We start from the raw sequence: 72,089 nt of genomic DNA, 5'->3' as shown, positions 1-72,089 counted from the left end.
AGAAGTCTTAGAGACTCCAATGAAACCATGGTTTCATCCACAACCTTTCACGTTGGCTGGGACTCGTCACCTCTAACCCCTGCAGTCTCATGGTGACTTGTCCCAGGCTACACCTCCCCACCAGGCACCGGGGGTGGACTGTCCCTCTGACAGTGCATGACATAGCAAACAAATCAAAATGCCTTTTGACCTCCTCAGTCTGGTCTTGAACCCAAAGACACCTGTTCAGCCTCAGCAGGGACCAGTGGCATCTCCATCACCCCATGGTTCACTGTCCCTCTCTGCAGTGAGGACCCCTAGGGCTCTGCACCCCTGCAGCCAGCCCTCCTTCCCACCCTCTACAGCCACCAACCAAGGAAGACATGAAGGCAAGAAAGCACCAGCACCCCTGTTATGGCGGTTGACGGTCCACCAAGCACTCCAGCTGTATAAAGAGAGCCTGTCCCATCACGTATCACAAGCAATAGGTACAACTATACATCTCGCCAAGGTCTGCCCCTCCAAAGGGCATGGGTTGAAAAATCATTCTCAGAAATCTGTTTGCAGAAAGATAACGCGGTATTACTCATAAATCAGGCCACTCCATTTCACTGCCAAGATATTCAACAAATTTCTTTTTTGAGCTGTTCATTTATCATTCCTTCAGGCTACGTTTAACCAAGTAATCTCTCCATAAATCCCAGCTCCCACTGCCATTCACTATGCAGTGGGTCTTGTTTAGAAATTCTTAGAATCGGTGCATTCCTGCTGCATGACAACCCTCCAACCTCTTCCCTTTTGAACGGAGAAAAATGGAAATCAGTCCTTCTCCAAGTTTATCAGAAGGGCAGCCAAACACTGATGTTATACAGTAAGATCTTGAACAAGGAACTAGGCAGCTATTTTAATCAGTGGGCTTATTTCACGTCTGTCAAGGACAGTATATTTAGAACTGGACAAGCTGTTTCTTCACTGCACCCCTGATCTAAAAAAATGACCCAAGCACAGCATTTCTCAGATGGACTCTTACGCACTTTGGCAAACCCCTGTGAAAGAGAGTTTAGATAACACACCAGCTATCAACAGGGCCAGGATTTAAAAAGTGCAAAGAAATGTCCATGCAATGTAGAGCTGGGGCCATCATCGCTGATTAGTCAGTCATAGCTCTTTAATCATGCCTTCTAGGCACCATCAGATTATTTGAGTGAATCACTCAGGTTAAGGCACCAAAATAAAACAAAGTCTTTTATCACTGCTTATCCACCCAGAGTAAAGTGTATGTGAAAGTGATGTAAGTGACGACCTCTGAGCAACTGACAGTAACAGTGGAGGAAAGCTCTCCTGCTGCACTGGGACAGAGCGTGAGCCAGAAAGAAGGAAGAGCTGCTTTAAGGTACTGCTTCCCAGCCACACCACCATGCAATAGTGCAGCAGGCTGCCAGCATTTTCAGAGGGCATAGCCCCCTCTTTGGGCATCAAAACAAGCAGAAGGATTTTGGAAAGAGCTTGCCTCCAAGTTAGCTGTCCTTATCACAATGCAAAGGTTGAGAACAGCTGGGTGTGGATTGGTCTCTCCTTAAAATCAGACTTTTGTTTAGCTGTTGAAATAGGAATCAGGCAGATGTGAAAACAGAAACCTTAGTGAGTGTTAGCAGCATGGAGGGTCTGCAGAGATGACTGGGGTTTGTCCAGTTCTAGCTAGGGCAGTAAGAAAAGTCATTCCATGCCTCACTGCTTGGCTAGAAACACTAAAAAAGTGGATTTAACCACCAGAAAAAAAAATTGCTGCTGCAGTATTTGATTGCAAGAAGTTTTCTTTCTTTTTAATGAGCCATTTGTATAACAAAGGGATTGAAAGATGAAGGCGTTACTGTCCAACATGTTCCCACCATCTGAGTCAAAGATACCAGAAATGTCACCCCATCAGCCTCACCCAGCCTGCCATACACCTTGTATCACCAGTTGGAGCTGTGGACTAGAGCAGGCAGAGAAGATGGTTGTGCTATGATCACCAAAGATCTCTGCAGCCCCTGCACTGCCTGCAGGGACTACAGCTTGTCTGCTGCAGCTTGGGTCACAGAGCTGGATATTTTATCCAAATATCAAGATAAAATGCAGGTACTTGGCACTGTATTATCTCCTTCATCCCCTCACTAGTAGCTGGGGAGCTTGGATTTGGGACCTCCTGCAGGCAAAAATCTAGAGTCGAAGAGCCTTTCGTACTTGCATCCTATTGATAGTAAGGCAGTGAGGGGAAGGACCACCCTCCGCACTCATGTCAGCAGACTGTCTGTCCCTTAGAGGACTTCTCAGCATGCCTTTATAACAGTAGTAAGAAAATATTGCAGCACAATGAAATCTGGACCAGTCACCACCAGACAGGAGCGTGCAAGGACTTCATTATGCTTCCTACTTCTCCACTCTTCTACTTTTTTAAGTTTTAAAGGAAGAAAAAAACATAAGTTAGGAGTTTGTATCTCAGATATGCAAGTGAATCAACTGCTTAGAAAGGCATTCACCACACAGCCACTGCAGCCCCGGGACCGCTGCAGGCTCACCCACCACAGCCCTTCAGGGTACCCCACACTACCCACCGCACAGGGACCACTGTAGAGGGACTACACAGGTAACCACCAGAGAGAAAATGCAAGAGAATAAAATAAAAACAAACACACACACAAAAAACAACAACAACAACAAAACACCAAACCAAAACCCTCTCTATGCATCCTGCTCTCATCACAAGCCACCGCATGCTCTGTAAGAGCTCATAACAAATCCCAGGAGAAAATGCTTTGATGACCCTCAGTACCTAGCCTTGCTCCAGGGTGCTGAGACCAACAAAAAACCTGCCTGCCTGCCACTCTGAGGTGAGGAGGAAATCCCATCCTGATCCGATTACCAATGTTACTAGGAGTATGACAATCTGACAGGCTGGCAAAATACGTCCCCTACCCTTCCTTGTGCAGTCTGGTCCCCGGCCTTCCCCTGAAGGGAGAAGCAGCACTGTCCCTTGCCATCCCTTTGCCTCACCTGTTGTTGTAGCACAAATTTCAGCCCTGGACTGTCCCTGGAGTCTGTTCAGCAGGGGCCTGGCTCTGGCCTCTTGGAGGGCTGCAACGCAAAACAATTTCTGCTGGTTTAACATCCTGCCACTCCTCTGTTCCCTCTCCTTTTCCTGCACATCAGTTCCATTCCTCCCACCATGCATTTCTCACTTTGCAACTCTTTCCTTTCTCTCTGTTCCCATACCCCATCTTGCTTTTTTCCCTCTTTGCTTACATGGGTCACAGTTCTGAGGTCACAGGAGTCACCCTTCACTGCCAGATCCTCTCCCTATGAAAGCACAACACAAAGTGGCACCTACATTTCAGTGACATGTTTTACTGCAGCTGCAAACTACAGTTTCAGGATTAAGAACCGAGGTCCTAACTGCTTCCTTCAACACCCATTAAACCTGAAGTTATTTTAAAAATAGTATTTCACTGGAAAGAGATATAATGCAAGCTAGCAAAATACCATTTCCTCCATTAATGCCTGTGGAGTTATAACATTCTTGCCATAATCTCCCTGCAGATGTACTGTAGGTATTGAGAAAGAGCTCAGAGACTCAAAAGAATCAGGAAATGACCACTTTCTGGGGTACAGAGTCAGCTTCTTTTGTACAAACTGTCTGGCTTCCTAAGACAGACTTGTCTTAGACTTGCCAGCCAAGCGATATAAGCTACTGATGTATGTCTGGAAAATATTTATGATAAAAATTATGGTTGCAAAAAGAATAGCAAGTAAGTAGCTGATCCAGCTGGCATGCAAATTAGGCACAATGTTTATCAGCACAAAGATGTTCATCAGCACTACTACCTAGTCCTTCTGAAGAACAGTAGGTACTCAGGGATCTTCATGACCACTAAGCAGTTGAGTTTCCTGCAGCACCAATAACAAATATTACTCCTGCCTTAAGTGTTTAACCATCTAGCATACCATTTGACATAGTGTCATCAGGGCTTTTGCCCCGATGCACTCTAAGATGTAAGCCACACTAAAGTGAGGCACTTAAAGCTTTTGACTTCAACTGGTGTTTCATCAAACAGTGCAACACCTCGGGACTTCATCGAGCCCCTGGTGCTGGGTAGAAGAATACTCAGCAAAATCTGCGTTATTGGAAAACAGAGCAACTGGGCATCATTATAAAGGTATGGTGCATGCTCTCCTCTGCAGGTTACTGGAGACACGCTGCAGCAGCAAGCTGCATTGCAGAAGGGACCTCCCCAGCCCAGTACATGCATGGCAATGCCAGCCTGCACCGAGTGGGCACTATGCACGTGCAAAAGGCTGGAAGGAATTGGAGGGGACAGAAAGGCCAAGGATAGGGATGCTTCGTATAGACATGGCAGCCTGCATGCCCTACTGAAACTGCTCTCCTGTGCACAGGAGGAGAAGGAGGAGGGAGGCCCACCTCTGAGAGGTGTTTAGAGGGCAATGCTGGTTTAAAAACAAGGCAGTGCCACTAGGAGCTGCTGGTTCCACATGTCCTGCGGCTCTGCCTGTGTCACTGGGGCTTCCTGGCATGTCCTGGGGCTCCCCAGAACCCCCTTTCTGGGCTGAGTCCTCTGCTGCCCACAAGCACTGCTGAGCTCCTACCTACTGCTCTTGGGGCTTTCCCCTCTACACAGTCACCTGTTTTTACAAAACTCAAGGAACTGAATATTTTTCTTTTGTCTTAAGAGTGGCCAAAAGACAAACTGACACAGCATAACCAGACAAACTTATGTTTCCTTGGGAAACCAGGCTAGTAATGGCTGGTAAGGACCCATAGTCTTCCCTGTCTTTTGAATTAAATAATTAATCTAAGAATTGCTGTATCAGAGCACACTTTAATGTTGCTGAGGGAGGAGAAATCAGCTCCCAGGCATCTTCCACATTACCGTGGAAAGGTTGAAGGCAACATCTAGTGAGATCTAAAACAATCAGGGTCTGCTTCAGCATCTACCTTTTCCAGAGATGTCCTGAGATCCACTCTGCCAACAAAGCCCAGCAGAGCATCCATGCTCCCTCACTAGCCTAGTAGACCCCAGTCACACTATTTACGCTGTAAGTTTTCCAGCCCTGTGATGATCCTACATTAGACTGTTTTAAAAAGGCCAGAAAACTATGAGTCATATCACCAAAAAGCAGGATTTGGTTCTAAATCCATAAATGCTCTGTTCAGTTTCTTGATGGGCAAGGTCAGTTAGTGTTCTTTGTATTCCCCCACTATTCTTGTAATGTAACAGAAGGAAAACCTCCCTGGCCATCTGATTTCAAACAAACATTACTTCTTTGTCTCAGCACAACTTGGCCAGCTTTGGGATCCAAGTCCAGCTTTGTGCCCACCCTGCTAAGGCTTTCTAGAAATGACTTAGTTCCAGTGCGGGTCACTCAGACTGTGGTATAACTGGAAACTTCAGTGTTTATTAGGTTTCATTTTCAGTGCTGAGTGTATTTTCAATGTTGACTCACAGAGTGATTTTTAAAGGAATAATTGTTTCCAGATGTCATGCATATTTTGCTCTGAAGGAATACTGCAATCTTTGTTAGGGTTACAGAGCTAGAAAGACTGTTTTCCCCTATCCAAGCAGCTATCTTGAGAGGATTTGGGAACATTATGTGTCCCATGTGGATCCTACAAATGCAGGTAAGAGTTAGGCCCAAGGTCTCTGAAAAACATGCTTGGTTGGTATGACACAATTCATAAAGCTGAAATGTTGAGTGTGCACCCGTGACACAATTTTTGGTTTGCTCTGTAGTGAGAACATTGTGTTGGGGTGTTGCAGTAAGGCCCAATCAAAACCAGACATTCCTAGAAGACCTAGTTCTCCAATTTTAGAGGAATATCCTCAGACTAGATGCAAACACACTTCTGATGATGCCAAGTCCTCTTTGACTTCAGTGTGCAAGGGCTGGAAAAGATAGAAGTTCTTGAAAAAAAGGCACAGGAGAAAAATAAAACTCTGCCACTAGGGACATGCTCAGTCTTGACTGGTTTTAATTGCACTTCTTTAGTCAGCTGATTTCTGGGCTTTCTCACTCTTAAAATATGTGCACACATATCAGGGTAAGGTAAAGAATTGATATAAAATGGTTGAAAGATAAGGTCAGAGCACAGAAGAAATACGATTTTATCCCTTCTGGGAACCAGTAGTTATCCAGACTTTGAGAGCATGTTCTAAATTATTCCTGAGCAGCTTCAAAGTTGCATCTGTTTGGGTGCTGCGCTTACAAGAGCTGTGCTCTGTCATACTACGTATTACCTAGTGAAGGCTCCTGAATCTGCTATCCTAAATTTCCAGTTCTGGAAGGCATTATTTCCATAAACATAACTGCTTGTTGAAAGGCAAATGTGTTCTACACCTCTGGCACAACATAAGCGTGAGCAAGATTTTGTTGTGCAAGGCCTGTTAAGTGGAAAGAAGGACAGGAAGAGATCATCTGCTCCAGGACACGTTGAGAAAGCATATTTTGGACACAGACAGATCAGCTAAAACACTCATACAGAGACAAAAGTGACTGATGAAGACAGAATAGTTACAGTTTGTTGTCTATGAAGTCCTGCATGTTTGCTTATTTGCAAGGCAACTTTGTATGGCACCCAACTAGGGTTGCTGCAAGTTGCTGGAAAATGCTGAGCAGCTGAATGTGGCAGCTTTGGGGAAAAAATCAGTTTATAAGTTGATAACAGAGAGCTTTAGTAAGATTTAAATGCACTATTTCAACCTTTCCACAGTGGAATGATCAATTTTCTATTTTGAAAATATTTTTTTAATTCTCTGAAATACAGTAAAATCCAATATGCATCATTTGATTAGCAAGATTCATGAAATTTTCTGGGTTTTTTTCCATCCTGTATCAAGGAAAAAATTCAAAATTGCAAACCTCCTAACAAAATGAAAAATCAAATGATCTCATTGCTCTACAACTAAGAGTGGGCAGTGTTGAAAACTACTGTCCTAATAACACAGGACAAGACTGACAGCACTAAAAAAAGGGCTAGAAAAAAATACAGCTAGAAATAAACTGTCCTCTGCATCAGAGCACTCCATAATAGGTAGAAAAATATGTTCATTTTCCTACAGAAATAGATTATACAGAACACCATCATTTTGTGTACAACACCTACTTCAAAATGGCCCGAGAAGCTGTAATGCCTAAAATAAGAAAACAACTAAACTTGTGTCCATGTTCAGCAAAACTGCACATTTCATTCTAATACATGTTCACATGCATGTGAACAGTTAGTAAGTACATGTTAAAATATATTGAAGAATGCAGGGAAACACAGGTTTAACTTAAAGGCTTAACTGAGTAAGTCCCAAAGACATCCAGGAGAGTTTAAGTCTGTGTTTAACGGATTTCTTGAATAGGACCAATTAATTTTAGTCAAAGGCACGCAAAGCTGAAGCTCTGCAAAACTTATAATACTGATAGGAGAAGCTGTTGCCACCAAATCTGCACCCCTAAATGCACTTGGTATTTGGCCCTCTGAACACTAAACAACTAAAATTATTAACAGAGTTTGAGAGATGATAAACTAAGCATTCAACCAGTTGATTGTATCAAAGAATTATTGCAGATGGTGATAGGGTCACCTATTATTGCAAGTTGCCTGGTATGTCCCATCAAATTCTCCTATTTTTAGCTGTTTATAACTTTGTCAAGATATAGCCAAATTTTTGATACCATGTTTGATGTAATTAGACATTTCTTTGCAACCAGCAAAGACCTCTCAGTCATCACTAAGACAAGATTCTGAAATGTACTCTTTTGCCCAGGTTGAAGTTGTCTACAATTTTACCCATTCTGTTGAAAAGTCCTATTACTTCCAAAATATTAAAGCCCGGGACTGGGATTTGGCACAGACTACCACAGGGAGCAATGTCCCTTTTGGCATCCCCACAAACACTATCTCAAACCCGATCAGGCCACGAAGCCAGTGAAAAGCAGTCACAGTCCACACAGGTCCAAGGGACCCTTGTCTCAAAGTGCAGGGCTAAGTCTTCTGACATCCAGCTGCACTGGCACGTTGCACAGCTCTTCTCTGCATACAACATAGCCACAGGGTTTGCTGTAATGCACAATACAAAGGATTGAATTTACACGTGTCATGATTTAATCTGATTATTTTCATTCTGGTATTCCCTAGTGCTTGGATGCTTAACGTCATGATCTTCAAGTTCTTCAAATTATATTAGGGCATGGTATGAAGAACCTCAAGGCACCCACAAAGCCTTCACACAAAAGTATTTTTAAAAAAATAAATCACTGTGCCACCAAAATGCTGCTCTAAATATTTGCATTTTAACTAAAAGCAATATAAAATAAGTGTAAGAAATTGTAGCAAAGAGAAAAATCATTTTCATTTCCCTTAATAGACAAAGGAGCTACACATTGGCACAGGCCATGTTGACCACAGCTCACGCTTGCATAACAGGTACTTGCTCCACATTAGAGATTCTTCCACAGGTCCCGTAAGCACAAGCAATGCCAGGAGACACTATGCTGTGGCTCAGTACCGGGATACACATTGCTTTGCACATCTTAAATAATACTCAATACTATTTATTTATAGCTGCACTAACAGGTGTTATTGCAGCAGCTGGAAGAGGTGCTATGTAAAGACCCAATTCAAATTAATGGTTAGGCTCATTTTAAAAGTCTTCACTTTAAAACAGGACTAAGTCTTGACAGTGCCCAAATCTTGCAACGTGACTAATTTCAAGTGGTAGAAATCCTGTGAGATCTGTTATTTCACAAGATTTCCCATCCACATGCCTTGCAGCTTGAGAAGCAATTCAGAACCACAGCTATGGGCATGCATCCAGCTTCAAAGATACAACATGGACTGATCTCTATTTTAATCCCTGTTTCTCTTCTGCTGTGTATTACAAAACACAACTTTTTGGCTTTGAAGCTTCTGAATTTATCACTCTAAGTTTGAAGCTGACACCTCTTGGTTCAGTTGAGAATGAAACATTTAACTACCTTACCTGGCAGTTAGCTTTCTGTGCTCTTCTGACTTGCCCAAGGAACAAGGCCTTGCCCTGCCCAGCCTGCACGCATCAGCAGTGCTGGCAGCTGATGGAGAGCAGAGATGGCTGTCCCTCAGGGGTGCTGTCCCTCTGGGACCTCCCTCTCTCCACCTGTGACCTCCAGAGTCCTCTTCTCACTGCACTAGAACATCTCAGAAATGCTCTAAACTTGCATTTGTTACGGTGGAAGCAGTGGTTTGAGCACTGCAAGAACACCAGGTCAAACCATTGACATCGCCAACATTCAGACACCTGTTAAAATGACAGTACTGAGTTCTGTATGCTGGTACTTTTTATTCCCGCTTGAGACTGATGGAACATCTTTAAGTATCCTTTGATACAATATAATAGCAGCTTGTTTAGATAGAGTTAGTTTGTGATGGAGATTAGATGTTTTTACATGATGCAGGACACAACTGGACTTCAAAAATCCATTGAAGCCTCTAAGTTTTTCTGCAACACAGTAGATAAGCTGTGGAGGAGCATAACAGTCCTAGAGATGTGTCAGTGGTTCAGCGCACTGTGCTCTGAGCAAACATGCCCAGGGGATGATGCATACCAGTGGTCTGACAACATCCCCACCCATGCAGCACACTGCCACAAGGCTCGGTTCCCTGAGGACATGGCAAATGACACTTTCTGCAAGTCTCTTCGGGTTCCCTTCCAGGCAGGGACCACTTCTTCAAGCACATCTCACACAACAGAGGTTTAGGAGCCCAGGTAGGAGCCCTGGTTTGACTTCCCTGACTTATGTGGCAGCCCTCTGGAAACCCATGGCAGGGAGAGAAGCCTGCTTTTCCTGACACCATCCAGCTGCCAAAACCAGTATCCCCACCCCCATCCCACCCCTCAACCCCACAGGGCTCCTGCAGCCTTGCCTGGACCTGAGCCCTGCGGGCAGCAGCCTGCCTCTGATTCATCCCCTGAGCAACACCTGCTGCAGGTCAAGGTGGTGGGAGCAACTGAGGCGCGGGTGGGAAGCAAATCTGTGACCCTGTAAGAGAAGATTGTGCCATCAGGAACATAGAATATTTCAGTTGGAAGGGACCTACAATGATCATCTAGTCCAAATGCCTGACCAAACAAACTGCCCGTCATACAAAATATTAAGCAGCAGCCTTATTTCTGATATTTCCTCACCTTTAAATCTCAGAACTTGCAACTGAACCTACTCAAAGCGTAAATTTGCATGCGTAATTTATTAGATTATTTGCAGTCTTTCTTGCTGCTGGAGGGTGAACATGATGTCCTTATATCCTGATGCTTATAAATAATTAAGGACACGGCAGAACAACTCTCCACTAAAAACTACTGCAGCCTTTTACAGAACTGATTTCTAACCCTTTCTAGGACAGATGCACAAGTTAATATAAAAAAAACAAATTATGCCAATCCATATTTTGTAAGTTACCAGCTGCCTGGCAGTGGCGTGCATGGTCCCAGCAGGGAGGGCAGAGCCTCCATCCCAGCCTGCCCGGGGGAACCCAGGTCTGCTCAGTGCCAGTGCCTGCAGCAGCGGCTCAGGAAAGACCGCTTCCCAGCTCAGCCAAAAGGATGCAGGAACTCACCACTCACTTGGGAAGAGGCAGGTGGTGCAACAGGGAGGCTCCTGCACCCCAAGTTTGGGGTGGGCCAGGAGGGCAGTGTGACTGAACTGAAGGTGCTGATCGCCTCAGCCACCTCCACTCCTCTTGTTAGTTAGGGCTCTGCACCTTCCCCTCCCCTGTAGGTGATAGCAAGAGGTAACAATGAGCACCCAAGGGAGACAGCTGGCCATGCTCAAAGAAGCAAGCTGGTGGGCAGGAGTTTCAATAAGCTGACTTACCAAAAAAAGCCCTGGAAAGGGCCAGTAGTGAGGCCCCAGTGTCAAAAACACCTGTTCCCCCTCTAACAGGGTGGCCACTCACTTTTTCTCCTCTTGCTTTGTCATTTGTCCTGTAGATCAATCCATCACCTTCATCTGCTTCAAACTAAACGTGCTGAGTAAATATGAAGATTATCAGAAAACATTTTTCCCCCCTAGAGCAAATTAGGCAGCCGGAGGTTACATTTCTTTTGAACATTGACAAGCTATTACCAGGCATAATGTAAAACAGTTGGCTGCACACACAGCCACGCTAATGTTTTGCTGGGCTGATACAGCAAAATCAAGGAACTTGTGCCTTGCACCCAGCTGCAAATGCTGGAGACGCTCCTGAACACTACCAATTTTATGGCAATTGTCACACCAGAAGAGCTGATCCTTCCAGACAGTGGAAGTGCACAATTAGGTCACATTAAACATTGAGAAAATACCACAGCAGTTCCACATGCCAACTAAAAGTGAGTGACACTGTAAAACAGCTCCTAGCTGGCAAAAACCATCCCAGCACCCGTGCATATTTTCTGCTAAGACTTTACGGACTAAGTCGGCGGGTACAGAAGCATGAGCAATTGCCCAAGCAGAGGGAGTCACAGCATTTTCCCACGAGGCGGTGAAGCAAGACAGGCAAGCAATGTGTGCAGGCGGGTTTATCCCCCCTGGGAAGCTGCCGCTACTTCTGTGTTCACAGAAGCGGAGGGGCTGAGTACCCCACTCCTTCAGTGCTTGTTTCAATGCATCCCCCAGGTCTTTCAGAAGTGTTTCCCTTAGGGTCAGAACAAACAAGCTGAAGCAGTGATGCTCACAGCTGAGGTTTCAGACTTGGGTAGGGGTTTTTTTTCTGTATACAGCACCTACCAGAGTAGGAAAAGCGTTTGCAATGTCTTTATCATTGCACTCACACATTACAAAGCCTGTTCTTGGCCAGAGGTGGACTAGCAAGAAAAGCACAGCCCACTCTGCTTACAGAAAGCCTTTTGAGTCCTGTCAACATCACCTAATTACGCTCAGTTGAATTCTGTCTTGAAAAGTCGAAATGAAAGATAGTAGTTTTGGCTATCAACTCCATCGCAGGTAACAGACACTCTGTTGCACGACATCTGGGGCTTGACACAAAGTAATTGCGCTGAAAGACTTCTATGCCATTTCCATGCCAGTGGTAATTATTTAAAACATTAATAAAAGGGCTCTGTGCAGGACCTCAAAAAGAGAGCAACCATGTATGGTAGAGAACATACCAAAAACTACAAACTTCAGCACTGTGGAAAGTGTTGGTCTGTGTACTTTACTCCCATGTACCTTGAAGTTACTTGTGGAGTCTGTTGATTACAAAAATATGTTTTATTTTGCCTGTAATCAAACACATACCCATGATGCAGCAGCAAGCAGCACACATCAGGGAAATGTCACACAGTTTTTGGCAGCACAGCTCTCTCAGCACATGGATTACAGAATCACAGAATCATCTAGGCTGGAAAGGACCTTGAAGATCATCTAGTCCAACCATTAACCTCACACTGACAGTTCTCAACTACACCGTATCCCTCAGCGCTATGTCGACCCGACTCTTAAACACCTCCAGGGATGGGGACTCCACCACTGCCCTGGGCAGCCCATTCCAATGCCTAACAACCACATTAACACCACAATTCTTTAAAAGTTTCCATTTTTCCATTTCTTCGCCATGCTTTTTCAGTAGAAACACTAGCTGTTACAATCAGCACTCCTGGTGCATCATCTCTGCGTGCATCCTCATAGAGCATCTCCATGGTTTACTCCCAAACATAAGAGCAGGACTGTCCTTAACACTTTTAGGTCAGCAGCTGAAAAGTGCCCTTTAGCCCAGGCTGAAAGCAGCATCTCACCCCAAAAGCCGCCACCAGAGAGGTGCAGCAGCCAAGGGCGCATGCAGGAAGCACCAGCCTCCTGAGGTTCTCGGTACCCACGACCAGGGTGTGACAGCAAAGCCACGCACCAGCACGAGCTAAGAACCAAGCTGACCGCTTAGAGGAAACAACCAACCTCCAAAATGTTTTGAATCGGGAAACTTAATTTAGGCTCCAGCCCAGCGCAAATTAAAGTTGGTCAAGTTGTGACATCCTCATAAATCAGATTTTGCTACTGCCCGTCATGGCACAAGACCACGACGCTGCATTTCATCTGCAAGGAGGACGCTGGTAGGTGAACCCCCACCCCACCTTTCCCGCTGCCTGCGGCAGCATCGCTGCCGCGCAAAGCCCTTTTGGTACCTAAACGGACCGTGAAATGCTCCGGCACCCCCTACCACGTCGGCTTTGTCACAGAGGACACTATTATTTTGGGGGTAGAGATGAAGTTCCCGGGGCCGCCCCGAGCGGGCAGGGCGACGGGCGCGGAGCCGTGTCAGCTCCCTCTCGCGGCTGTTCCGCGCGTTGCGGGAAAAGCGCCGCGGACCCGCAGAGCTGCCATCTGAGCCCGCAAAACCGGGCAAACCCAAGATGCCCGGCCCTGGGGCTTCCCCTTCTTAGGGCAACGGGGCAGCCTGGGGGGAAGCATCGCCCCCGAGACTGGCTTTGCCTCCTGGGGAGACAGCCGCCCTCTCGTCCGTCCCCCTGCCCCCGATTACAGTAAATTCGGTGATAACTGGCGGCTGGGTTTGACTCCTTCAGTGAGGAGAGCCTGTCCGAAAAAGAAAATGAAGCGGAGAATTCTCCCCCAAGTTGTAGGCTAGCCTATTGAGAGCAAGGCCTTATCAAACCTCACGTTTTGGTAAATAGGTCGGGACAATTTAAGAGGCCGATCCTAACTGTGGGAGAGACTTGGGACAGAGGAGCCTGAGTATCTGATACCTGGCAAAAGCAGACAAAAAGCAGGTTAAGCGGTTAAATTCACTTCTCTTTAGCATAACTTTTCCTTTCTGACTCACCGTGCCATCTTCACAGCCTCAGCCTGCTCTGGGGTCTGTGCAGTAATTTAATTTGTGTGTCCTGTGCTTCTGATCAGATTCCATCTACTGTAAGCACTGTGATATGTTAGCATAGTGCAGCGAGTTAAGCCTGGAATGCCTCCAGCCCACAGGCACCCAAGAAAATCTAAGATTTCTTTGCTGTTCGTGCAGTTTTCTCAGACTGTTTGACAAAAGTTATTGGTGGCTATTTTTTAAATGAAAAGAGTAGGGAGAAAATAACTTTGCAGCATATTGGGCTAGCAGATTGTTCAGACGTTGTACAATGACAATAAAGCCTTTAGGATCCTTTGATTGACATATATAATGAATGTAGCTGTCAAACTTTTGTGCAGCAATTTTATTTTGCATTGACAAGCTATTTCACTGCCCAGGGTTTTGCATAAAAGGAATAATTCACATTGTTGTGGTGCTGCTATTTACAGAGCCCAGAGGACAGTGGCCTCGCTACAATATAAATATTAATATCCAAATTTCTTTTGAAATACATAGTTCTGTATGCAATGTATACTACGTGCACATCTTGATACAGGGAACGAGGCATTGTTCTGTAGAGAGAAGGGGGCCTGGAGCTGGTGGGGGTTGTTGTTCATTCACTGATTCATTATGTGGCCTTTGAGAAGGCACTTAGTCATTCTGCAGTTTAATGTTTCTCTCCGTAGAGTGGAGAACAAAGCTCCAACACAAACTGCACTCACTGTTATCAGTCAGAGTGGCAGAGGTTGCAGAGACAGCACAGGGTCAAGGGGCTCTCCTCTGAGCAGCCCTTGTGTGCACCAAGCCCAGAGGCATGCTCAGGATGGCCGTGCTCTTCTGAAACAGCTTCTTTCTCCTACCAAAGCAGTAGCAGGGTCAGTTTGGGCTACCTAGCACAGCAGTTGCTGTTTGCCTGTTACCTTACTTCGGTTATGAGCAATAACTTGCCATGAAATTACTAGCCTTGGAGAGAACAGGCAGAAAATGACCAAGCAGGCAAAGCAGAAAAAAAAAAAAAAATATATATATATATATATGCAAGGATGACTCTTACACTGCATTTGCTATGTAGTCAAGCCCACGAGTGGATTGTGTGTCTAAAGGTAGGAAATACAAAGACGTGTCCTTTCCCTGGGAAAAGCTAAGTAACTTCTGAAATTGTCTTTAGAGGCTATTATTAAGCCCGCACTAACACTGACGTGCCCCGTGACCAAAGCTACAGCGTGTGAACGTGGTACACATAAAAACAGATATTCACAGCTCTGCAACTAATAGAAGTGCTGGGCCCATGCTCTGGTACCAGTATCATTTGAGAAAACTGCTGAGTAGCTAGTGAAGTTATGGAAAGGACTTGCACAGCACAAACTTGGAAAGAGCATGATAATCCAGCTTGGGGTTGTGCCGAGGTCAGCAGGCACACCAGTTTTTAAGGGTGTAACAGGGTTTGTTTGTTCATTCATTCATTCATTCATTTTCATTCTAAAATACGAAGAAATTCTAGAGACAGGAACTTCATCTCTGCCCCTAAAATAATAGCATTGTCTGTGACGAAGCCAACTTGGTAAGGGGTGCCAGATCATTTCACAGCCTGTTTATGCACCAAAGCATTACACATACCCAGGAAAAACAGGAGTTTTATGCCACTGTGCCTTGAGTCCTAAAAACAGAGAAAGGAGCCAGGGCATAGAGCAGAGAAGAGGGAAGGAGTCTTGTCCTCATTCACATCACAGCCCTGTAAGGCTTTAACCCAAAAGATGTAACTATATGGTGAAACAGCCATGGGCAACACTCTTGTTTGTCACAGAGAGGTTCTATAGATGGACTTCCCAAGGTGGGAAATGAGTATCAAGGAGCAATACAAATGACTTTAGGCCAAACTCCAACACATACCTACAGATTCAACATATAGATCCAGCCTTATACCCAGGAGCGGTGAAAGTGGGGAAGTGGGAGTCTGGGTGGTTTAAAAGGCAGATTTAAGCAGTTGAAGGTAGCTGGAAGCAGCACTGATGCTTCTGAGCTGCTGTGTTTGCTATTTAAGATGAAGGTACAAACCACACAGCGCATTGGGTGCAGGAGCACAGGGGTGCTCCTTGCTGGCTTCAAGCTGACAGTTTCTTGAAAGCAACACTTGTTGGTTGGCGTTGGTTTGCCAACCAGCAGTGCCACCTCCCTTTCCTGCTGCCACGGTGCTCAGCCTTCCCCAGCATCAACAACAGAAAATGGCACGTTATGTGACTTTGCCGAATTTTAACACTGAGAATTGACTCCAAACTGTTCGGCATCTGCTTTAGCCATTTCCAGGAATATTATTAAGAGAAAAATATACTGCTTGGCACACGTTAAACAAATCCAGACAACCTTTTATATGAGGATCTCTAGCTTCAGAAGGGGAATTTTGAAATTTGGCAGAGAAGCGGACTTTGTGGCAGAAATGTGTCTATCCCTATTAAAATCTACCCAACTTTGACTGGGTAGATTACAGAGCAAGGAAAAACTACAGTTAAAGGCTCAGTAAAGGCTTTTGAGAATTGCAGTTATCTGCTCTTTCTGCTGTGGGCAAGAGGTCCCTTATCTCCTGCAGAGCCATAGGAACACACTTGCTTTGGGCTGTGAAGGAGGAGGACTGACACAGACCTATTGCAGCAAGAGGTGCAAACTAAAAACCAAGAAGCTCAGGAGAAAGGAAGAGACATGGCGTGGAGGCCTGGCAAGATGAAGGGCTGGCAGAGAAGAGACCAAGAGAGACAGAGATTTGTTTCAAAATGGCCCTGCCTTTGGGATCTAGCAGGGCACATGAAAGAAGAGGGAAGACGGACAGGGAATAAGACTGGCTAGGAACAGAGTCCTGGGTCGCAGAGGTGGAAAAGGAGGTGAGGCAGGTGACAAAGAGCTTTGCTTTCTGCCAGCCTGTGGCAGCTTGTGCTCACCCATAACCTCGGACAGTTATGCCTGCACAGCCCTTCCATGGCTGGATGATGAAGGTATGGGGCCAAGGGTAGGCTGGAGAGACGAGCATTTCCATTTGACATCTCCATATTTTTCAAAATTTGGTTGAGTTTTGATGTGAAACAAGCCCAAACTTCTGTGACAACTTTTTAGCTGTTAAGAGTTGAGGAAACACTGGCTCTTGCTCCTCATGAAACAAGTGTGTTTGCCCACCCTCCAAGGGCCACCAAGAGCAGCAGTTTCCACTGGCAGCTGGAAGACACCCAGCACCTCTGCCCCACCGGCCAGGCACAGCTGCTCCTTGGCCAGCTGGCCCCTGCGACAGCCCGAGCGTGCGTCTGATACACCACAGCCCCCTCTGCCACGCAGTCTGGGTTCGACCCCAGCACCATGAGCACTGAGCAGGCAAGAGGACACTGCTGAAAATGAACTGCAACCAAATAAATCGGGGCAATTACAATACATAGAGGCACGGCTGGAAGAATTAATGTTGAACAGACAATCTCATTGCTGACATCTCCTAATAATGAAGGCTTGAATGTGCCATGTCAGTAAAACTCTGTAAATGAGGTTTGTGTGCCGTATAGTGAGAGTTTCTGGAAGAAATATAAATATAGGCCCTCATTCTGCAAACAATTTCACAAACTCAGACCCCTGCATTCAGGTGCCATCTCACCGACTTTGCTGCAAAATCAAGGCCATTCGTTCTACAAGCACAGACAAGAACATCTGTTCAAACTGATGCATTATAACTCTATTCCTTAATTATCGAGACCACTCTTATATCATGGAAATATGGTTTCAGGACTGGCAGATAAATGCTCTTGCATTTAAAAGGCAGAAACTGGTATTTGCATTGTATCTATGGCATGAATGGGACTGATAGTCTATGAGAAGGTGGGCTTGCAGGGCTCCCATTCATCTCTTACAAATAGGGGTTAAGAGGATTTACAGATTTACAATGAAAGCACTCACCCACTTGATAATGCTGCAGCATTTCAGTAATTCTTCAGTCTTGGCTCATGGAGAAAGCACAAAGCCAATCAACCTCCATCTGAATAAGCGTGTTAAGTAGAGTTTATCTATACCATGCTGTTCCTTCATCGCCACCCCCAGGGATTTACAGCCCAGCATATGAAGGCAATGGTTTCAAGGCAAGCAGAAAGATCTGTGGAGGAAACGCATGAAGCAGCCACCAGGCAAAACAACCCCACCTTTCACAGAAGGGTATCTTTTCCATGATCTTCAGCAGACTATGCAGTCCTTTCCTGTAGGACTTCAGAAGTCATTTTCCACATACAGAGAGCTGGCATGTCAGCATCACCCTAGAGAATAGTTTCAGTTCATTAATTGCTGTTGGGAAAAGGATTATCATTCCTTTTACCAAAAAACTCAAGTAGCTACAAAGGAAGAATTGAAGGAGAAGTTAACATACATCTTAACTCTTTTCTTCAGGACACATCCACCATTCCCTTTCCTCACCCACAAAGCAGGAGCAACACCAGAACTTCAATATATATACACTTCAGCATATAGATGTACCAGAAGCGCAAGGTCTGGTTAAAGCATGGCGGCGAGCAGAGGGACTCAGCCGTGCTTTCGTTCCTGTAGGAGAGGGGAGCCATTCCTCCTGCAGAAGGCCAAGGCTCCATGCAGTCTGCAAAAGGCACTCGACAAATATCTTTTGCTTTGCCAGACTCAGGTGCTTGGTTAATGATTTACCCTCAAGAACCAGGCAAGGAGTAAGAGAGCTTGTTCTTCCTTCTGCGTATTGGCTACATTAAGGAGAAAGAGCTCGATGTGGAGCCAGTGCAAGAGAAACTTCACACCCTAAAGTGCTGCAGTAAACTCTTCCCAGGAGCATGAACTGGGTTTATGTATCACAACAGTAGGTATGGCTGAACGTAAGGAGTCAACTCAGCAACATGTGGATCTTGTGTTATATTTTTCATTAGCAGAACCCAGATCCTGTACACAACCATTGCCTCCCAAATAGGGAAACTGAGGCATAGAAAGCACATTTGGATGACTTCCTGATGAGCAATCGAAGAGCCACAGGCACAGCTCAAATCTCCCCCAGCAACAGGCTTGGAGTGTCTGCAAAATCCTTCTTTCCTCTTATGGCTCTGAAAACTGTCTGCATGGTTAAGGCAACACAGCTAGCCATTTTACAGAAGATTTCAAGAAAATGACATGTTGCTTATTTACATGTTTTTGCTCACGAGACAACTTCGATATGCCTTGTGAAACTCATGCTTTCACAGAAACCCAAGGAGAAAAACCACATAAACAAGAACAGTAAAATATCTTTCTGTTTGGAGCAGACAACTTTAACAAGACTGTTTTAATGGGAAGAGGATTTGGTAGATGTTTTAAAATGTTGACAGTGGTTTTGCTAGAGAGAATTCTATGAAATCATTCATTGTATAGATTGCTAACCTGCAAAAAGCCATCATTTCAGACCCAGCAAAGACCATACTAACCATACCAAAATCCTATGATTTCCATGTGCATTTTGCGAGAGAGTGGCATGAGGTCAGGCCACTTTCAAGTGCAAGGTCTCCCCAGGTCACACACCTTCCAGGTGACACACCCCATGTCACTTGTTTGAAGGACAACTTGAGCTATTACAATGCTTCCACAAAGGACTGCATAGAAAAACCATGCTCTCCTTCCAAGAGCTGCATAAGCAGACAAGTGATTCCATGTTCAATAACTAAAATTAAGATTCCCTCTGCCTGTAGCCTCCTGCAAGAATGTGTCTATTCTTGAGAAACCACATCTTGGTCTGCATCGTATGCAGATGACACTCTGTCAAAAGAGAGACCCCAAGTTCAGCAGCCTTCCAGGACTGCTGCTGATCTCTTGAGAGTCCACACAAAACATTTCTTTGCAGTCCCAACAATTGGGTCAGATCTGATGAGCTATAAAATTTCACATCACTCAGGAAAATGTACGGGACTGACTTTTAACCAAAACAGATGCAGGGGTGCACTTATGGGCCAAATATACTCAACATCCCTAGAAAATAATACATATCTCTTTCCCACTCAGATGTTCTGTCTAGATGGACAACTGTTGTCCATGTTTTCCCAGGACTTCTGTGTGTCCAGTGGTGGTTGGAACCACCATGCAGTAAATCCACTCAGGCTTACCAGGAAACTGGGAATCCAAGGCACCTATTCACTGTAGCGCACATACCCTGACGCCACTGAGGATATTATAACACTTTTGGAAAGTCTTATGCCACATATTGTTCAGGGCTGCACTGTGGATTCACATAGGTCTGATCCTGCTAGAAAACAGGTTCTACCAAGTAGATACAATTCACACACATACCATCAAGGACCTCCCAAAGCATCAGATAACCCACGTAGCACCTGGGCCACGTTTCCAGCTTAGGCAAGGGAGATTCGACATTTCTTGGACAAAGTCCTATATTTACAAAATCAAACAGATATTAGTACAGGGCATAGTAGCCCTACAGAGTCCGTTTTCAGACCCAACTGTTTGAGACACATTCAAACAGCTCTTTCCCCACCTCCTACATGCCTCAGCACATCAGAAAATCAGACTGAAGTGTCTTCATCCAGCTGGTTTGCATAGACCTAGTGCTTGGCAATCGAGTATCTCCCAGAGCTGTCGGCCTCCAGCATTGCTGACGTGGACAGGCACTTACAGACAGCATACCATTTAGCAAATCCCGGCATCATCTGTACCCTCCTTTCTAACTTAGAGAGAACAAAACTCACCGATAGAATTGTAACTTTCTAAAGAACAAAACACATCCATAAAAGTTGGGGACAGCAAAGAATTTGATGAAAACTGTTGAAGTGGACAGTTGTGTTGGCACCACAGTGACAGATCCCCTGTGCCTCCCCACACTTCACTTAAAGGAAGTCTCATTAGTGTTTTGACTTGAAGGTGATTTTCATCCCACCTGTTGAGGCCAGCAACAGACTGAGGATCAGGGTCAGGTCCCAGGCCTGTGCAAACATCTGCCAGGAATCAGGCAAAGGGGATTCTGCTGTAGAAACAAAGTCTGATTTTGAGGTCTGCCCTAGCTATCAGGAGAGAGATGCACAGGCTGAGGCATCACGTCACAAGCAGCCTCAGTCAAACATGCCTATTTATGGTGGCAAGTTAAAGGTGCTATGACTCAGGTGCCTGAACAGGGATCTCTAATAATACCTTCCGACTACATATAATATGTAAATACACTATGTGGGCAGGAAATGTATGAAATAAGAAGGCATTTATTGTAATTATTTTAAAGGAACTTGAAAAATATTTAAGTGTTTAAATTCTATTTACAGCATGGCAATAGCTGCTAGAAAGAGAGGTGGAAGTGGATAACCTCCTTTTACCCAGCATTCTTACTGACCACTTGGCAACATGAGGTGAACTCCACTTTTCTGCCTCAGTTTCTTTACTTTTGCAGCCACACCAGGCAATACTTAGCTATTTAATAAACTGATTTGAGTTCTGCTGGTGAAAAGGAATTTACAAAGCCTCATGAAATTTATAGCAATTTAATACATGGGGATTTAAACTGTGGCTTCTTCTGACAAAGCAGACAAATTCCTGGATTTCTGGGTTAGTGTTTATAACAAATTAACCTACTAGGAAAAGTGCTGGAGTGACAGCAGCAAGGAGCAGAGCAAAGAGGCAGAAACAGCTTGTAGCTCTGCACAAAGTGGGGAAGCAGTAGAGGTGGGAACGGTCCCCAGGCCTGCACGTGCCCTCAGGAGAGGGCCCAGGGTGAGGCTGGTGGCTCATGCAATGGCCCACATGACATGCGTATTTGTCTGCTGTGCTGTGGGGTGAGATCACCACACATGCCCATCGCTGGTTGAGCAGTGGCTCCTCGGGGACACCGGCTCCTCTGTCCCTGGCTCTGGCTTGGGAACATGCAATATAGGATATGCCTATGCAAAGTCCAAGAGATCCATCTAAAATGGCCACAAAATAGTTGCCTGACCAGAAGGGGACTTCCTGATAACAGAGTAGAGGATGTTCAGGAGACTTTTAGAATGGTCTCTTTTAAGAGGGGTTTGAACCTAAGGGACGTTTTTGGACAGTGACTCATGGTGCCCAGTGCACAGCTGGAGCAGGACTGCACATACAATTACAGTTATTAAAGCCAGCCAGCTATAAACAACCGCCGCTTCAAAGTGGGATCTGAGAAACCACAATTATTTCCCGTTCAAACAGTAGAAGAAAAATGTGGTATTTTTTGGTACCAGCATGCATCAGCATTCGCAACAGCTGTACATGTTCAACTGAAAGGGAAATGATGTTTTCTGACAAATTTAGTTTCTAATATTAAAAGTCTGGTCAGTACAAGAAGATCCATCAGCCATGAAACATAGGCATTACAGATGCAACTTTCAGTCCCTCGCTATCAGGGCAGGCTTTGAACCAGCTGATGCAGTCATATCAAATACCATTTAGCAAATCCCGGCACCATCTGTACCCTCCTTTCTAACTTAGAGAGAAAACTCACCGATAGAATTGTAACTTTCTAAAGAACAAAACACATCCATAAAAGTTGGGGACAGCAAAGAATTTGATGAAAGCTGTTGAAGTAAACTCAAATGAAGCTGAGAGAACCTTTGACAGCAACTGTGGCTTCAGACTCCCAAGACATAAAGACAAGCGAAGTGAAGCAGTCTTGTGCTCAGCTTGTTTCCAGACATGTATCTGAGGAACTCCTTGGATGGGGCTGTCACGAAATCTTCATGGCAGGATGACCACTCAGAGGCTTCCCAGCAAGCACACCGCAGAGAAGAAAGCTGTCCTGTACCTACCCCAGGGATTCAATGGAACCGTCAGTCCAAAGGAGACATCAAGGGAGAGGGTTAAGAGCAAGGAGCAATCACATCCAACATCCTTGGGCCAGCTAAGCTGTAGTGCTCTTTGTCCAGCTGGTAACTGCCCCAACACTTTGGGTTTTACCAGTTTTAAATAGTCAGACTGAGGTGGGGCAAGGACGAGTAGTCTGAAATAACAGTTGTGTGTGTGTATTATGCTCACCAGCTTCTTCTGATAGCAAAATGATCTCTTTTGGAGGGCTTACTACTGCTTCTACTAGCTTAAAAACCTGACTAGGTACAACAGCTAGTGAGCTGGGCCTTTTTCCTCCCATCAAATTTGTCCAGAATGTGATTTTGCCTTGCTGGAATCACACACCTAACAGGCAAAGAAAACTTGAAACTTCAAGAAAGGCTGTTCCAACGTGCCCACAGCAGGGTTTCCCCAGAGTCTCTAATGAATGCTGTCGTAACAGGCTGACTTTCCTGCAGCAATACCCTCTCCACCCATTCTGCAGTCCCCAGCTTCTGTTAAGGTTTCTCAAAGAAGCGCGGGTGCATGGGGATTTGAAATATCTCTGAATTTAGAAAAAAAGCTGTTGTCAGCATTCAGCTCATGTAGCCACCATAACAGGGACAACAGCAATCCTACAACAGTACTACATCTCTGCTTGTCTCCACACTTAGCAGAATATTTTCTCCTCTACCTCAGATCATTTAGCACATCTCTGAGTATCTTCTAGTTTAACCAGGCAAATTCTGCTCTTTAAGGTATCAAGCCTGGAGACTAAAATAATTTTTATGTGATGAATTCAGTATTTTCAGGTCTCCCTGGCTTCAGGAGAGACTTTAAAAAACTCCAAATAACACAGATTGCTTTAAAAATTTTTTTAACCCCTCAAACCTAAAAAACACACTATTGGGGCTTTGAGTACTGAGAAGTAATCAAGGTTAGATCAGTCTGTCTTATTTATCACAAACAAAATTCAATGTAAAGTTGACACATATTTACACTATTATCTCTAGCCCTGGTAACAGAAAGATTGTTTGGTTAATTGATTTTTTTCTTTACCTTTTACAATACAAGACACTACAGTACTCTCACTAGTTTTAATGTGTCTCTTCACATATTAAACTTTTCAGGTGTTGCCATTAAGGGATATTACTGTTTCACATAATGAGATTTACGAATATCAGGTTCCATCTGAAAATGAGTAGTCCCATTATGAATGGGAATGTGGGTATGTCCCAGTTTGCAGTGTAAAGCTCTAATGTCACAGCTACTAATTTAGCCTTCAGAAACTGTTTTTAAAAGTATTTCTCCTATGTGCCCCTTTAACGTTTTTAGGCAAGGTAAATTCTACATAAATCTTAACTAAATAGTTGTAAAACACACCCCAAAACAAAAAAAAACCCACAACAAAAAAACCCAATCAGCAAGCATTACCACCAGAACAGCCGGTCTAGACTGTTTAAATTTCAGCAATCATGATATGAAAGAATTACTTACACTGTCTCCATGTCAGCTTAAAAAAAAGGTTAATTTTTAAATGTGTCTAGATTTTTAGTCATAATTATACACATGAAGCAGAGAGACACGTAGGACCTCATTCAATTGATAACGTGTAGGTGAGTTTGCATGATCTGTTTTAATAATCTCTGTGAGGTTGAAGAGCCTCTGTTGCACGAGTGATTGCTGGGATCATGATCAAAACTCTCTGGGGTGTGCCCTGAAGAAGAAATTTATACAATGAACAATTGCCTACAATGTCCCCTGCAGCTGGTGTCACTTGTTAGAACCTTTGGCCATCTCAACACCATAACAGTATGAGTTGAGTGTGAGGTCTATGCTGTGGCTACATATGACTGCTTTTGACAAGCATGCTCCAGGTTGACCCTGTGTGTCATCCTAAAAAAACTTTGTTTGACTGTAAATACCCACGGAAGACCTGGGAGCAACAGGGAACGTCGGCGCACAATCCCAGCCAACTTCCTGAGGACAAAGAGTGAGCTGAGTCATCCCATTACGTGATTAATATGACAGAGGATGAGTACACAGGCAGTGTAACAGGCCACCAAATAGCACTGGGTCCCAAGCCAGATGTGGTAAGCAAGGAGCAATGAAGGCTCAAGCTTTCCTCCAGCAAATGCACAAGAAATCTCTTATTTGGATGAGTGACCTAATGCTAACAGGGAACAAAGCACAGCTGTGTTTCTGAATGACTGTGGCCTCATAGAGAGGGTCTGGGACAGCATGTCTGTGCTGTGGGAAATTTTGAGGAAAGAGGCGAGCATGCACCACCCGTGGCCACCTTCCTCATGTCACAGCTTCCATACAAACAACATACAAACACAGAGCTCAAAAGCTGCAAGAATTTGACAGGCTGGCTGATTGGAGAGCTAGGGCTGTGGAGTGCACCCCAGAAGATAACCCATGAACACTTCACAGCCCCACACAGACAGGCTGTGCTGCATACTCCAGTCCACCATTTCTGAGTCTAGTTAAAGTTCCCAAAAATAAATCAAAACACCCCCTCAACGCTTTCCTTTAAGTCCCCATTGTAAAGTCATAGTAATTTCTCATTCTCATCTCAAACAACAGCATTTAATCACTGTAGAATAAACCAATTAAATCAAGACAATACACATAAATAATTAAAACCTGCAGATTTAAATTCCATATTTCTAGATCTACAGAAAATTGCAGGTGACATGCCAATCCAGGTCTGGTTGGCACTTGCAGAATCTTGTACAACTTAAAGAACCCCAGTCCTGCCATTCTCTCCTCAGGTTCTAATACCTGTTGACCCACCAGCACATGCCAAGCACATCATCTGACTTTCACCTAATGTGTATGCTGACCAACAACTGCACAGTAAATTCTGGGAGGGGGGAAGTTGGAGATATATATATATGTATGTATATATATGTATGCACAAGTACATTACATTAAGTAAGCTGTAGAATGAAGATGCAGCTTTGGAAGGTCATTCTGTAGATGAAAACATTGTAAGAAGGTTTTAAACTCCTTTTGCATACTTACTCATTAGTTAAAAAAAGCTTTAAGTGAAGGCATTTGCTTAAAGTTTTCCAGCCTTTTCCTCATCCATGCAAAGAGATTGGTTTGGCACAGAAAAGCATCTTCTCAAGTATGATTTCAGTAAGCTTGAAGTTTTTCAGAAAATTAATTAATAAAAAAGTATAAATCTATCTATTAAGGCATATATTCACTACATCCCAGTTGAAATGTATCTGAGTACTCCTGTGACCATTTACACAATGCCCACTGGCATGCACTTTGCTCACCCTGTGTCTGAAGCAGATATAGCCTATATATGCCCCTCCCACCTCATTAAAGTCAGTCTGATTAAATGTATTTTCAGAACAGGTCACAGAAGTGTCATTTTTCCCACGAGCAACATCCATTTCTACAGTCTATTCATTTGACAGACAACCCTGCTACCCCCTGAACCTGAGCAAACAACGTGGTGAAGTATTTTGCAGTCCTTGGGAGAGCAGTGAGCAGGGTACTGTTCTGCTGAAACCACACCGTACCTGGAAGCCCCCACATCAGCACGCTCCTCAGTAAAGATGCAGCCACAGTTCTAGGTAGCTGCTTTCCTCACCCAGTCTGAGTTGTCCAAGATTTAGTGGGTGGTGTTTTAACCACATTTAATATTTCCATCCTATCACTTTCATGATAGGTGGTGTTACAACCAGCTCTCTGGTACCACAACCTTTAGATAAAATAGCTGAACCCTGGACTTCATTTGTGGAAGGTCCTCCTAACCAGTCTCATGGTGTTCAAATACAAAACATTCCTCAATATCCAAGATACAATGGGACAATTCAGATATGAATCTGCAGTTTTGGAAAAAACACAGTAATTAGCACAAACAAAACTCACCTCAGATAGAAAAGTAAAGCAAGTGCAAAAGATAATTTTGTCAAGACAGAAACAGCACAGGGAGGCCAGCTGTAAGGGCATGTATTGCTCACCCTTTTCATTGATTTGACAGCCATCAGAATGGTTGCCATGGGCTCAGCGATCCGATCTTCATAGATGTCTAAACCAGTTTAAATATCCCCTAAGGAAAGAGATTTTAAAATAACATAGGGATAGGAAAATTATAAGACGGTAAAAGGAAGTGTTTCTAAATCCTTAAGGTTTCTAATCGTTGTAGGATGAAGGAGAAAAATATTGTTTGAGCAGCAAAGATGGCTGTAGACAAACTTTTAACTAAGAAGCTCAGATACCAAGCAGCACCAGAATGAAAGGGGAGGAACACATCCCTGGGGAAAAGAGATGACTAAACTTCAAGCAGAGAATCTAATTACTTGGCTTTGGCATCCGTTCCTACTGTTAATTAGGGTATCTCCCAACAGAAAAGGAAAGCCGTGATTTAACACTGAGGACCACAAGACTCATGGACTGAGGGTGATGAATGGAGATGCCGATTTAAAAATCTGTGAGCAAGCCTGAAAGAATGTTGATCAGTGCCTACTTGATCAATGTTACTGATTAGTAAATTGCTTTGTTAATTTTGACAAAACTTGTGGTAGCAAAACAAAGACATTACAAGCTATTACATAATATGTAAATATTATTATTTACCTTATCAAGTTACAATGGACAGGGTGAGACTAGACACTCTCTTGAGAAAACCAAGAGGAACCCTTTGAAATTACCTGAAGGGAACAATAATACTGCAGAAATTCTCCTTATGCAAAATGGAAGGCAGCTCGCCGCTCAGAGCACAAAGTGCTCATGATACGAGTGCAGAGACATTATCTCTGTGCTCTAGAAAAGGCAGCCTGAGGACAGCCCTGTTCAATCACCCTTAACCAAGGCAGCTGGGCAGAATCTCTTATCTTGCACATGACAAGGGGGAATGCCAGAACTGGTTCTGTTAGGACAGAGCGATTTGGTCCACAGGCTCACTCAGGCAGGAGCCAAGCCAGATTTTCTCCTGTGAACCTGAGACTTCTGGCTACAGGAGAGTAGAGTAAAAGCTCTCTAATCACAGGGAATAGAAAGCAGGATTGGCCACTAGATCCATTCTCTGTCCTGTCCGAGATAGGGATCAACTCCTGTGCCTAGACCTCTCTTTCCACCTGCAGTAGGTCTCCCCAAGCAAAGGAAGGTTGGGCCACATTCAGAGCCTCAGACCATCTTAGGCTGTTTCATTACATGGCATTGGTCCCAAGAGGAGCACAGCGATTAGAAATGGGACCTTTGTTAAAATGTCTAAACTGCCAGAAACCAGGACCTAGGGCAAGCTCTGGAGGGCACCAATGCCTATGAAGTATGCAGTGCAGTAAGTGATGACCTGCTGGAAAGTGACTTCCAAGGCGTCTACCAAGAGCAGCAGCGAAGCAGTGTTTCAGGGCACTACTCAACTTTTCTGGGCAACTGTATCTCCGGAGCTGGTGCCAGTCTCAAATTCCTGTGAGAGATACCAGACACCTGAGAAATTCAGGAGGTCTTAAAGTGATACAGATACCAGTCTTGGAAACGGTTCTTTTAAAGTTCATGCTGGAATTGTTCACAAGTACCTCTTTCCCTTTCTTCCTTTCCCCTCCAATGTAAAAAAAAAAATCTAGTTGAGGTGACCCAGCATAAAATTAAGACTCCTTGAAGTATAGAATCAAGATGAAGCTAAAATTTTCCAGAAGAAATAGCTGAAGTTGTTGATGCTTCTTGCAAATTCTTGGCTTAAAAATACATGCTCATAGAATGCTTCCCAGTTTTTTTCCTGAACAGCATAAACACTGGCAGTAGTCATCTGATGGTCAGCAGTGGCTCCAACACATCTGGAACAGCTTAAAGCCACAGCCTTTATGCAAAGCCATGCCCGCAAAGTCAAAAAAGCAAATTTTCAGTTAAGAAGAAAAGTTTGATAGCTCTGGCTCAACTGGACAGTTAGAAAAAAAAAACCAAGAGCACACAACACATGCATCAGACTGGGGAGGAGGGAAGGAGACTACCCTTACAAACATTGCTAGGGCAGAAAAGTACTTGGCTTAAGTATTGGGCATCCACACACCCATAGTATGAATGATTATACAAGCAATCACTTGAAGGAAAAGTCTAGCTTTTTTCTTCTTGGCACATAATGAAACTGAAGACAAACGGTGTATAAATAAAACAGGGTGCTTCTGTAGTACAGAATGATAACAATCTCAGCAATTCATCGGCTCATGCCAGGAAATTCTCTTCACACACTGCTTGCAGGTTATCAGTCTTATCAGATTGGATACAAAAAATAAAATGACAGAAGCGAGGAGGCAAAAACAGTGTCTCCACAACAGAGCTTGCAAGGAGAAAACAGCATTTTAAACACGGGGAAAACAGAAAATATGGCTTGACAAAGGGCTGGGTTAGTAAATAAAGGGCGTATGGCACTCAGTACCCTACATATCTGTGTATATCGTGGCCACAGCAGCCAGTTACTACTTGAGCAAACACACTTAATTACAAACACTAAGAGTGGACACATACCTAGATCAAGTCTACTGCTTGGTGAAGGAAGGGTGCCAGACATTCCCAAATAACACAGACTAGTTCTTCTATTATGCTGCTCATCACTAGAGCGCAAAGTATTTCACAAACTGATAGTATCATTCTTCTTTCACTAAAGGGAAACCTGAGCTAGCAAGCAACATGTCCAACTTACCCCACATCTAGCAAGTCCAATTCCAAGTAGCTCTGTGAGCTGCTTACAAAAAATCTGTCCCACTCTTAAAACTGAGATGAATTTACATAATTTCTCCTAACATAACAGATGAGAGCTATAACTAACACTATTCTGAAGAGTTAGAGACCCTAGAAATAGCAATTTTTAGTCATTTTGGTAAGTCTTAAGAAGAGACTACGAAAGCCCTACTGAAAGTTTACAACCTTGACTTCCCAGATACCACAGGACACCTGATGGGAAGGTGAAGTGAGAACAGTCTCACAAGCAGGCCATGCCAGTGCTGTTTCACCCACACCTGACCAACCTCATTGACCATCGGGAAGCTCAGATGTGGAACCACACTAACACTCCTCACACCACCACCTGCTGCAGAGGTGAAGTGACAACACAAACCCTTCTTACAGATTCATTTGCCCAGGTCTTCTGGGTTTGGTGGCAGCAACGTTGCTTCAGGAATTTCTACTGTGCAGAAAGCGTGTTGCTTCTCAGCATTTGATCTGGGTAACCAAATAAATGCTTATGTGGACAATCAGAAGCCCAAGAAACACGGCTACAGGTACATGTTCTCTTCCGCACAACTTGCACTAGTATAGCCAGCCATGTTCATTCTAGGGCCTCTCCTATGTTTATTCTATATACCTATATATTCTATTCTAGATACCTATGCATTTTTGGCATCCTTCAAAGTCTCAACACAAACAGCTTTCTGAGACAGACTCCTAAAATTCCTTCCTCTAGGGAAAGTGACAGAGAAGAGACTGACTCTAGAAAACCCAGCTTCAGATCACCTGGTGTTTTGAAACCCTTTTGAAATATTGTGCCTACATCTTCCTTACCTAAACACTCAAAATAATTATATAATATTACAAATTATGATCTCTGCCACAAGTTTAACAGAATTAGAGCTTCATATTTCAAACACACCACTATAATAGGTAAGGTAATTCCCATAACTTTCATTTATTAATCAATTTCAGATTTATTTTAGTCAAGTTGGAGACAATTAACCTTCTGCATGTTTCAATGAACAAAGGCAAACTCTATATGAAACAGCCAAAAAAATAGTTTTGTTTTCAGAGTTTTCTATTAGTTGACTAGGGATGAGAGATAAAGAGACTCCAAAGGAGCCTAGACTACATGTATTTTTAGGAGCAATGCTCTAGAAAATATATAATTAACAAATTAAGAAGCCTGAAATAGTTCCACAGAGCAGCCCACAATGCTTTTTCAGCTTGTCACATGGCCGCTGTTGTGCCCAGCTATAACTCCCCACCAGCAGCATTCTGCCCAACTTTCATCATCTGCAGAGTTTGCACTAATTTGCTTTAGGAGCAGCTCCCATCAGGCACAACAGAGAGACTCTCTCAGTTTACAGGACGACAGCTACATCTGTTCCTTAGTTTGTGCTCGTGGGGGCCGTGCTCTAGAATGCACACGTTTATGTAACAAAAACGTGTACTTAGCCCACAACTGGGGAGAAAAGCCCTTGAGATTTAAGTGAAAACTTGCTAAATTAAGAGCTTGCTGGGATTTCAGAGTAAAACTCCTAAAGACGATAATTATCAGTCTCTGGATCTCTTCACTCAAGTATTTTAGATGCAACAGAAACAGACGGGAATAAACATGAGCTACTGATTATTTTGATCTAACTACTGATCCCTTTGACATGTATGACAACTAAATATTTGTGAAAATACGCATTCACAGTATAGACTTAAAATAAACTCATTAAAACCACAACTTTTTGCTCCCAAACAAATATAAAAAGAAAACAATATGGTAGTTTATACCCCATTTATTAAGACAGAGCCATCTATTACTTAATACACTGGTTGGGTAGCCATAAATCACATTATTTTCTTACTATATTGGGATGCAAGACAGTTTGGCAACCAGATAACAAAGACAAATTAGGCAGGGTGAAGAAACATTTAAGCTGCAGCAGGTTAAAACCCATCTAAGCTAGGGAGACCTAAACCAGCGCAGTTATACAAGGTGCTGGCATCGGGCGACGCTCGGCTCAGCTCGGCACGGCACGCTTGCCAGCCAACTCCTCGAGTGCCCGGCGGGCCTGCCAGGGCCCCTTCAACTGGAATGTCGGGAAAAGGTCCAGGGACCGTCTGGGTGCCGCTTTTTTGGACACCTACCAAAGAGTGCATCACCAAAGCTACAGTTTTTCTGTGCAGGGATCGCATAGTTTTTTTGTAAGAATGAAGGCTTCTGGTAAGAAAGAAGGTTTATAGTGCAATCTGAATCAATTTGTGCCCACAGTGTCATTATTAATTCTCCCAAAACAGTTTAAATATAATCGTGTAGGAATTTGCTATCTCTGTAAAGATATTACAAAGTAGTGTTTATACAGTTGGTGACTACATAGACTCAATTTTAATAAATATATCTCTTTATGCTTTTGCAAAACTACAAGTACAAAAGCAAGAAGTGACAAAAGCAGCCGAGTACTTTTGCATCTTCCAAAAGCTATTAAAATTCTCAGGGCTCAAAAGTTAATATACTTTATCGCACAGGAAGCACACACCATGTTCAATTTAACATCTGCTCAGAGAAAAACAAAACCTAATTCTGCTTCCTCTTTGCCAACATGTCACCAAGTTACAACTCCTGCCAAGAAATCAGAGGTTGCTCTACTCCAGACAAGCAAGTTCAGATATGTTTCTGCTTGTCAGTGTAGCTGTGTGCTTAACAAGAAAATTTGCAACATTAGCTATATCACATATACACAATTATGTACTTTTTTCTACTGAAGACAGAAAGAAACAAAGGGTCAAGCACCAGGAGCTTCAGCTCATAAATACATTGTGTTGGCCCTAAGAAACCTAGCTGATAACAGCTGTAGCTTTAATGCAGATTTACAAAGTGAACATTTATTCAGCTTGAAAAGCATATACACAATAGTTATATTGATAACAATAGATTCAAAGATGGTATCAAGCTAACATCCTATTGATACACAATTTTGTAAATGCAGTATTTTATAAAAATAAGAAATGGCAATGCTTCATTGAAATAACAGATTTAAAATTTGCTTCTTGAAACAACTACTCTTATATCAGTATGGCAACATGCAAGCAAATTAAGTAAACGCATCAGATTTCTTTCCAGTCTTTAAATGTTTGTAAGGTTAAAGTCATCCAGAGGTGGTTTGGTTTTTTTAAAAGAGTTAAGACATAGTGAGAGGGGGGAGGAAACTTCTTAAAAAGCTCGTTAAGAGATTCTTACCTCATTGCAAGACATTGACTTTAGGTATCTTGCTGTGAAAACATCAAGCCTTTTTCTTTTCAAAGGCCTCATCAATACAATTTCAATTAAAAATGAAAAAAGCTTAAAATCCAGACATTTAAAGTCAACTGCATTTGGTAGACACAACCCATGTCAAACTAAATGATTCTCTGTACATCAACATTGTAAAAAGGGAGAGCAATTAGCAGTGTTATACCATGCTTTGTAAGAGTTATCACTTTAAAAGGCAACTGATTTGATTTCTGTCTATTGTGAGATTTTTTTTTAAAAGCAATTATGAACAAAAAAAGATCTCCTTTGGTCACAGGAGACAACCGTTTAGACAAGTGTGGCAATGGCAGGAAAACACACACCAACCAACTCACTCTAATATATAAATACAGCTGAAGATACAAATAAAATAGTCCTTTTATTTGCAATGCATGCCATGCACAGAAGTTAGAATTTTTAGAATTCCAATATATTAATGCTCACCATATTGGTGTACTTCAGGTAGCTTCAAGAAAGACCATGAACGTACACATGCTTGGAGGCATCTTATTAACAGATATATATGGGCTACATAGATCCTTGCAGGCTAAGGTTTGGCACATAGATGATCATTTCACAACAACATTTTAGGAAAACGAGACTCAAAAAGCACTTTCATAATTTTAAATGTGAATGGTTTTAAAAAGACAAATAGTTATTTTAGAATCAAAGAAGATTCAGTTCATATTTCTCCATTAAATACTGTATTTCAAGGTAGCTTCAAAAAAAAAAAAAAAAACCACACTCCCTGCAGAGTCATCTCTGGTACTCAAGAAACTTCTCACTTGACAGCTTCAGTCTTACACGCAACATTGCAGCAGAAACAAGCTTTAAAGCATTCTGCAAATATTTTGGCTTGCACATGGAGACTAAAGCAAACCAGTTTGGTATCACAGAAATTCAGAATCTTTGCTTGTTTCTAAGTAGTGCAGAACCTTAAAGTTAAATATGGACTTAAGGATGTGAGTGACTGTCAGGATGACATCTAGCAGAGGCTTGAATTCATCTTATCAAACACTATGGATACACTGACAGGCCTTTCAAAGACTGTATGCTTCTGATTTAAAGACTATCATTTTGTAAGCAACAAGTCTTCAAATACACACAAAATTTAAAAGTACATAAATGCAAAACATGGCTTTGTAAATTATTTTCTTAAGTTTCATTCTGACAAGTAAATTAACTGGACAAGCGCCTACATGTCCTTCAGGGTATTTTCAGAAGAGTTATGCCTTTAAAACTGATTAAAAACCCCAACCCATAGACCCTCATATATAGTCAAAATACAGTATAGTTAATTTTCTCCAATTCCATGGGGACATAGATTTCTAAACAGATTCGCATTTAATGCCCCCATTTTTTAAATTGTAATTCTGTTCTACAAATAGTGATCCAGTTAGGGTAAAAAAAAAAACCTCCATGCACTATATGTCAATGTATTAATGACATTTTATTTATGCAATAATTTTCCAGTGTTAGATAACATGTTATATGGAAATTACAATTATTTTAATTTCCATATCTCGGTAAACTGGAGCTGTTGCTGACTTCCTAAAATATAATGATGTGTGTATGTATATGCAACAAAACCACCAAGTTGTGCTAAGTATTCAGAGATCTTAATTCCCACACAGCAGCACCACCCTGTTGTATTCAAATATGGTCAAAGATCTTCGTAAGATTTTTTGCAAAATAATCCTACCAAGTAAGCCCTTTCTATAGCCCTTTCTGCAGAAATGAGAATTGTCTCGAAAGAACTTTACACGACTGAGGCTCAAATACCTATCTGTCACGTAACCAAATTAGCTTGGAATCATGCTAGCATACCTTTGAATCCTATTGTTAAAAATAATTGCTAGCATACATTGAAACCTGTTGTTAAAAAAACAGATCAGTGGTTTGTGCACATCTTATGAAGAAGACATGTATAAGATTTTCTAAACAAAATCAGAAGGTTAAAGTTAAAGCATACTCCTCAAACACAAATGAGGAATCAACTACCTGCATTCTCAACATACTAATGTTTTAGTGCCTTCAAAACTGAAAATGCATTCATTAAGAAATACTCTGATACTTGAGTAGTCAATACTCAAGTCTACTATAACTTTAAAAGTGATTATTTTTAGTATAACCACACTAGCAAGTTATTCTGTATATTTCAGTGAAGCAAAGCTTTAAAAAAGTTGTAGAGAAATAGATCATTTCTTTTTTGTGTGTTTTAAGGGAGCAATAAATCCTCTCCGTAAAGATTATTTACACAAATGCAAGAGCAAACTTTCTGAGATAAGGGTTTGGGGTTTTTATTTTTTTTTTTCCAAAGATTCCACCACATGATAAAAAACGAAATGAATGTGTATTCCTGACCACATTGATAATGTCACAGCTAGAATCTCATCAGCTAGTTTATGACAAGCAACTGCAACAGGTGTAAACAAAAAACAGGTCCCTACATCGGGACAAAGCTTGGTTGCAGGTTGACTGTATGATACTAATATCGAAAGCAAGATTTAGAGTAAACTCATCTGGAATTCAGATCCAACTGAGGGAACAGTGAAAACGACACAGTGAAGGTACACTTGGGTGCAATTTCATGCTGGTGACTTTTTTTTCCTCTTTTTATGCTTAGAGCAGATTTTAAACCAGGAGTTGCATATCCAATGACACACACACAATTCAAAACTTAAGTGACCATTAGCACATTTGTACACATACTTACATAAACTTATTTACATATTCTAAACAAAGTTCCATTTTAACAGTTGAAGTCTTTTAACACATGAAAGAAGATAAGCTACTACAAAGAATGCATAAAGGGATCACAAATTTTCCACAAGCATATAAACACACATTTTAAAGTGCTTTCTGGGTGCTTCAGATTAACTCCTTGCAGTATGAGCTTCTATAGTAGTGCTGTTCCAGTCATTACAAAAGTATTTAAATCATTCCCCTTCAGGTGCACTGTGAGTTCAAGAAAAATGACAACACCATTGATGTAAAAGTTTTAGGCTCTACCAACATAAACACATACATAAGTTCAGGTGAAGTTGTCAAATACTTTGGTTTAGCATAGCTTGGGATAAATATTTGATAGAACAGAAATTGCACCTCTCCACTCTTAAGTTTTTTACTAAAAAAATACCCCAACATAAATTGACAGTATTCTTTGGTAAAAACAGGACATTTGGCCAGTTTGAGTGTACATTTATTTATTAAAATAGTCTAAAAGTGAACAAATGCCACTGCTGTACTGTCAATTTACAGGAATAACCATTCCTTATTCAGTGGGGAGTATCAAAACATTAAGCTTAGCAGTTGCTATATAACAAGCTGAAACACCTTCAGCAACCATTACAGGGGATCAATAATGTTTCAGAATACTTTTTGCTTAACATTTATCCTTTACAATCCGTTACAAAAACTGGAAAATGCTCTATGCCTGCAGACAAGTCCATTACTTTGCAGTGACTACAGAAACATTATTCAATGGTGTACACTGTTCGGTTTCTGACAAGCATGTAACAAAAACCAGGAATATGGTGTGCTGACCAACCAATATTCAACTGCACCGTATTTGTGCATCGCCTATACTAAGTACTAAGAAAAGCCTATTAAAAATTCAGTTAACTGCTACAAGTTATGTGAATATATAAAAACAGAGCAGATATACAAGTATAACACTGAACATACTGTACTTTATTAGCACAAAAAGCCAGAACAAGGCACAGCAAGCAGAAAAATACATCAATAGAAGGGTTAGTGTAGCATACAAGAATAACGTTTATTGTACTTGCAGCCAAAATGTTCCCTACCTCGCACAGGTCACTGCCATAGAGAAGTAAGTAATAACATACTGTAGCAGCTGGTAAAGAAACTAGGGAGCACTCATAATTGGTACAAAACATTAAACAGGGGTCAGGGCATTCCAACAGAATTTTAGTGCAAAAATGTCTAAGACAGAACTATTTTAAGTTCCATCTTCAATTAAATAAGCAAACAGAACTTGGAATCCTGTTTCCAAGTAATCTGTTGAAACTATAATCAGTGCATATTACTTCAAAACATTTTTAAAAGCGCAAATGGAAAGATATTTACAAATAAAGTGTAACAGTACCTTTGAAACCTGACATTTATTTCAGATATGTCAGATTTTTGTATTCTGATTATAATTCAACCACTTGTCATTTTCTCCATAAAAATATCAGATGATTTTAAATAATTAAACATTTTTTCTCTTCACTATTACCTTCCATTGTAAGTTACTAGCAGTCAGGTCACCAAATTCTGGTTTTAGAAAAAAACGCAACCTTTGTTTCATGGCAATAATCTAATCCCGTGTCCTGCCACTGAATCAGTAATTCACACTGGAAGGTATTTAGCTGTCCAAGACAGTATTACTTTTGCTAACAATGCCACTTAAATCTCCAAGTGTTTAAAACAGAATTACAGTACTGAGCAGGCATATTCAAGTCTTAATGATTAGGAAACCTTATATACTGAGAAAAGCATGATTCATCTGTTAGCATCAAAGCACCATTAACTCTTAATGGCCTGCTTCTAATGAACTGCTCTTCATTAAAAGAAAATACTCTTATTCACTAGTATTTGGAAACTTGTTTGTGAGCTAAATTAGTACTTTGAGTAGTGGAAAGTTTTCAAGAAGATCATTTTAAAAAAATACTTCAAATATTAGCAAAAATGCTCCTCTAATAAAGCCTTTCTTTATTAGCATTACATGAATGCCCCATGGAAAATGCCTCATAGTTTCTTCATCCAATTACTACAGCTATAAAAGGGAAACAAAATATTTAGAAATTAGCAAAAATATTTTCATTAGGCCTTAATGAAAAACGTGCAGAATCGTGTCTGCTTATTGTTTCCAAGAGGCATCACAACTTAGTTTGATTAACAGCAGGCAGCATCTGACAGGATACTAACACTCAGCTTAAATAGGATATTGCCGAAAAGCTAGACGTTGTTGGTGCGCTTGCTGCAGTTAAACTGTAACACACAAAAAAAAGCGTATTCTAGAAGCTTATTCTGATTTCCATTTACTTCGTTTTTATAGGTTCCCGCTCCAGCCATCGCACCCTGACTTTTTGTTTATAGTGATACTCCTTTAGAAAGTCTTGCAACATTGAGGGTAGAGGAAGGTCATCAATTCCATCATACGTAGTGCACCTGCAGATTACTGCCCGGCAGATATACTGCAGACTAAAGGGGAAAGTCCTGTTCAGAGATACAGTAAGCAAGGGTTCAAAGAACATGCAGGAGCTAGGGTCTTTGTAGTGTTCCAGAAGCCCTGTAACAGTGGAGGAGTGAAACACACAGGGATCATGGGCATCGAAACTAAAGTTGTGATTCCACTGCTCAATGCGTGCATGTAGCGAGCGGTTGTAACGACGGAAGCTCACAGAGAAGAGGTAGTCCTCTTGCGCAGAATCCCTGAGCAAAAAAGTGCCTTCGGGTTTACCCTCCAGAAGTGCTTCTGCTTCATAGCGGTCCATCACACCCCAGTAACATGGGTTACCTGTGATCTGAAGTAAGTCTGGCACAAGGCAATGGATGTAATCAATTTGAGTGTGCACTTTCCAAGCCCCCTGCCTGCTGATGTGGCCGTGGCTCTCTCCAGACATCTGACGCTGCTTCTGCCTGCGCGACTGCAGACAAAGCGTTGTTGTGTCCTCCTCAGAGTCACAGTTCCCTGGAGGTGTTATGCTTTTGTCCCCGGTCAGCTCAGTCATACCAGGGGCTAACTTTGGTCCCAGTTTATACAACGGATTAACCTGTGCTGTAGCTTCAAAAGTATGTATTTGGGCATTGGGAGGGGGATCAACCCCTTCTTCAATACTAAGTCTACGTCTCTCTCTGAGCCTGTCTTCTTCATCTTCTGTGGAAACCAAGGAAGGATCAAACGTGTCAAAAAATGTTGAATGAGGACTCACAGGCGCTGTGTGTTGTTTAATCAGATGCCACTTCTGAGCCAGATCTGAGCCTGCAGGAAAAGGGCATTTCTCAAGCATTAGTTCAGAGAGATGGATCTTTCTTTTGTTAGAAAACAGAGGTTTGGACTGTTTGCTGTAAGTTCTCATGGGAAAACACAGCCCAACGGTATCTTGTAGACGCTGTCGCAGAGAACGGCTACCTACTGTCCTGTTTGATACCGCATCCATATCATGGACAGAGCTCACCCCATACCTTCTCTCCCTCCTCTGCAAACCACTTCGTGTTCTACCAAATCTTTTCTCGGTATCCAAGGAGCTCTGGGTCTTGGTAGAGCAGGAATGCTTCTTCTTCCCACCCCAAGGAGCATGCCGAGAATAAGAGTCCCTTCGAGCAAGTCTAGCTCCCGTGGTGACACACGAGTCATTCTCTTTCTCAATGCTTATTTCAACAATCTGAGGAATTTCTGTGACACAGTTTTGGTTCCGCCTTGCCGAATTCTTTGAAGGACTTAAACCTAATTGCAAAGCAATGTTTTCTCTCAAAGGGCTGCTGGGTTGTTGTTGAGCCAAGTCAGTTATCTGGATAGCTTTCTCTTTAGCAGATGAGCAACTATTGGAGTTCACAACTACATTTTCGTTTTGGCTTCCACCCTCATGACTGAAGAGATTCTGGCACCTGTATTTGAAATTGTTCCACATCTTTCCCACTTTATCCATGGATTACGTTATCTAAATTCAAGAGGAGAAGAAATATTAAAATAAAAATATTGTTTAAAAAAAAATGAGGATACATCTTCAGTTATCAGTCAAGTTACAGACACAAGACAACAGTTAATTGAACACACTACCTTTGAATAACTGCCCTACTGTTTGTATGGTTACGCGGAAGTGACATGCATCACACCATTTCAATATTTAGAAAAATCACCATGAAGAAAATGTTTGGGAAATTTGAAACATTTTCTTTACAAGCAGGCCCTCCCATTTTTCTGTAGGCACATAGGTAGTCTGCATAGTTGTATTTGACAGACAGGAAATATGCAGTCTAAAATTCTTCATTTTAGGAAGAATTTGTAAGTCATATGTAAGGTATGACTCCCTCATACCCAATAAGCAGTAGTAAAACAAATCCTGAAAAAGAACTATTCAAGTTACTCTAAACTATGAGTGTAGCTAGCGAAATCCAACAAGTGCACTGAAAATGTCCAGATACACCATCTAAAAGAAAAAGCTCCAGCCGTAGGTCAGATAAATTCCAATCTGTAACTGACAAGATTCAAAAAATTAGCGCAAAAATAGGAATTTAGGGGGAAAAAAAACATTCAGCATTCTTAGATAAGGCAATCTCCAAAAGACAAGGAAAGGCAGTAAGGTATCAGCAGAATTTTAGAATTATAAAGTCTCTGATATATTAATAAAAGCCATACATATGAAACATCAAAAAAACCAACCCAACCCAAACAAACGCTCTGGCTTTATTACTGAAGTTATAAAAGAATGAAAGAGCCCAAGGAGCTTTTCTATCTTTAGTAAGAATACTTAAAAAGAAAGCAGCTCCCCAGCAGAAACACGATGACAGTGAATCATGAAGATACAGTAAAAAGATAAAAACTTTAGTAGTGTGTATTCTGCAACTACTTCTTTAGAAGCAGAGTTTGATAACTGGAACAAGACTGCCAAAAACACAGGACTGCCCTAGGACAGAGAGAAACAGGCTAATTCTGTACTAAAAAAAGTCAGACAATGCCAAGCTAAATTAGGTCTAATTAAGTTCTGAGAGAAGTGCTAAACTTAAAGGACTAAAACATATTATCTTATCTAATTTAATTCTTAATGGAAACTGCTCTGCTCTTTGGAAACACTATTTTGAAGCAACATTCCTCTGTTGTTGCAGTTCTTTTCTGTTCACAGCTAGAAAGGAATCTGAAGCAGTGATCAAATGCACTGGGTCTCATGAAATAATGTGGATGGTAAACAAGCAAGCAATACTCTAGTGATCCAGTCTAGGAGTCCCTTAAGATAGAAGCACAGCTGTAAGCCCATGACTTTATAGCACAATCCACTGAGACTGGGGAAGAGTCAGAGGCACAGCTTACATGAAAATGATGAAATGATAATGAAAGTGAAACACCTAACTGTTATAGGAACAGAAAGCAAAAGCTTTCTTCCCCACTCCTTCCTCAGATACTTCAGTAAACCCAGCAAGCTAGGTATCTACATCCAGTTGCATAAAATAAAACCGTAAGACTTAATTTAGTGTGGATGCAGGGAAGTGGGAGAATCAGGCCTTAACAGTCTCTGGCAATCACTGGTTGCCATGGTAATTAGGTAATAAATTACCTAGAACACAGTGCTAATGACAATCCGAACAACACCTAAGTAGTTATTAAGGAGGGAGACACTTGCAGATAAATATTATACATAGAAGATGCTATAGAGTTCTGTGCATATGTAAAAGTGAAAGTCCGTAAGCAATGAGCAAGGAATGTCTTCCTGACTGAAAAAACCTCCTAAATTTGTTTTTTCTGGAGTCGTCTGGCCCAAGCTGGGGGACTGGGGGAGTTCTAAGAGCAGCAGAACTAATAAAGGCAGATCACATACAGATTTGTAGGAATCATACAACCATGTACCACGCCATCGCAATAATCATCGCTGTTTGCGGTGTCTCAGAATATCCACACTGACCAGAAGGCAGCATACGCTTGCTGGCTGCCAGCCTGTCAACACAGAGTATATAAGGTTGACTTCTACCCACTTTTCTCTCGAGTTGTACACTTCTTTCTCTTCCTAGTCACAGAGATGTTTAAAATTTTGGGGAAGGGAAAAAGAAGAGAGTATATAACCTCCATTCCCTTGGGAAATCAGGCTAGAAACAGCACACATCCTTTTGACAATGAACTGGAATTACTTTCTAACCAAACAGTCATACACTATTCAGTGGTGTCTTTTATTCTAAACTGCTCATTATTGCTCTTCCTTTGCACTATTAGTCTAGAATGTCTTTAGGCTGTTAGACGGGTGGAAAGTTCTCTACACTTGCCCAGAAAGCTTCAAGAACAAAGGAAAAACAACAAACCCCCAACCCACAAAACCCCCACCGTACTGGCTTGACAGACTGTACTTTTCAAAAGTTAAACTTAAAAGGTTTAACTACTTTTCGTCATACTCAAGAGAATATAGATACCCTTCTTACCCAGAAAAGCATATGAGTCACTGTATCTTGTCTTGAGCATATACCTCAACATGAACTTGCTAGTTTCCTTCTCTGAGTTGTGGACATGATTACTACAAAGAGAAAAAGAGTATTTTTGTTAGTGGTTAGAATATCTTTTAATTTAGATATTTACAATTAGTCACTGGTATCAAAGGGATATTTTACTAATTGTATCTTAAATTTGTGCATGAAACTGCCTGCTCATTATATATTTGTTTATGCATATTAACATAAACAAAAAGCTTCACAGAACCTTTCTCATCCATTAACAATATTTGTCAAATAGAGTCCATGAGAGAACCCTCAAATGAAGCTTTTGAGAACCAAGAGCAAAGCCACAGCATCTGAAGTGCCAGGCACAATAGGCATACTCAGGCCTGTAAAAATGGTTTTCCCACATTCAGTCTCAAGTCCAAAGCGGTGGTTCCCAAGTTGTGGTTGGCAGTGTTGTCAGATCACCTCATACTGCCTCTCCTCCTTGTTTCCAGCTGCTACATCACATCAAAAGGCAGCTAAAAATACACACTTTTCTAATATTACTTTTCCAGGTAAGCAACTGCTGCACTTGCCACAAGGATGTTATATGATTGTGAAGCAAGAGGAATATGAACCATGATTCTAAAAATGGGAAAGTGGAATACAAGACAAGTTCTTTATTAAAAGAGTAGGTCAGCATTTCTGTAAAATAATCACCATTGTTTTTCAGAAATCCAAGAGTTGAGGGATTTAGTATGCTCACACCACTGTCAGAAGTCTAATGGTAACAGGACAGAAGAGAATAATTTGCTTCTCCACACTAGAACCAAGCCCAGGACAGCAGTAAGAGTTAACAGAAAACATTGAGAACTTATGTTAACGTTTTACATGCAGAACAGGAAGAAAAATATTAAAATATGATGTATATTTACTGGAATAAAAAACTGTGGGGTTGAGCAATCACTAGGTGAATATTAAAAGTTAATATTCCCAGGCAGAAACTCCAGAGTAATGGCAGAAAAGTACTAAACATTATTAGTTTCCATTCACCGCAGGAAGCACTAAAATCACTGAAACACTTTTAAAGTTAGGCCATACTACTACTATTGAAAGATTCCATAAAAGTAACCTTTTCAGAGAGCAACAGAGTTACAAGTACAAAATCTTAGTAGAAAACGAAGATAAAAGCAAATGTAAAGTTCTTGTGCAACTTTGACATTTATACCCATTTCTTTCCCCATTAGGTTCCTAGCAAGTCTACAAACACAAGACAATAGAACATACTATAATTGGTTCAGAGCAAGGCCTTAACAGAGCAAACGAAAGGTAAAGTTGCTAGAGTAAGGGCTCTACAATTTTCAGTAAAGCCTTACTTAAAACATTAGGTCATTCAGGCCTCTGAAGAAATAACTTGCATTCTGAATAAAACCAGTAATGCTGTTTTACTGGGCACAGGTGGCAAAGGGGCTGCATGCTAACCATTTTAACTCATTAAAAATACAAAAGGGACAAAGACGCTTATCTTGAAATTTCATACACAACAGTACTTAACTTTATACATCACTATTATTCCTCAGTTCTGCTCAGAAACATGAACAGTCAACGTATCGCATCCCCACTGCCAGCCAGCTGACACAGCCTGTCGGACAGGCTGCCCAGTGGCTCCGGAGGGAGCGGTTGCTTTGGGAACCATCCTTCGCTAATGGAAAACAGTTTCTTGAATTTGGGTGACTGTCTCAGTTAAACCTCTCAACCTTGTGTTAAAATAAAACTTAAGTCATTGGTAAAATATTTAATATTCCATCTAGTAATTTTAAATTAGTTTAAATCAATGTGCAACAGATGTGTGGTTTCACAGATTTCTTGTGACAGCGTGAAGATTGACAAAATACAAATTACTTCTGAACTAGCCCTAAAGCCATCCTGGTTTTACAAAGGAGCACTGCCAGTGGTTATTTTAGCCTAAACAGAAAATAAATATGATTCCACCAAAATCCACAAAGTGAATTCATCAATTTGTAGATTTTCTCAGAAAAAGAAAAGTTATACTAATGTTCCTAAACCAATCTTTTTTCAGCTAAAAAATATTTCTATCTACTTTAAATGGGCATACGTTATCTTAAAAAAACAACAGGTAGTAAGCACTCTACAGGGATTACAGAAGCAATGAACAGTAGTATCTTAATGCTATATTCCCATTTGCAGTAAATGTAGAGATGTTCAAAGCCATGAAGTTTGCATGAGTGTAGTCTTCAAGTATTTTGAGCATAAAAATGATGAAACTACAAAGAGATAGGAAAAACATTTGTGTAATATGATTTAAATAAAGACAACAGTTAAAACCTGTTTGTAATCTTGAACTATCACATATTAATAAATTACTGTGAAAACTCAGACCACTCTTGACAGAATGGTCACAAGATCTAGCTGGAGCCTTCTGCCTGTGACCTCCTAGGAGGAACATTCAAAGCCAAGGCTGTACTCTGTCCTAAAGATAATACACTCATTTCACAGTGTTACCCAATTCAAAAATTAGTTGAATTCAAAAATTAGGTAAATTACATTCAAAATATTGACTCCTAAAAATGTACCATCTTCACAAAAGCTGATACACTGCATCACATGTGACACCTTACAAAGCAGGTATAGTATGCTTATTTCAAAACCAAGAATCTACAAGATTCTTTGTTTTGATATTTTCACATGATGATAGCTTCAAAACATTGAAAGATAACAAGGACTAAACACTGAAGGAAAACAAAACCAGACAATTCTTCCAAGTCAAGAAAACAGTAACTTGAAAGGGAAGGGAAAGGAGGGGAGGGGAGAAATCAGAGTCTCTCTGCTCCTCGCCCACTGTTTAGTTCAACGCTAGCAGGAGCCCACACAGGCAAGCAGGCTAACACAGTCAGTGACACTGGTGCACATCACCTTGGACCATGGAGGTAGAAGTAAAAGGAATGGAGGGAGACTACACTTCTATTTGGATTGCTCCTTACTTTAAAATGATTCACTTAGCCATGACGAGAGACTCCATTATTAAAGACATTTGCTTCCATTAAAGTATGCTTCCTGAAGAGGTTAATGTCCTATTTGCACATTGCCAAATGCCTGCTATAGGCTACTGCTCCTAGGGATGCACTAACAAAGCTGCTCACATCAGCACTCTGCAACCTTATTCAGTCAAAATGAATAAGGCTGGCAAACACCTACTGTTCAAAGTAACCCACTTGAGGACGGAAGAAAGGGCAATACTAAGGATTACAAAGCAGTTTCCTCCCTTCCAATACACATTCCAGAAATAATGAATTACTACTGTAATACTAGAGACAACATTTCTTAAAAAAAAAAAAGGAGTATGTTGGCTTAAGTGGAACCATGCATTCTTCTACACACACACAAAAATTTGCTCATTGCAGACAGCTTGAAGAACTGATTTGTAGGGCTGGAAGATAGAGGTGGCTGTTATTTTTTTAACTAGACAAGGTAAAGGGGCCAAATGTTTCATGTGGCCATGAAACCCTTACTAGGGCAAAGTACTACTGGTTTTTTTCCTAGCAGGCTCAGATAATTTGGAAGTGCTGTTGCATAGGGAGAAGAATCTGAAGGTCTGAACCCCCAAATCAAAACTCAAACCTGCCAAGAAGAGGTAAAGGATACTGAGCTGTAATTCCAACAACACACAAAATTGGCTTAAGTCAGCACTGCAACCAAAAGAAATGGCGCCAGCCTCTTCCTGGCCACCTGTGCTGGTGCAGAGGTGGTCTGTACACCATATGGCTGCTCAGTCAACCAGCTCAAGGAACTGATCCAGATTAAAATGAATTCTCAGAAAAAGTCTCAATCATTTACTCCATCTGGTTTATTACTCCTGTATAAACATTCATGTTAACACAAGGGAGGAGCGGATGAGGAGGGAGGAAGCAGCAGCCAGGGCAAGACTGCTTCCTTCCACAGCAGCACTGGTTAGTTCTGCTCATGATATTAAGACCTTAGATGGCTACTTTGAAGAGAAATCTCAATTTGAAGTCTACATATTAATCAACTGTGGGGCTCTGGCTATGACGAGAGCAATTAGGATTCTATTTAAGCTGCTGCTTTGAACATTCATGTTGGAAGTTTAGCCACTGAAAACATTTACTTCAAAAATAAAATGCTGAGTTGGCTTGATGTGTCCTAAAACACAGAGAAAGCAACAAGTTTCAAGGACTTAAGCTGGCAGACTGTCAAGTCAAAGAAAAATAATGATATTTTGCCATTGTTCCAACCTGAAAGTAAGTAGTAATCTCCTCCCCCTCCTCCGTGCAGATTCACAATGAGCAAAAAAGCAGTCTTAGCTTGGATAGCTGATGTTCTGCCACTTTCTTTCCAAGCAGCTACACATTGGTAATGTCAGTTCAAAAATATCGCTCCAAGATACTTTGAACAGTGGGATACATCCCTGTAGACCCTTACTAAGCTTTGAGGTTCAAAAAGGACAATGTCAGGACTATGTGTGTTCACATGTTACATTAGAAAATACTGTACAGTTGCCATGCATTTCTTTTCTGTTCAGAAAATTTAAAATCCCTGAAACAGAAAAACCATCAATGGAAGAACAGAACATGAAGAACACTGAACCAAAAATAAAGAGTTGTTTCTGAAGTACTCTTTTTCCTTGTACTTACACAAATCTAGTGGATAATAATATAACCATCATGAACAAAGCTAGTATTTCTAACTACCTAAGGATCACAGAAGCGAGCATAAATTTCAGATATTAATACAGAAATGATGTTACACAGATCTACTGAGAACTCCACATAGTGGTAGATACCTATGGTAGAAGCTCTGCAAATTCAAGACAATGATGCATATTAATTCCAAGTAAAGATACCCTCAAATCATTTAGGTAGTATCCTGATGGCCACTCATCACAACATGTAAATCCACACAAGCAACAATAAACAGAAGCAGTTTCCTTTAACTTATCTCCACACACCCTAAGTAGGCAACTCTTAACTTCACCTTATCATTCAAAAAAGTAAAAGAAAAAGCATTAAGTTATAGCAAAGTAAGGTAGCCACTATGGAAGATAACACTAGGCGACTATGCTGAAATAATGTTTTCTGTACTGCTGCGTTTAACTCTCCTCAAACAGAAGCTGCCAATATACTTTTCTAAAATTATGTGGGTAGAATAAATGTGGTTCCAGTCCTCTTGAAGACCTCTGCAAAAGCTGTAAGTACTGAGAAAAAGTTACGAAGCTCTCCCCTAGCAGGGCAGAATTTGTTTCTACTTTTAAGAACACTAAACGAAGCATATCCTTCTCTATCAAGTTCTAAAATATAAACAGGCCTCACACTGATATAGAGAGTTATCTAATGGTTATTTGTATGTAATTCTTGGGAGTTCTGAGTTAAGGAAAAGCATACCTTAATAGCTATGCCTCACTAAAAGCAAAGAAAATTGGAAGCCAAGTTGAAAAGATGGGTCAATCATATCCCACATCCTTCACTAGCTCAGCAGAAACATCCAATTTAAGCTATTTTGCAAACAGAGCATTTCATTCAATTGAAAATTGGCTATTTTGTAAACAGATCGTTCCTCTATCAGTTTCCTGTTCTGAAACCAACTTACACTGTTTTAACAGTCTTGTTTCTTCTCACTACATTTTTCAAAACCGCAACAGTCTGTCTAACACCTCTCCCTGGCCATAGTACCCTTGTCCCGCACCAGCTTACAAGAATCTCCTTTACACACAGAGCTCTTCTCATGCACGCAGCTACCTCCCATTTCCCTTCTATCTGACCAAGCAAAAGATCGTATTCTCCAATGCAAACAAGCTAGCTGACACCTCTTAAAATTGATTGAATTGATGTATCTATAATGGTGACTACATAGGAAAATGCAGTATTGCTATTCATGCAATTTGCAAGACATTAAAAACAGGCACCCTTCTTTCGAATTTGAGAGAAATGGACCCAAAAGTTCAAAAGTTTCTAGAACCATAACAACTGAGAAGAGTGACAGCCTAAGCTGTGATTTCTTAGGAACTGCAATTAAAGAAGTTAGTGTTAACCTGAAGACTAAATATTGCCACATGCACTTGAAAAAATAAAAGTCTCTTGCACTATGAGTTGCTCAGTTCATAAATTCACTATTTTTGATGAAATTAAAACACCCATTCAGGTTTTATGGATAGCATCTGTATTCTTTGTTCACTGTTAACGTTACTGGAGCAAAGCACTCGATAGTAGCAAGATCATATGCACGTGTAAAAGACAAGAAAACTCAGGAAAATTCCACAACTAAAAATGAGCTGCTCTTTGCAGCAACATAACTTATTTGTAATGTTTAAAAATATAAACATTTAATTACAATTTATAGTACAGCTACATTAACAGATGACATGTAAATTGGTCAGATTCCCTTGTGCCACTGCAGTACTGAAGAGAGATTAAACTTCAAGCTACTGGGGAGAAAACTGCTGGACCAGCAGGGTGTCTTATCTGGCTACAACTACGCTCTACATGAAGTAGAAGGTGGCCTGGGATGGACAGTTCTGATAGCATCCACAAATTTATAAAGTGACCTTCATAATGACTTAACTCCCAACTTACATTCTCTCATGCCAGAACTTTAACAAGTAAACTCTATCACTATAGCACCACTAGCAATCTTAGATCAGTTTCTGTGTAAAACATGTTTTCATAAATAGAAGCATATTTGAATAACTGCAGAGTGAGACCAGGGGATTTAACCTGCAAAGTATTTGGCAAGCAAGGAGTTAAAATCCTGCCTAAGACTACCCCACAGCTGCTGTCAGCAGTCAGGCTTGTCAAAAGAAGCTCTGGGCTGTCTTGACAAGACTAATTGGCAGCAAGCACCTGGTTCCCTAGGCTGGGCCGGGGTAGGTAAAAGAATATAAACCCTGCAAAGAAGAAGGAGAAGGAGCTGGAAGGCTGCCAGTAGGTCTAGCCTGTTTCGTGTTTTCACTTTGTTCCACAGGCAACTTTATCCTAGACTATACCCAGTTAGAGCTATCAGAAACATCTTTCTGCAACTTTCCAGCTGAAAGAAACCCATGCTTTAGAGTTCAGTACCTGTGAGCTCTGCCACTGCATGCCCACCAAGTCTTGCTGTGCAGGGTCATGCTGCTGCACTGCCAACTGCAACATCCGAGCACTATTATTAAATTGCAGCAGAACTGAAATTTTGGTTTCAAATGCCACCAAAAAATTAACTAAAGGTGCTATTATAACTTTAAAATTATGGCCTAATATTCCAGAAAATCAAAACTAAGACTGTCCTGGGTATTCTGTATGTTGGACATATGACAATGGCATCAATATTGACATGGGCAATGACAGCGTATGATACATAGCAAATTACAAAGCATCTTTAAAGAAAGGGAAAACAAGTAAAGAAAACCCCAACATTCTAGAAATTAGCTAAAAGCAGCCTACATGAGGGACTTCAAGTCGGACTTCCAGAAGTGTGAAAAGACACTTAGAACATATTTTGACCTCTACTAGGAATCATGATTTCAGTGACTGTGAAGCTTTCTGAAATTCTGCCCTTTGTTTTTTTTGCAATATTAAAACTCAGGTAAAAAAAAAATTAAACCATTAGCGTTCGAGGTTCAGCCCCTGAAGTAGGGAGATTTTTCTTAGGAGTAAGGAAAAAAAAAAATCAGTTTGTTAGCTTAGCAGAGTCTTATATTATTGAATCTACAAGTGTCTAATTATATATGCACACACAAAAAAATTTATATAATATATACATTACATCAATATACTTCAGATTTTTATTTCTTGTGCAAGACAGTTTAAGTATAAATATTGAAAAGTCAGAACTGAATTTCTATAAAGCAAAGTGCTCAGCAGAGACTTTATCTATGCCTCTGCCAAGTTTCATGTTTTAGATGTTCTACTTGTAGCTTGCTAGTCAAGAATTCCAACAACGTACAGTAGCATGACTATTTCCATAAATTAAATAACTGGAGATATGCAGAATTACAGTGTTTGTGAAAACAAGAGATTGTAATGGAACTCCTTGATAGTCAAACCACTGGTATCACGATAACAAAATCACCCTAGGAGCCATGGAGTATGCTGCTCTGTTTTTAATTGAACACATTATATAAACAGTTGTACCATTCCTTTAACTGATAGTGATGTTAAACAGTACTAATACAAAGATCCATTAGCAATCTTTAAAAAGAAAAAGCTCAGGGCAATGAGATTATAAGTTACTAAATTTAGAGTTACTGCTCTAACAATAACAAAAAAAAAATGTTTCTTACGAGTGACAGCACAGTAAAGGATCCAGCTCCTTGCAATATCTGCTCTCTTCCTGTATTCTGCACCTTTACACAAAGATGACTAATGAGTAATTGTTGTCTACTCATGAATAAGGAGACTTCCATATTTTTAAATTTTTTAAAAAAGTAACTTTTCTTGTGCCACACAAGAATGCCCATGATTCAAAACACAGTATTAGGATGTACCATAAAAGCTTCAAGCAAAAAAAAAAATCTAACTCTTCAAATTGTCAAAAATGTAAGACTACGACTATATGCACAGGCTATGCATTAGAGAAACTGAACAATCATTGATAAGAAAACAGGTCTGTCTTTCCTCCTAAAAGCATCTTGCCTCAGCCCATTACAACTGAGGTGTTAACTAGATTATTATGTTACTATCTTATCTTCAGGGAGCTGGATCCTACTACATAGTAAGATGCAAAGGAAGTGATACTTTCTGTCAAGATGTGGCTACATCTTCTTGGCCTTACATAATGCAATCAGTTACATCAAAACTACTTGAATGAAATGCTTATTCTAGCAAAGAAGCACATGTCTATGTTAAATAAGTGAGCTCCCACAGGATGAGAATTTTCTAAGAAAAATGTACATTTGGCTAGTTCCTAAATTCTTCTGAAAATAAAATACATAAATGCTTTGCCTTTTGATGTCTTCTACCTAATCCTAAAGCTGACTCCAGCTTTCACTAAGGATTGTTGCACCAAGACCTAGTCATAGACCAATAACCCACTGGTTAGCTAACATGCATTCCTATTAATCAAGATGAAAATGGCTTATCTGAAAAAGGCATCTCACTAACCGGTGATACCACTGTAATACCCCCACACAACAGCTCATTTAGTACTGGAAAGACACCAAGTATCTATGAGCTCCTGTCTGATACAGGTAAGTTTAAGTTATAGGCTGCAGGAACTCCTTGAAGACACAGCAATGGAATGGACTAGAAAAATTAATCTTTACAACAGCACTACCTGCATGAGACTGAAGTTTGCAGCACCACATAAAACTGAGCAAACCTAAATCACACAACAATCACTGGATGATGAACTTCTCAGAGAGTGGGTATTTTAAAAAAAAAACAACAACAAACAAACCAAAACCAAAAAACCCACACATAAAACCAAACAAACCCCAAAACACAATGGAGACATAGTGAGTGACTGATGCCATTTCACCATATCAGCTTGAGGTGATAATTTACTATCCCCTGCATGAAAGAAACAGAAGAGCACAGGTGTCTCTACATTGTTTCTCATTAACAGAATTTAGCCATAGCCACTGCACCCTAAGGGTGATAGTCCATGATAACTAACCTACCATTGCTTTGCTGCTATTAAAAGGGATACTCCTGCTTCCCTTCCACCCCTCTGCATCAGTTCCAACATTCATCTGGCCTCTATTTTCACTATAAGCTAATTAATGGGAGCACCAGACAGGCAAACAGCACTTCAGCTAGGAGAAAACAGCCAGAAGAGACAAGCAACTGTGACAGTAGGAGTAGCTTGGGGGTCTTATGCAAAGAGAGAAAGGGAGAAGAAACATCTGTACCAGCAACAGCAAGATGTTAATGCTGGTTCAGCCATTTCTGTGAAACCCCACTCCTTAATGTTAAACCAGATTCTCCTCATACCAGGAAACATGTTTTATTAAGTGAAAGTTATAACTGTGCAGCAAAAAGATAAAATGAAGCCTTGAGATGAAGACTCACATAGAAAAACACTGTACATTTCAGAAGATCTAGGAGCCGTAACACTAACAGGAAAAACTATTAACATAAAAATACAAGAACTATTCCTCTTCATTTTTTCAAAAAGGCATTCAACTGTTACTTAAAATACCAGACAATCTACATAAACATTTTCAAGAAGACAGGGACAACCTGTTCAATAAACAATTTCAGGAAGTTATGATCCTTAAGCATCCTCCATGATGAAAAATAATTTGATTCTTGACATAGAAATGTAAGGTTCCTCAATTTATCATAGGAGACACGTGGCAGTTTCCACATCTAGCTACTGTCACATAGTGGCCAGGAGTTCCTGATGGAAAACATGCATCTGTAGATGAAAACTAAGAAATTCTTGAGGTACCCATGATTAGCCACAGCTTGAGCATCCCCCAAACCTGAAGGGAGTCTACCAGTCAGGTGGAGGGAAGGAGGGGAAAACCAGAGAACACTGTTTAGTGTACCTAAGACTGCAAATTTCCGATAGCACTGTCATCAGTGGCACATAGGCATACAGGACTAACCTGTAGGTAACTTAAAATCCATCATGATTTGAAGAAAAACGATTTACCTTCATAAGATAAGCAGCCAGACTAGAACATCTTTCAGTAAAATCTGTCTGTTCTCTCCTATACTGAATGAAAACGGAAAAGAAACTCCTGCTCAACTGGATACTAAGTTCCTGTGAAGCTTTAAAACTCAGTGAAGGCTATCTTACACAACTTCAAGCATCTACATAATCGACATGGATTTTGCTACAGGGGACATGAATTTTAAAAGGATACTTTCAGCTGTACAGTGTCAACAGGCAAGGCCATCTTTCCTAAAGCTTGAACTAGCCACCTCAAAAGCAGCAGAGAAATTCAGCCTACTTAGTGGGCTTAAAGTCTTCTTCCCAATAAGAGGGACATGCCTTTCAAAACATTTTTTCCCCTTTTTAAAATAATTTATTTATTACCATCACCTAATGCTTCCTATTATCAGACCACGTTCAGTGGCTTTCTGTAGCTTTCTGATTTGGTCTGAATGTTACAGGCCATGTAGCTACCTAAAATAGCTCTTTCAAAGGTGAAGTTGTAACTTTTTTGGACATTTTTCCTACAACATTTTGGCTGTCTTAAAAAACGCTACCTCCTCACCTTATAAATTCAGGAAGTATGGACCATCCTTATAGAAGTACAGCCAAACCTGATCCACTTTGGAACTCCTGAAGTAAAAAAATTTTAGGTTCATTGTTTCAGTAGTCTTTCCAGATTTTATCTGTTAAGGTCTCTAAAGAATCTGATTGAAGTTTTTTCTATGAGTGCCACAGCAATCAGTACTGACCAAACATGTATATCCTGCTGGTATGAAGCGCTTCAGTACGCTCTCTACGACCCACAGTGACACATTAGTATGACAAGTGGCATCCTTGTTATGCTCAGAAGTAATGTATCTGCATACAGGAGAAGCCAAGCTTTAGCCCAGTATGGATACCTCACCTTCTCTAAAGGAGGTCTTAACACAGTCAAAACCACAGTCAACAGTACAGGTGTTGGTAGGGCTCTGGAAGTATTGGGGAGCTGATGGGACAGGAAAGGAGGAGGAATGAGTTCATGATTCCAGAGCCAACGTGGGCCAGGGCTGCCTCTTAGAGATGTCCCACCAGGCTTTGTGTCGTAAGACCCCCTTCGACCCACTAATTAACTTGAGACAATTCTGGTTCCCAGCCTCTGCACAGCTTACTGAAGTCCAGAGGTGTACTTGAATGAAAAATCCTGCTGAGCATACAGAGTGCAGACACTCTCCAGGGAATTCCACAAAGAAATGTTGCCACGTCCAGATCACAAATTCTCAAAAAGAGAATTGGCTCAATTTTGGCAGATTTTCATACAAAATTAAAACATTAGAGCTTAAGCCAGGCATCACCCACTGACAAATTCCAAGTAGATGTTCCAGTTCAGAGGTGCACTACAATATTTCAAAGCGACTGCCATAAAAAAATGGCACAGACAATTATTCCAGTTTTGTTTCTGAAAACAAATGAAGAATTACAGCTGAAAGCTTTAAACAAAATTAAACTCAAGGCAAAGAAAAGGCATAAAGTATTTCAGTCCAAGAGATCAGAATTCAGCAAAGTTATAAACAACTGAATATAGCGTCTCTTGAAAATTTTCTAATACTTCCCATTATCTATGGAAGTAAGATATGAAGGAAGACCACCAGTGGGAACACTGACTTGTGTGAACTCCCATTCTCACTCACGGAACAATGCACATAGGCCACTTTGTCAATGATACAGAATCACAAATATTCAAATTGTCCATTAAGAGTTTGCAAACTGATGGGTGAACAACTAGATACTCTCAGAGTTACTTGCATAATGGCCAATGTCAGGTTCAGTGACACGACAGAGCAGGATGATCCACAAACACAAATAAACCACAAAACTACCTTCCTCTCTAAGAACTCCAACTATTTGTTTACTCATTAAAATGAGGTAACATTAACACTCTATGCCATCTTGTTTTCTCCAGAAAATATTATATGAAATGAAAATCAGAGTGACATTTGCAAGCCTCAGAGATATTACTCAACTAAAAGACTTCACAAGCCTTCATCTTGTACAATGGTATACTCCATCCTGAGAGTACTGAGTGTTGGCAGAGAACAAGAAAGTGAAGCAACATGGACATATACAGAAGGCAATATTTTCTTATTACTGAAAACAGATGGAGGGTTTTTTCCACTCTTCTGAGTCTCTTCCAAGCAGTCCTGGACATTCTATAACCTCAAATCATATATAAATAAAAACAGAAACAGCCATGGCCACTAACTCTTTACATCCAGTTACTATTGCTCAACTTCCGCTATGGGCAATTTAAAGATATTTGAAGTATCACAAGAAGAGCACCACATGCAGCCAGCCTAAAACCGGAATACCTTTGAATATGTCTACCCCTGGTCCAAAGTTATACCTTTGTCTAAATACTGGTTGTTTGTTGTTGGTTTTTTTTTGTTTGTTTGTTTTATAGAACAGACTATTTAAGTTGGAAGGGACCTACAACAATCATCTAGTTCAACCACCTGACCACTTCAGGGCTCACCAAAAGTTAAAGCATGTTATTAAGGGCATTGTCCAACACTGACAGGCTTGGGGCATCGAACACCTGTCTAGGAAGCCTGTTCCAGTGTTTTGACACCCTCTCAGTAAAGAAATGCTTCCTAATGCCCAGTCCAAACCGCCCTTGGTGCAGCTTTGAATCATTTCCATGCATCCTGTCACTGGATACCAGGGAGAAGAGCCCAGCACCTCCCTCTCCACCTCCCCTCCTCAGGAAGCTGTAGACAGCAATGAGGTTGTCCCTCAGCCTCCTTTTCTCCAAACTAGACGAGTCCTTAGCTGCTCCTCACAGGACATTCCTTCCAGCCCTTTTTACCAGCTTTGTGGCCCTCCTCCAGATGCATTCAAGGACTTTAATGTGTTCCCCCAACAGATTTCCCCCACAACAGATTTCCATGGTCATACGTCCTTTCTACCTGAGGAGACGGGAGAAAGACACAAAAAGCAGCAATAATACTTTTAACAGCTTCACCTGTTGGCACAACATTACAGCCCAGGGATCACACACAAGTTTGGCATCCCCACCACCAGCGGTTGTGCTGCTACTGACACGCTGCAAGCTTCAGCTCTGCAGACTCCACACACAGAGAACTTGATTTCACCTCCTTCTCCTCCCTCACTTTACGACACACTCCCTTGATGCTGGCTCCTCACCAAGGAGGCTCAAGTCTATCTTCTTTCTGTGCACTCCCATATGACAACCAAAGTACATGAACACACAGTTTACTCCTATCAATTCAATTTCTGCACTTACAGGATAGGTATGCTTGCAAAGCCTTTAGAGTAGCAATTTTCTACATGCATTTATTTGAGCCCCAGGCTTAGCTCCTGTAATGAAGTCCATTATGTATGGATCCAAATGTTGAAGTACAGTCACTTCCCATTAGAGTTAAATACATGGCTCAACTCCAAAATTAGTAAAAAGATTATAAAATACACATGCAAAGCTAAATGAGTAGAAAACAAGGATTAGAAGCACTGGATTCATCTTTGCTTAAGGGATTTGCAAACAATGCCATATTGGTAGGCCTACCTAGTAAGATTTTGTAAGAGTGGTAGCTTTGTACATTGACATTCTTTTCCTGATTTGGATTCCATCAAGGTCCCAAAACAAAGACCAGAATTTTTGCCAATGTAGCTGTATCTGTAACACCACCCTAACTCCTGCTATATGCAAACCATGAGGGTTTCTGACAGCACAGTAATGACAGCTAAGATCAAGACTACTTTTCCATGCTAATAACAAACTCAGCTCTGTTTGCAAAGTGCTTCCCTCTAGATCATTCCTTATACCGGTACTATAGCATTTTTATAAAAGTGCATGCTGAGCATTAGGAAAACTTACAGTGATTAATGAAACCACAGAACTAAAATATCCTTCAGAAGAGAGGCATCAGCTGAATACTATCCACACACTATTCAATGACTAAAGTACGTCATCCTACTGCTGCAGAGCACCACTGTTGCCTCCTCAGTCCCTCCAGGACACCGAAGGAAAGTGCGTAAACTAGCAAGGCAGAAGAAAAGAAATTCCGTTAGGTATGTCATCCATGATGTCAGCATATTCTTAAATCAACAACTGTTAACTTACTGTCCTCTCTGAATTCAGATTAACTTGAAAAAACACAGGGTACCATGCTTTAGAGATGACAACCTCACTGTTGGCAGGAAGCTTAGAGGCAGTAAGTAGGCTTTAGAAATGCCTCGACATTGACTTTTTCCAGGAGTGAAAATTAAAAGACTTCCACAAAATTGCTATCTATTTTACAAGTAAGCTGTACCTCAATAATTTTCTCACTAAATTAAATCAGTTTTATACTTCCTTGAGCAACAACTCACAGTAGATCTACAAATTACCTAGGTAACAGTTTTGAAAACCTTACTAGCACCTACTCCTATGCTTGCCTTTGGCAAAAATAAAGTTTTGACTCATTTTTATGTTCAATTAATCCACAGTCACATTCTTCATAGAAAGACTGCTGGAAAACTCAACTTGCTGGAAACAGTAACTATAATTACTGACCCTCTCCAAGTCAGCCAAAATGAAATTGCAAAGTAGATTTTTTGGCATTAGAGCTATAACTTAATGGTACAAAGAAAAGCAAGTCTGTGAGTAACAGACGAAACCAAGCCGAACATTTGTGAGAACTCAGAAAATAAGACAAGCAGTGAGTTTACAGGAAAAAATTGAGAGTGGATCCTGAACAAGACTAGCCTCTTTCTAGATTTGTACCACGTAACAAAAAGAGCAAAACTATTTCTTTGCACATCTTTGCTGTATCAAACTTTTGTCAAACAAAACATTAAAAAAGAGGAATATAATTTTATCAAATTTCCTAGTAATAAACAAATTATGAACTGCAGCTCTATGGCATTTTATCTCCTCACACAATAATACTCTTTTCTCCATAATTTTCAGGTTTGCTTTACTCACTGCTCTCTGGGATTACAAGGAAAAAAAAAAAGATCTTAGTGCCTCTGTATTTCTCAGAAAATGCCATTGTAGGTGTCCCATTAAGAAACTTGTATGAAATTATACATGCCTCTGTCCATGAAACTGGCAAATTGAGATTCTTTTCACTTATGACAGGCTTTAAAGCAAGTACAGGGACAACATATACCTCAACCATGCATAGATATAGTATTTGTATGTCACGTTAACTTTACTAGCATTGAGATGATTGGCTTACGGTAGAAAATTGATTCATCTCATATTTGACTGAAGTTTAAAACATATTCTAGTATTCATGAGCTATGTAGATTTTTTGCAGTCTTTGCTTCTACTGATACACAGTCAAAATAAGGGAATTATTTGCATAACTGAAGCAAAATGTGATTTCATAACATGATAATTTTTAAGCCTATAAGCAAGAAATTACAGGACTAAGAAAAGTCATTTGTATCTTAAGAACCATTTACAAAATAGGTATAACTGCAAATCTTCAGCTTATCTATTGTCATCTATGATGCTCAGGGAGAATATTTTCTACCCAAATAAACCAACTGTACCACTGAAAACAGGGTTGTAAAGTTCCTCTGGAGCTCACTACGAACAAGGATTTCCAAGTATCAATTAAATGTAGATAGCCTCAAAAAGATGACTGATGATACATTACTAAACTAATTTTTTCCATTTTTAAAATTCTGATTCAAACTAGCTGCAAAAAATTACAAACAACACTCACCAAAAAAACACAACACTGATCAATAGATGTGGGGAAGGGACAAATCAAACAACACACAAAAGCACAGAGATTTCAAACTTTCAGACCACTTAAGAGTTAGCCCCTAGAAGCTGGCTTCCAGACCTAGTCCTGGAAACAAGTATAAGTTAATCAACAAAAAGTCAGTTTTGCCTGAATTACATACATTTCTACGATCAACAGGAGAACAACATGTTTTTCCAAAACCACATGCCATTCTGAATCTAAGTCCAAACCTTAATCTAAAATACAGAATGACTACTGCTTTTCCAGACACTAATTACTCTACTGGTCTGGACCTTAAGGCCCCTAACCTCATTTATTCTGTTCACAATTGTTAGACAAATATCAAAATAGAAACCTTGTTCAATGCAGTGGTCACCAGTCATCCACACAAGCAACTCTGAGCTATAGATGAGTATAATTACTTGATAGCTTAGTTTTAGTCACATTCCTTCTGACAGAAACACTGAAAATCCTTTAACAGATGCTTCACTCCCAAAGGAGTTTGTGAGAACAAAACCATGTCATATGCATATAAGGACTAACAGTTCTACCAACAAAAATGCTAAATCCTCTAACAGATGCCTCAGACCCCAAGGAATTTAAGGGAACAAAACCGTATCATCCGCACATGAGAATTGACACTGGTCAACACAGACACTTGAGGCAAAGCAGTTTTCTCACTTATAGCACAACTGTTTCAGCATTATAAAAATTATACTTCTGACAGATTCCCAGATTTTCTCTTTTTAGTTCCAGTAAAGGGAAACAGTAGATCAGCAGGTCAATCTGAAAGAGTCCTTGTATTTTATTCAATAAATTTTGCTAGAACGCAATTCAATGGGCAATAAAAATACCTCTATAACAAAGACTACCATGTGGATTTACTGAACTTGCAAACATTTTAATTGAGACATGAAAGCACCATACAAGACCATAAGAGAAGTTATTTTGGAATTGTCGTACTGAAGGACTAATTGCTAAGTTATCTTTATTATAAAGAACAAAAAAAATTTTCATCCTCAAAGTGAGTAAGTGAATAGGAATTAGAAAATCAGTATTTATACAATTTTACCAGTGCACAATATGTTAAGATTCCAGAATAAATGTGGATTTCTCCAAAAGTCCATTTCAAACATTCTCTTCTAAAGATAGCTAAATTGTCAAAAGAAACCAACAATCGCAACGTCATAATCCAAGATGGGACAGAATTTTGTTAATTGCCAAACCAAGCTATAAGCCAATAATGTCACCAAATACTAACAGGCAGATGAAGCACTCCTGAAATACAGTAATGGGATATAACATCAGAACAGGCCAGACCAAAGGGTACACCTAGCATAAAACCTGTCTGGCCAATACATGCTGCTCAGCAAGGAATACAAGAACAGGTGAACTATTTATTAACTCATCCCTGATATCCTCTCCCAGAATCAGTACTCTGCAGTTCAGGGCCTTAAATCCAAAGGTAGTACCTTTGCATTCTCCAAGATTATTCACAGAAATTTTAATCTCATAATCTTACTCTAAATTATTAATTTGTCTTACATCTGTAAGAACCAGAGGTCCTGTTGTCAAATGTCTTGCTTCCATAAATAAGGCGTCCAGATCTTAAGTACAATAATTATGAGGAACATCTTCAGTAGATAAACCACATACATTTTTGAAGATCAAGCTGGTCTGATACTGAAACTTTAAATCCAATTTATATTCAAATCTACCCAGCATTGTAACAATCTCATTAAGGCCTTGACTTACTATTAACAAACAAATAAACAAAGCAAAAATCAAAGTAGATCATATTTGTTGCTGACGTTTTAAAGAATGTCAAATGTCCAAATGAGTTAAGCCACTGACAAGAACTTGCAGAAATACCCAGTGAAATTTTGGCAGTAGAAACCCTGCTCACTGGATTCAAGAGATTTCTCTTACATTAAGGGTACAGCTAGATGAGACAGACTTAAGAGAGAACAAGTCACTCCAGTCTGAAGGGACAACCCAACACCATCACCCTTCTGCACCCCCTCGCCCCATCACACACCCCAGCCTACTCTCCTAGGCCAAAGCCAGCACTCAGTTGTTCTCCCTGGCAAGTTGGTCTCCCTCGACTACCCATTACCAACTAACCCAGAAGAGAAAAGAAAGGAGAGCATCACAGATTTAATGCACCGGCTGAACAAAAAAAGTGAGAAACTGTGTCTGAGAATCTGGGGACTCCAAGAGCGTAATAATGCAGGTACAACTTAGCACAGGTCAGACAGAAGCTTTATTAACTACAATCACAGTGAGAGAACATTGACAGCATCTCTCCTGGTTCTCTGCCAAGTGATTGCAGAGACCCAGCCTATAGACTATTTCAGAAAAAGGGAAGAGGCGAGGAAAAACAATCATTTCTGTGTTAACAAAGCCAGGTACCCATCCCTGGGAGGGATGGACTCCTTAAGTCCCTTGCTAAACAGCCACAATTCTAAGGAGGACTCAAGCAGTAAATAATGTGACAATACAGAGAGATGGCTCTTGGTGGAGCCTATAAGAGTGGCACACCCAGTATTACCTCAACTCACAAGTGGGGAGCTGAAAACCATCATTGATAGCTTTTAGTTGAAAGGAATGTTCTTTTAGTAGAGATAACCTCTTACCAGACCTCTCAATCTTAAGCATTAAAAATTTTACCACTGCAACTGTTTGGCAGCTTAAAAATACATGTTATTTTCCTCTTCCAAGCCATGAGTAAGAGCAATGAATAAGAAATGAGATCTACCAAGTCTAAAATACTGTAAGACACAAGTGAATAGAAATTTTACCTTACTGAGCAAATTTTAAATAAAAAAATGTGTTTTGATAAAATAGCTGGTTTAACTGCTCATCCAGCACATCTGAAGTAATAAACTACAAACCAGTTTTAAAATGTTATTTGTATATTTAATTGAATTCCATTTTCTATCCAAGGCTTAACATGTTTAAAAAAAAAGGTATGTAATTCACCATTCCCCAACAGAAACGTGAAAATTAAAGATCCAAGAAAACAAAGCATCAACTAAGCAGTATAAGTGTTTAATCAAATCTATCACACAAAGATTCCAGTCAACTGAAGATTAAAGATAATTTGCAGTCTAAAATTAATTCACTTTATCCATATGCTACTTCAAAAGAGTAAGAGACCTCTTATTGCATTAGTGGAATAAGATACTTAAAATAATATAAAATACTTCCTTCTTCACAGAGGCCAAATCCAAAAGCTCTCCAAAACCAAAGTTTAGTAATGGGTACTTTTTCCACAAGCAAGTCAGTAAATCAGACTCTGCTGCTCTGGCCTTACTGCAAAACCAAAAACCCAAAGTACAGAGGCAGAGTATATAGTTAGATATAAAAGCAGATGTACCTAAGCAGACAGAATTCAAGGTATCAGAAGTTAGAGACATCTTGAAGATGGAAGTCTGGTGTTCAAGTTCTTTTCAAGAAACAGGGTACTTGCAGGTCTGCCCTATTAAACATGTCCATCCTTAGCTAGCCAAGTTCCATAAAGAAAATTAAGTCAAACTGGCATAAGCAATCACTACAACCTAAATTGTTATTATTAAAGGCCAAATACTCTAAGAGATTATCTCAATCAGTTTTTATCACAGTCTTGATCAAGTCTAATTCATTCAGCTGCAGTCCTTGAGTCTCTACTAGCCTAATGGAAATATGTAAAGGGTGCTAAGTGCCAGACCTTTTTATCCCAGAATTACAATTCTTAATCCTATGACTGACATTTGGGCCTTGAGCAATGAGGCCCAAATGATTTCATCTGGGAGCCAGGCTGACCATTAAATTACTATCAGAATTCATTCTGCTGAGGAACAAAAATGTTATCAGATTTAGTACTGCAGAAAAACTATTTTTGATTGCTTCTACTACTTAAATTTTTAAACAATCTTTCAAATTTCACCTCTGTAAATATACCCCAATTGGAAATCACTGAAGCACTTCCAAACACTGTAAAAGCTTCTACCTGTAAGAAACTGGTACTGCACAACATACTGCAACTCAACAACATTCTAAGAATGCTCCATGCATCTTCAACAACAGCGAGAATACTTATTATAAAAACCTTGAGTTTACAAAGAGACCTTATGCACTGCACTGAAATTTTTCTTATTCTGCTGCAGCAAAAAGAAAAGCAAATTCCTGACATCTGATTCTTCAACTACTGGAAAGACCCACACTTTCACAAGGAAGGACTACTGGTTTAAATACCTCAGCTGGTAACACAGTACATAATCAAGTAGTATCCAGCTAGCCAGAAACACACCATATATGGCTACATAAAGAAAATACTTCAGAGTCCCCAAGAAGTATTACTTATCTAGGCAGCCTCCATCTCCCCCTCCTTCTTATCCCAATCTTTCAAAGATAGGCTTTAAATGTTTTGCAGCTGTCCAACATTAAGGCTGAAGAATTCAACAACCACGGCTGTGTAAAAGCACAGGGTGAAAAGCAACTACCACGTTATCCAGGAATTCAGGACCAGTTACAGATCCAGAAGAGGTTCCTGACTGCAAACTTCTTTAACAAAATCTGGATAAGGTCCCAAGAGCAGATAAACCTGTAAAATTATTCTTTCTTCCTTCCAGATAATTCTTCAAAGGAGTTTCTACCATATAAACTAGTGCAGACTGTGCATAACTACATTGAGTTTTAGCCAACCTCTCTCACAGCCAAAAATATCAACCACCACCACTGCACACATTTTCTTACTGAGATTTTCAGAAGGTCTGCATAATCTTATAACCATGAAGTTAGTAAGCCATTTCATATTTCCTGAAACTAAACTGCACATTAGATGATTCACCAATTAGTGTATTCATGAAGCTTTAAAAAGCAATCAAAATTTCTTTTTTGTTGAAAAATTTAACAGAGATGTCCAGCTGTATGCATGGAGAGAGCATGTGGGCTTTTCTCCTTTATTTAACTTAACTAACAGCTACGTTAGCTGGTGAAAAATATTCAGTGTGTCAGAGTTAATTTATAGAGCTGACAAAGTATAAGGGCTCCAGAAGGTATAGCATACATTTACTAAACTTTAAATACAATATTTTAACTAGATATAGCTCAAAGATTAAAATAAGCTGTCCAACAACCAAACCACACAAATACATCTTGTTTCAGGGCACTTATTTAATGGAGCAATTGCATGTCTGTTTCAAACTAATGCATAGATTAACAGTATCAGAAAAGTTGATAATCCTTCTGACCCCAAACCCCATAAATTAAAATGCATTTTTTTAAACTAGGTGGACATCTTCAGGGGACAGCAGGCATCTCAATACAGTGCAGGCCATGACCAGATGGAGGGGAAGCACTCCATATTGTTCAACACAACCAAACCTTGTGGCCTTAATGAAGCCTCTAGGCATAAATACCACAACATAATACTAAGTGCTACTTTCCCCTTAAGGCTGAAGAAACTACCAAGCATAGCTCTTGGGGAAACAAGAGGGAAGGAAATCAGCCAAAAATAAACAGCTACTCAAGAATTACTTAACTAGCCAGCCTATTCCAGTATTTAGGAATAGGAATCAATATTTTAGGAGTTTATGGTGAAGCCTTTGCATCAAAAGTTCCTTCTGTCATTCTACAAAGTCAGGAATGTACATTTTAGTGAAGAAAAAGGCATGCTGTTTAGATTTTACTTTTTTTTTTCCCCACTATTTGTAGCAGTAAATGAAACATCACCACTTTCACTAAATCTTAAGAATAGATAAACTTGCTGTATGAGAGTTACATGGAGTCACCTGAATCCCATGAAGTATCTACCAAAAGTATCTATTTAGCAATGGGCTATCACGGCACAAGGTGATTAACAACTATTAACAGCAATCATCACTATCCTTTGATTAGACTAAAATATATCTCTGACTTGACTTTAAACATAACAAATGTGCCCATAAAAATGCATGTTATAGTATCTTGGGTTATTAGTCCATCAGGCAAACACGTGAATTGCCACAAATTCAATGAACAGTCATCTCTCCAGAACCTTGCCGCAGAGTGACAGGTTTCACATGTTTCAAAGAAGATTAAAGAAACCTTTCTAGCAGAGCACAGTTGATTTCTAATCCCTTCCATCTGCTCTCTCTTTCTTAGATGTACCTGCCATCATTAAAAGAGCAATAGAAGAGAAATCCTAGATATTCCTCCAAGGACAAACCCAGCCATTATTCCAATGCTCTCATACATACGAAGTCATGTCAAGCTACTGCATGCTACCCAGCTGTCCCAACTCACTAGTTGGTTGTATTACTAATGCAACTCTGAAACCAGAGTAGATGCAAGACATTTAGACCAACTGGAAAATCAGAACAGATTTCAGTGGCTCAGTCCATCAGGTCTCAAAATTTTTGTTTTCTCTTTTTTTTGTAGTTTGCTTTGGACTGACAAAGAATGCACCCTAAAAGTATAGCAAATACACTCTGCCATAGCTATTAATGTACAAAGCCCACAAAAGGACAGAATTAAATCTGTTCTGACAGAGACCCTACTGCTAAGGCTATTGCCTTGATGCCAGGCCCACTTGAATATTGACATTACAGATTGACAACTGAATGAATTAGGAGGTTGTTAACATGGAAACTTGCCTTCTTTCAATATCTCACACTGTAGCAACCTCATCAGCTGGGAATATTCAAGGTAGCAAGGGTTATGTTCAGGCTGAGGCTGCATGACATCTTCAACAGGAAGCCTTTAATGGCACAAACCTTCATGACATGAGATCCTGAGGTCTGTGAACCACACCTCAAGATTTCTATGGATGTAACAATTTAACTACAAAATTGTCCTAATGTCATCTCTGTGCACAGTGGCCCATGAGATATTTGAACTCAGAAGAAAAGTTGTGAGATCTAAGTAAGGCAAAGGGCATTTGGGGGCTATGATATACCCCGTGGTCATTACCTAGGGACACAACCCCAACTTCCCTTCCTGAAATAGACTTATGAAAGGACATTCCATGCTCCTCAATAATTCGCTGGACTCAAAACTTCTAGTGCCCATAAATTACAGTCTCCATGTTGCACAGATACACTCTGTGGGGTGGAATGGGACTAAAAAGTCTTTTTTGTAAGAGTACTGTATCTTGGAGTAATATCCCTAAACTGAAGTTAACCAGGTTTACATGAAAGGAAATTAGGAATTACATCCCCATTGTATAATCCTGCAATAAAAATAATGTACCTTTCCAGAAGTGCTTTTAAGACACTGATTTTGTAACAAAGTTCACACTAAAGGATCCAGCAACTGAACAATCTCCTTCCAGTATTGGGTCCTAACTCATATGATATTAACAAAATTATTACAGTGAAACTACTCTAAAGCTATGTTTTAAATGATAACACACTTTAAAAAATATTTACTGTGGTACTTGCAACCACAGAAGGGTCTTTTTTGCCATTCACACAGAAGGGAAAAAAAAAAAAGTGCCCTGAAGCTCATCTCTAAGGGAATTTTAAGTTCAAAAAATAATTACACAGAGATGTTAAGATGAAGTAAAAACTCAAGAAAACAGAACACTCAACTGTATTTGAAGCATTTAGATAGGCATGAAAATGCAGTTTAGTCTTCTGCATCATATTTTAAAGCCAGGAAAAAACCTCTCAAGATTTTTACTCTCATCTTGCTATCCAATGCACATACTTAGTTCACCTGCCTTCTGAAGGAGGCAGATCAATTTAAAACAATAACCAGTCAACTTCCATGCAAATTTATGGAATATATTTATTTTTAAATAAGGTTATATAAATGCAAGCTTTAGGAGGACTTTCCATTCATACCATCTCCCTGCAAATAGTTCACTTGGGCCACATCTATCCCCAAAATATTTTCTTGTTATAGGAGTATACTGCACCAACAAAGCACTCCTGAAGTTGTTGCAATTTATGTGAGAAAAGTCATACCTTTACCAAACTCACAAACCACACCAGAATCAGCTTCAGTGGGAAAGCACTGTATTTGTTGTAAGAGGGTTTGTGTGGCATGGTCAGGGATCACACCTCACATGATGGGATATGGTACCCCATGATGATGATTTATAGTTTATAATCACAGAAACGTTGCGGAAAACTTCAACAAGCTTTAGAGGAGACAGGAGGAAAGAAAAAAACAAAACGACAGAAGCATTCTGTGAGTATTCAGAGAATAGAAGTGTAACTATCGCACATGCTGTGTTCATAAGAATACATGATCAGATGTCACACAAACCTGATGAAAGAAACATATCAGAGACATAAATGTATTCCACGAGATTAAGCTATTGTGATTCAATGCAAGTACTGAATTACAAAGTTAACAACAGCAGAAATAACATGATTTACTGCTTCTACGATTCCAAGAAACCATTCATAACTTTGAGTTGGATGCATATAAAGACGACTTCCAAACTTTTATGAGTGCTCGTGAAGGAAACAGCTGATGTTTTACCTATCATCCTCCACAGAAGGGGTTAACAGTAGGTTGTGTGCCCTGAAGACTCCTGAACGGCAATTTTGTAAGGGTGATTTCCATACGGACAAACCCGCGTGCAAACACAACCACAGGAGACCGCCGACCAAAGCCCCCTGCTCCTGCACCAGCTTCCAAATCCAGCTGGAAGCCCGAGAGGAGCAGCAGCCCGGCGCTGCCTCCCCGACACGGGGCACCCCCGACCGACTGCCTTGGGGTGCCGGCACCGGATTCGGGCCGGAGCAGGTTTAAGCCCCAGCCCCCCGGGCTTCGCCGCAAACACCAGCCCCGGCTCCACCCGCCTCCCTCAGGAGGCAGGAGGGTGGCCGGCACCGAGCGGAGCTGCCCTCCCCCCCCACCCCGCTGTCGTCCCGCGTCCCCCCCACTCTCCGCCCCGGGGCGGCCTTCTCCCCCGCGGCACCCCGCCGCGCCCGGCCCGGCCGAGCCCCGCGGCGACAGTCCGCAGCCCAGCCCTCCCGCTCGCCCGGCCCCGTCCCTTCCCCCAGCTCCCTCGGGCGCTGGCTGCCCGCTGCCGCTCCCCGCCTCCCTCACGGAGCCGCGGCCTCGGCGGGCAGCAGCGGGGCCGGGGCCGCGGCGGGGAGCGGCCGCCTCTCGCCGCCGGGGGGCGAGCGGCGCAGGTCCCGTCCGCCGAGCCCCGACCGGGAGGCACCTACCGCTGCGCCGCGGTCGGGACAGCGACGCCTCAGCGCCGTCCCGGCGGCCCCACCGGCCGCAGCATCCTTCGCCGCCCCGCCCGGGCCCGCCGCCTGCCGCTCGGCGCGGACGGAGCGATCCAGCGGAGCCCCCTCCCCGGCCCCCCTCCGCCGAATGGAAAATAGTTCCCCGGGCCCCGGAGCGGAGAGAGCGGGAGCGACACCTCGCTAGCCAATGACAGTGGGCCTGGCCCTCTGCGGCGCCAATGGGAGCGGCAGGCTGGCCGAGGCGGGGCGTCGCCCAGCCTACCGGGCCGCAGCGTTCGGGCTGACCCGCTAGGATGTCTCCGGCTGGCCTCCATTGACGACCATCTTGGAGTCGGGCACGATGCCCAATCTGGGAAGGGGCTGGCCGGCGGCCATTTTGGGTTCGGGCGAGGGGCGCGGGGAGGGGCTGGGTCACGTGGAGGGGGCCGACGGGAGGAAGCGGCGGGGGCGGGGCGACCGCCGGCTGCCGGGGGCAGGGGGCTCAGCTCGGCCCCCCTCGGCCCCCCTCCGCCGTGCCGTGCCGTGCCGTGCCGTGCCGTGCCGTGCCGTGCCGTGCCGTGCCGTGCCGTGCCGTGCCGTGATTCACCCGTGACACTCGGCGTCAGAATCGGAACGGCGGTAGCAGCCAGGGGCTGGCCGGCGGGAGCCGCCCGGGTGCTTGTCCCCGGAGCGGAGGCCGAGGGGCTCCCCGCGGGCGGCGGTTAAGACGTGTCCGGCCGCCCTGGCCGTGCGGACCAGACCCCCCGCACCCGGGCGGGGTCGGCCCCAGCTGGGCAGCGCGTCGCGCGGCCTCCGACATCGCCGCCAGCGCGGGCCCCCCCGAGCGAGCTGGGGGCTGCCCGGGTCCGGCTGCCCGGGTCCGGCCGCCCGGGTCCGGCGGCGGCGCAGGCCCCGGTGGCTCCGCTCGCCCTTGGGAGCTTTGAGGAAGTGTTGAGAGCAGCTCCCCAACGAGGTGCATGTTTTTCCTTTTTAAAGAGGTGGCTCCGTGGGTGACAGAGTTGCTGGGGCAGCGGCTCGTTTAGGTAACGCCTCCAGCTGCCCTAGCACTGTATTTGAGGAAGTCAAACGGTTCCTTGTAAGCAGAAGGGACTACTAAATGCTTACAAATTGAGACTCTTGAAGACACGTGGGTAACGTTGGAAGGGAGTAATACCCCGTTCAAAACAGCTTCCTCTCCTTTCTCTTCCTCCGTATAATGGGGAGTAAATTAATTGCTTGGCTAAAGTACAGATGAAGTACATTGGATCGTGTCAAAGGAATCACTCATTGCTGCACCCGTACAAAAACACAACTTGGTATTCCAAGTAACAGGGCACATCTCATCTTTCAGCATCTAGCAGACAAACTGGGACATTACAGTACAGAAGGTGGACAGTTAGATGGGAAAAAAATGAGGGTTTTCATCAGGCCCAGAAGGTAGGGGTCCATGGGTTTTACTCTATTGGAAGCCAGTAGCAAGCAGAGTACCACAGGCGTCAGTTCTGTCTGACATCCTTCTCAGTGACTTTTGAAGAGGAGACGGAGTGCATGCTCATAAAGTTTGCAGGTGATGCCAAAGTGTGACAGTGGAAATGCTGGAGGACAGAGCTGCCATTGAAGGGGGTCTAGACTGGTCGGAGGAATGGCCTGACAGGAAGTCTATGAAATTCAGCAAGTCCAGCGCTTGGGAAGGAAGAGCCCTTTGCAACAGTACAGGCTGCGGACTGGTGGGCTGGGGAGCAGCTTTGCAGGAAAGGGCATGGGGTCTTGGTGGACAGCAAGTTGACCATGAGCCAGCAGTGTGTCCTTGCAGCAAGGGAAGGCAAAGAGCATCCTGGATTGTACCACCAGGAGCATAGCCAGTAGAACAGTGTGTCCAGTTTTTGATTCCCAAGTGCAAGAAAAACCTCAACAAACTGTAGCAAGTTCAGTGGAGGCCACCAAGTTGTCCAGGGGAAGCTACAGCACTTACACTGTGAGGAGAGGCTGAGGTAACAGGCCTCATTCAGCTTGGAGAAGAGGCAGCTTTGGAATACTTCTGCATACAGATCACAGCCTAGCATATACATTACCAGCAAAAACCCCCAAAGATGAAATAATACACTGTATAAGCAATTCTGCACCTCGGAAGAGGATGAAAAATATAATGAAACATACATAATTGATGTTAGTTGCATTCAGAATGATACTGATGAGGCCAATGTGTGAATTTACATTTCTAGAACAGGGTAGCACTCATGAAGGATTCATGTGCACCCAGCACAGATGCAGCTAAATTGCCACTTGGCAGTTCTACGTAAACGGTGCGAGAAAGAATGAGCCAACAAATAGTAACAACAGACAAAATAAATATAGAGCTAGGATAGCCAGGATCTAGTTAGTCTAACAGTTCACAAGGGGAAATGCAAAGTCCTGCACCAGGGGAGCAACAGCCCCTGGTGCCCATATGTGCTGGGGGGCAACTGGCTAGAAAGCAGCTTGCAGCGAAGGACACGAGGGTCCTGGTGGACACCAAGTTGAACGTGAGCCAGTGATGTGCCCTTGCCACAGAGAAGCGTAGTAGTATCCTGGGCTGCATTAGGAGCAGTGTTGCCAGCAGGTTGAGGGAGGTGATGCTTTCCCTCTGCACTGGTGAGGCCACACCTGGAGTACTGTGCAGTTTTGGGCTCCCCAGTACAGGAGACATATGGAGCTACTGGACAGAATCCAACAGAGGGCCGCTAAAATGAGTAGGGGATTGGAGCATCTCTCCTATGAAGAGGGGCTGGAAGAGCTGAGACTGTTTAGGCTGGAGAAGAGAAGGCTCAGGGGATCTCACCAATGTATATAAATATCTGAAGGGAGGATGTAAAGAGGTCAGGGCCAGACTCTTTACAGTGGTGCCCAGTGACAGGACCAGAGGCAATGGGCACAAACTGAAACACAGGATGTTCTGCCTGTACATTAGGAAACACTTTTTCACAGTGACAGTGACCAAGCACTGGAGCAAGTTGCCTGGGGAGATTGTGGAGTCTTGAATATCCTTAGAGATATTCAAAAGCTGTCTGGGCATGGTCCTGGGCAGCCAGCTCCTGCTGATCCTGCATGATCAAGGGAGGTTGGATGAGATGATCTCCAGAGGTCCCTTCCAACCTGTACCATTGTGTGATTCTGTAACCTTTAGTATCACCACATCCCCTGAAAGCTTTTGCTTCAAAAGCATCATTTATCACTTATGCTGATTTTGGCTGAGATAGAGTTAATTTTCTTCGCAGTAGCTAGTATGGGGCTGTGTTTTGGATTTGTGCTGGAAACAATGTTGATAACACAGGGATGTTTTTGTTACTGCTGAGCAGTGCTTACACAGAGTGAAGGCCTTTTCTGCTTCTCACACCACCCCGCCAGCGAGTAGGCTGGGGGTGCACAAGAAGCTGGGAGGGGACACAGCTGGGACAGCTGACCCCAGCTGACGTTTGTCTTCCCAGGTAACCATTACGCATGATGGAGCCCTGCTTTCCTGCAGATGGCTGAACACCTGCCTGCCGATGGGAAGTGGTGATTTAATTTCTTGTTTTGCTTTGCTTGTGTGTGTGGCTTTTGCATTAGCTATTAAATTGTCTTTATCTCATCCTGTGCATTTTCTCACTTTTACTCTTCCAATTCTCTCCCCCATCTCACCGGGGTGGGGAATGAGTGAGCGGCTATGTGGGGCTTAGTTGATGGCTGGGGTTAAACCACAACAATCTTTTCTGCAGTTACCCAGTACTGACTCCACTTGTATAAAAGTTTCATAAGTCAGTTTTAACTTCAACTTGTAGGCTGTTTCCCTTTATAATTACTTCTGCAGCAAACTAGCATTCATTTTCATTTCTAGTATGTAGTAAATATTTTTATGCTAGATACTTACAAACTTCTCAGAAGTATAAAATTTTAGTAACCTAATACCCCAGATTTGCTGTATCTCTTCTTATTTATAGAGCAAATCCTCTTGATGTTACCATTTTTCTCAGGATTAAGGTTCAGCAACGGTTGTCTCCGTCTAATGAAAACACCTGCCATTCTGGTCTGCTACTTGGGCAAAGAACTAGTAACTGAATAGAGGGAGATAATCATCTGCTTTGTTCTTACTACCATATGTTTCATCTTGGGGATCTGATGATAGGATGGAGGAAAAGAAAGAAAATAGGCTGCTACTTGCTATAAACAAGAAGAAAATTTCCTAACACCAGAAGAGCTAGACTGTAGCCAGAGCCCAGCAGGATGGAAACTCTGCAACTGGTGGTTATCACCAGCCTGATCCGCACAGCTGTGGGATCTACTTAGATTTTGGGAGAAAGCATTGGTACAAGGGACCAACAGAGAGACCTCAAAGCATGATGTTACTTGCTGTGGTGTTTCTATACTAATGTGTTGGTGTGGACATCTTAAAGACCTGTATCAGTAAGACTCTGAGAAGGACATGAGAAAGCCATGGGCAACTGTGGATGCTCCAGACTATGAGGCTGCAATGAGTTTATTAAAAGAAATCAGATCACCTCCTTTCTCAGGATGTGCACACACCCTTGAATGCAAAGCAGTTCTCTTGGGAAACATCTGTGCAATCTCTTTTTTCATAAGGCAATTCATTTTCCCGACGGAGGGCAATGATCCGTTCATTGTGGGAGGACAAGGGGACACTGTGAGGAAACAGGGCTTGGAAGAAGGTGATCAGAGGCTGGAAACTGAGCAGGCTGCTACCTCCCACATTGGCCTGCTTTCATCTTTCGATGTTTATTTCCCAGGCATATCGCCGGCTCCCGTGTGTGCTGCCAACAATGCAGCGCAGCACTGCTGGGCATGCCATGCACAGTGCCCTCAGCCTGCCACTCTGGGGTGATGCTGCCTACATTCTGTGCTATCAACCA

At 41.7% G+C, this 72,089-nt stretch overlaps 1 protein-coding gene across 3 annotated transcripts; it reads right to left on the bottom strand.

The window, feature by feature from the left end:
- Nucleotides 1-31,064: 31,064 nt before the first annotated feature.
- SOCS5 (suppressor of cytokine signaling 5) lies at nucleotides 31,065-67,336 on the bottom strand. 3 transcript variants are annotated; one of them, XM_074818073.1, is made up of 3 exons: nucleotides 67,201-67,336; nucleotides 41,709-41,800; nucleotides 31,065-39,244 (listed from the first exon to the last, which is right to left on the bottom strand). In XM_074818073.1, the coding sequence occupies exon 3, from the start codon at nucleotides 39,230-39,232 to the stop codon at nucleotides 37,622-37,624; it is 1,611 nt and encodes a 536-aa protein (XP_074674174.1). In that variant the 5' UTR covers nucleotides 39,233-39,244; nucleotides 41,709-41,800; nucleotides 67,201-67,336; the 3' UTR covers nucleotides 31,065-37,621. The 3 variants fall into 3 exon arrangements, with proteins under 3 accessions (XP_074674174.1, XP_074674175.1, XP_074674176.1); XM_074818074.1 differs by lacking the exon at nucleotides 67,201-67,336 and adding an exon at nucleotides 56,188-56,310; XM_074818075.1 differs by lacking the exon at nucleotides 41,709-41,800 and having other exon boundaries at nucleotides 67,201-67,324.
- Nucleotides 67,337-72,089: the final 4,753 nt, after the last annotated feature.

Source organism: Strix aluco, chromosome 3, assembly GCF_031877795.1.
Source record: "Strix aluco isolate bStrAlu1 chromosome 3, bStrAlu1.hap1, whole genome shotgun sequence".
In the NCBI taxonomy this organism is placed as follows: Eukaryota; Metazoa; Chordata; class Aves; order Strigiformes; family Strigidae; genus Strix; species Strix aluco.
Note: the sequence above shows the minus strand (reverse complement) of the source record. Positions and strands in the feature narration are given on the sequence as shown.

Excerpts from the sequence above, each read along its gene's own strand:
- SOCS5 (XM_074818073.1), bottom strand. The coding sequence starts at position 39,232 with ATGGATAAAGTGGGAAAGATGTGGAACAATTTCAAATACAGGTGCCAG.